General features: G+C 36.5%; 3 protein-coding genes, 1 long non-coding RNA gene and 1 pseudogene across 4 annotated transcripts; 3 read left to right on the top strand and 2 right to left on the bottom strand.

Annotated features, from left to right (window-relative positions):
- Nucleotides 1–31,243: 31,243 nt before the first annotated feature.
- On the top strand, nucleotides 31,244–31,342 carry LOC132301915 (small nucleolar RNA R71; annotated as a pseudogene).
- A 1,403-nt stretch (nucleotides 31,343–32,745) lies between these two features.
- On the bottom strand, nucleotides 32,746–33,306 carry LOC132301545 (uncharacterized). Its single transcript, XM_059798788.1, has one exon. The coding sequence runs from the start codon at nucleotides 33,304–33,306 to the stop codon at nucleotides 32,746–32,748; it is 561 nt and encodes a 186-aa protein (XP_059654771.1).
- A 5,355-nt stretch (nucleotides 33,307–38,661) lies between these two features.
- On the bottom strand, nucleotides 38,662–39,717 carry LOC132301544 (uncharacterized). The gene is made up of 2 exons (XM_059798787.1): nucleotides 39,691–39,717; nucleotides 38,662–39,573 (listed from the first exon to the last, which is right to left on the bottom strand). The coding sequence occupies exons 1-2, from the start codon at nucleotides 39,715–39,717 to the stop codon at nucleotides 38,662–38,664; spliced, it is 939 nt and encodes a 312-aa protein (XP_059654770.1).
- Nucleotides 39,718–40,992: 1,275 nt separating this feature from the next.
- LOC132301543 (uncharacterized) lies at nucleotides 40,993–42,514 on the top strand. Its single transcript, XM_059798785.1, has 2 exons — nucleotides 40,993–41,056; nucleotides 41,904–42,514. Exons 1-2 carry the CDS (start codon nucleotides 40,993–40,995, stop codon nucleotides 42,512–42,514), a joined length of 675 nt encoding a protein of 224 aa, XP_059654768.1.
- A 4,650-nt stretch (nucleotides 42,515–47,164) lies between these two features.
- LOC132300406 (uncharacterized) lies at nucleotides 47,165–58,720 on the top strand. Its single transcript, XR_009480422.1, has 3 exons — nucleotides 47,165–47,472; nucleotides 47,624–47,710; nucleotides 58,473–58,720. It is a non-coding gene; the product is annotated as an uncharacterized LOC132300406 (long non-coding RNA).
- The last annotated feature ends 13,369 nt before the right edge of the window (nucleotides 58,721–72,089 follow it).

Here is a 72,089-nt window from a genome sequence, read left to right as displayed (position 1 = left end):
GGCGATTTTGGTGGGGTTCCCAGAATGCCTCTAAGAAATTACGTTGGGCGCAGTGGGATGATCTATGTATAAGCAACGATGATGGTGGTTTGGGCTTCCGTGATTTTGAAAGTTATAATATGGCACTTGTAGCTGAACATGGGTGGAACTTTCAAGTGCAAAAACAAGGGTTAGCTTTTCGGTTGTTCAAAGCTAAATATTTTAAGCATTGCTCTTTTTTACAAGCTTCCCTCAGGAATAATCCATCTTGGGCATGGCGAAGCATTTGGTTCACACAGCGTCTTTTGAAAGAAGGAACTCGTTGGATCGTTGGAAATGGTCAGTGTATTGATATATGGTTTGACAAATGGATTCCCAATTTTGCAGGTACGCTTCACAAGCCCTCATCCCCTGTCCCCAGAAAGTTTCTCAACTTGATCCTTCTTCAAACACTTGGAATATGCATGAGGTGGTTAAATGGCTCCCTCCTTCGGCTGTTAATTATATATCCCACTGTTATTTTAGTTTCTTCAATTTAGAAGATAAACAAATTTGGGCCCCGGATCCGAAAGGTATTTTTTCGGTTCGCTCAGCCTATTATCTTGCTACTAAGTTTTTGAAAGGGAGGATTTTTGCGCATTCTCAAACAGATGCTGGCGATCATTTACCAGCTTCTTCCACTAATATGTGGCGTGGAATTTGGAAGTGCAAAGCTAAAGAGAAAATTAAGATCTTTGTCTGGAAATGTTGCAAAAATGCTCTTTCAGTTTCAGTTAACCTTGTTTCCCGTGGAATTGGTATGGATTCTACATGTCAAAGATGTGGTCTTGCAGTAGAGAATTTAGTTCATCTGCTTTTTTCATGCCCCATATCTGTTCGTGTTTGGAAACTGTCGCCGTTTCGATTTGATTTTTCTTTCACTCAGCCTTCTTCTTTTCCAGAGTGGTGGAGGAGCTTAATTTCTTTCTGGGGCATTTCAGCTGAAGGCCTTAAAAATCTTGGTGTTGTTGCTACTTTTTGTTGGCAAATTTGGAAATCTCGAAACTCTGTTATTTTTAATAATGAACGTTGGGATGATATTCGGATAGTAAATTCCGCCTGTTATCTATTTTGGGAATTTTTGGACGCTTTGGAGTCGGGCCACCCTCTATCCTTGGTTTATGTCACAAAGACTATCCCTTCTCTCCCTTCCGACTTGGGATGGACCCTCCCTTATGTTGGTGAAATCAAATGTAATATGGATGCCTCGTTCTCTTCTGATTCCCTTCAGGGTGGTGGTGGGGCTGTGTTTCGTGATGATCAAGGGTCTGTATGCAGTTGTGTTTTGCTCTTTCAACGCTCAGAATGCTTCTTTGGTTGAAGCTGTGTGTCTTCGTAAAGCTTTGTTGTGGGCTCATCATTTTTCGTTTCATCGCTGTTGGTTTGAGACTGACTCCTTGATTGTTTGTAAGGCTGTTTTGGAGGATGATGTTTGTTCATCTGATTTGGCGGCTATTTATGATATCCAGTGTGCTCTTTAGAGAGTTCCCTCGTTTTGACTTAGTCATGTGCGTCGACATGGCAACGAGATGACCCATATGATTACTAAACTCTCACGAAGTCATCTTCATGAAGATGTTCTTCTTTCTCCTATTCCATTTGATATACTCCATCACACTCAGCTTGATTTACAGTGATTCTGGAGGTGTTTGGTATTTGTGTTGTTTGCCAGGAAAAAGAAAAAAAAAAGTTTACCATTAATATTGAATTACATATACGCCCCCACACCACAAGTAATATGTTAAGAATTATGGTCTTCAAATATTTAATAGTTCCTATTTCTCTCTTTTATAGACATTCTTTTTGGGAACAAAACAGAAAAATACTCCCTCTGTCTCAAAAAAAAAATATTATTTTTGAGGAGTAAAAATTTTTAAGGGGACATGTGACCCTGTATTGTTCCCTTAGAAAGTTATTAACTTACCCTTTCAAGTTTTAAATATTCAAGTTTGAAATTTTAAATTCCAAGGACATATATGGAAAGATGTAAAATACATTGTTTGAAAAAAGAAAAAGGACAATTATTTTGGGACAACTTAAAAAGGAAAGAAGGACATTCTTTTTGGGACAGAGGGAGTAATTATTTTTCTTAAAGCTGCTAATGGTATCCTACTTGATTGTGATGTAGCCATCAAACATGAGATCTTGTCTCACTTTCAAAGCTGAATAGGTGATATACTCACTCTTATCGTGGCATTGAATCATTATCTCCATATATATACATAGTACATACCTATCTGCCCTCACATTTTCATTATTCCTTTCCATCCATTCTTAATGATGATAAAATCTATCGGATGTGGTTTGATAGCCTAGTGGTAAGTATGATACCCCTCGATTCTAGAGCCACGGGTGATCAAGTCCGAGCACAGATCTGGGGGATACTAAATAATTAATATTTAAACAAACATTGAGTACAAAAAGAATTAAGAATAAATAAGTAAGAGGAAAGAAAATTAAATAATAATTCCTTAAATAAATAATTAAATAATCCACTAAATAACAATATCCAAAATCTCTGACATCATTACAATTCGGAAATCCATCATGTGGACCCCTATCCATAAACCAACTGAAACTAAATAATAAAATAAAAATAAAACCAAAACTAAAACATAACGAAGACTCCTACGTCGAATCGGAATAGTGAACGAATAGTCTCTGCTCGGCACGAACCACCTCTATGACTGGATTTGACGAACACCTGAAAAATAATGGTGGGTTAGGCCCACGAATAAGTTCTAATCTACTACATCCCATACAGAGACCCGATACACGTATACATCTTAGTCAATTCATCAATAACTATATAGTCCGTATATGTATAAATACACACTAAAGAACCTCACTAGATTAAAGGGTTGTCTCAACTTAAATAATAGGTAACATGCAAAAACGCACATATAGTAGGCATAAATACCTAGACCTACCAGGGTATACAATTACACTATATCTAACTACACATCCCTGGCAATATACGCGCCCTAACCACTGATCTTGAGACTCAAGCTCATATCATGGCACATAAAGATATATATAGAATCCAATAATTATCCTATTCAGTAATAAGTAATCCCCTACAAGTAATCATCTATAAGTTATTCAACTTGTTCAGCTGACCTGACTTAAATATAAGGAGGACTTAACATTTTAGTTAATCCATTCCTTTATACAAAATAGGTAGGACTTAACTGATAAGTTAATTTGTCCCTAGAATGCCATCATTCCATACTGGTGCATTATATCACACAATCCACAATTGATGAAAATAAAATAATATTACATCAATTTAAATATAGAGATAAGCATAATATAAATCAGTCATGTATATAATCATAATATGCTACCAATATATGTTTAAATCATATAAACATTATGAACCTTGCTAGAATAAGGTTAAACAGTTAGATCCTCCATCAACAACATATATATCAAATTTAAAGTACATGTTGTTCTTATTATTAGTATGTTAATATTAACCATACTTTCCCAATCCTCCATGAATCTGATTAATTAATTTAAATTATTAAAATAGATTCCAATAAGCATAAATATATGAATAGTATACCAAAAATCTCAAAAACCCAGACCCAGTGCCAAATCGGTCGACCGAAGTACCAAACCGATTGGCCGATTCAGCTATTTTGATTAACCGAAATCCCCAGACTGGTCGGCCAAAATATTGACTCGTCCTACTCCTCTTAATCACTTCGGTCGACCGAAACAACCAACCGGTTGACCGAAACTCCACAGCTGTTCATCTTTTCTTCTCTGACGAACCTGTTCCTTCAAACCTCCATTATTAAAGGTTCAAAGCTTACCAACTACGTCCCAGAGTGTTCCCATATTGATTTTAAAGCATATAAACATCTTTGCATCAACTTAAATCATATTTCATGTGTCATAACATTAAATTATGTAAAACTATACAAATCCATCATATATATGAACATACTGTAAAATTAGATTTTAACATGTATTAAGGTTTGTTTTAATCCCATTAAAATCCAGGAATATAACTAAGCATGTATAGAAACACAAGTCAAAGGAGAAGAGAAGAGTTAGAACTTGCCTTAGGATTTTTAGATTAAAACCTAAGCCTCCTTCTTTGTTTTTCCTCTTCCTGCTTCCCTTTTTCTCTCTCTAAAACTGCTGCCTCCACTATGAACGTGAATAGGATTTTTCTAACCCTATGGCAGACAGTAAACTTATATATACATATATATATATATATATATATATATATATATATATATATACACACGCACACTAACTATATAAAATCCTTTTCGAATTATAATTACTTTAATAACTTAATAAAAGAAAAGGAAAAATAATTATAGTCTACAAATATATATATCTTGTACTAAGTCACGTAATAAATATATTTATATATATATATATATATATATATATATATACAAGGTATCACTTATGTATATATAGAAATCTGACTAACAAGAAAATAAAAGAAAAGGTAAAAACCAAAAAGGGTAACTAAAATTTATACGTATACATATAATCTTATATATATCCATTATTATATAAATATATATTAGATTATTCCATACTACTATTATTAATATAAATGTAAAAATAATATTAATAATAGGTTACTATCCTTGTACATATATATATATATATATACATCTATATATATATATACACATACAACTATCCATGGGTAATTATACATACCCATTAATACCTACTTCCAAGTAATCCATGGGACACCATTTGTTTGGCCCATTACTACTACCTATGTCCAACCCTTTAAATATAAAACAGAAAATAAAACATTTAAATCCTAATAATTAAATTACGCATTATCACGTAACAAATAATTCAATTAAATTATTTAAAAATCAAATAAGTTCACAAAACACATAAACACTTAATCAAATGATCAACTAAATAATTTTAAAATGCAGATAAAACAATTAGATAAATACAGAAACTATCCTTTTAAAATTAGGGGTATTGCAGTAGGGCATGTGATGCTTGCGGCCAAAGGCCTAGGTTCGAATCCCTATTCCATCAATTGTCAATTGCTTTAACTTCAAAAAAAAAAAAAAAAAAAAAAAAAAAAAAAAAAAAAAACATTGATGAAATCTATCAATGTATGCTCTCTTTGAATAATGACAACGCCCTTGGGCCTGATGGATATAATGCCATATTCTTTGAGAGGGCTTGGCCTATTATTGGCATTGATAGCATTATTGCAATTAAGGAGTTCTTAATCCACCTCAATTAATGAGGTTAGACCAATTTCTTGTTGCTCCACCCTGAAATTTGATTTGAGGAAATCATATAATTTTGTATGCTGAGACTTCTTATTTGACACACTCAACCTTTTGGAGTTCCAATAAATTTTATGAACTGGATTAAGTTATATATCTCTTCTACCTTATTCATTAGCTCAATTAATGGTGAATTTCATAGGTACTTTAGAGGGGTGAACGGCTTAGACAAGGTGATCCTTTATCACATTTTCTATTTGTCATAGTTATACAGGTCTTCTCAATAATCATGGACTAAACCATTACTGCAACTTTAAAACACCACTGAATATGCAAACAACTGTCTCTTACCCATCTTATCTTTGCAGATGACCTCGTGCTCTTTAGTTATGGTAGTATCCCATCGTTCCAAAACTTACTCTTTGTTATTAACACCTTCTCCTCCCTCTCTGGCCTTGAAATCAACAATAGCAAATGCCAAAGAAACATATGCATTTTGGAGATCGCTGTTCTTAGTCAATGCTCACAGAACTAGAGGAAATTACATCAATTTCTACTGCTATCCAACCTCTTGTCAAGGTTAAAATTGGTGATGGACAAAAATCCAATTTTTGGTTTGACAATTGGTGCTCACTTGGCCCACTACATGTCAGAACCTCATCCCAGCAAAGGTCAAACACTCATTTTGGATCCATAACACCCCTCTACTGTAATGCTTCTAATTTTTCATATTATCCAATTTATGGGATTTTTTAATTTTTTTGGATAATTTTTGTTCATCTTGTTTTGCGTGCTAGACACCGTGGGGTGTGCGGGGTGAGTTCAGAGAGTTAGTTGGAGCATTTTTTTGAGTTCAGGACTCTTAGAAATATATCATTTGCCATTTCAACATTTTTTAATTTTTCAGGCAGGGACCCACTGTCGGAGTGTTGAGCACGGGTATTATTTCTCGGGTCCATGGTATTTCATACTTTATAATTTGATGCATTTTATGTGGCTATGTACTTATACATGTGTTATGGTGGCTTTAGTGTATGTACATTATATATATAATTGTTAAATGATATTTTATATAGCCGTGGAATGTGCATTATATATATAATTGTTAAATGATATTTCACTCTCCCTCACGTCAGTTCTCTCTTCCTCTCTTTTCTTTCTTTCTTTTTCTTTTTTATTTTCTCCACAATTTAAATCCTAGATCTAGCTATAACCATAGAGAATTAGACTTTGCCACAGAAGGCAAAGTCGACGAGCTCGTCGAGGCTTACGTTTTGATCGGAGCAAAGTTCAGTTTGGCTGCCATTTGGATTTCAAATTTTTGGGCATATTTGGGGCTTTTTCATCTTTATTGAGGTAGGGGACTCTAATGCATGCAATCTTTGATTTCGATGAATTGTTTCCTTATAATTTGACTTCACCATGTTTTAATTGTATTATTTTGTTCGTGGTTATATGGACTATGTGTAATAAGCATGCTAGTTGTATCCTTATGTGAGAAATTGATTATATGAACATGTTTAACTAAAATTATATGAGAGAGCATGCTAAGTTTAAATTTTCCTATATGCCTAGAATGCCATATGTTATGAATTTGAGTTTGATTATGTTGAAGCTTTTGAGTTAATTGCTATTCAAGTATGCAAGAATGATGGATATAAAATGTATGGAAATTGATATTGACATGGCATGGAAAGGCATGATGCATTCATGCATGGCATTGGGTAAGAAAATGGGAAAGTTGATTTGAAAAAGAAAGAAAAAAGAAAATGGTTTTGAGGACCAACGGGCCAGTGGTTTAGCCGTATTAGCCTCTTACTTCCCAAAGAGAGGTCAGGGATTCAAGTCTCAGAAGAGACAAGTGTGTGTGAGTACCAACTAAGAAAAAAAAATGATTTTTAGGAAAAGTTTTGATAAAAGGTTTGCGAAAACTAGATCACCTAGAAGTTGCCTTAAGGTCTATGGTGTTAGTGTGACTTAGAGGGCTAGGGAGATTGCCCTATCGTGGTTGAGTTATCTGGGCCCCAAATGACGCCATGGAGTTGCCATGGGTCAAGGACAGTTAGCCAATCATTCTCTCGTGGCACCATGAAGTTGCCATGGGTCGGGTTGCATTAACGGTTTGAAAATGATGACGGAAAAGGTTTTGGAAATGGGGAGTGACTTAGTATGACATTGCATTCCATTGCATGACATGATTTGTTTTTTACTTTGAGATTGTCATTGTGTTTTTCCCCGGAATGGCATGATCCTGTTCTCTTTATTTTTATTCTTTGTTTGGATTCACGGGGTGATACGTGTTTGTTTTTACTTCAATAATAAATAACACTCGCAATAGCACGAATCTTTATGGGATAGCATTATAGAGAGGTGTCGAACCCACAGGGAGATGAGTGATTATGTTTTTGCTTTTAACTAATCTTTATTGGTTTATAGGTAACTGGTTGAATTGGTTGATTGGTTGGTTGTCACGAACATAAAATAAAATTAAACTAAGTTATACTAAAGTGATCAGAGAAAGAGAGGTCTTATGGCCTTGACTTCACCACAACTTTTATACCATGGTTAACTATTTCAACTATGGGGATTTAACAAATTATATTTGAAATGAATTGAACTCAATAACATTCGTTCAATTTGAGTTTTTAAAGAAAGATGTTTTATAAATTGCAGTTAACTATAACCTATCTACGGTTAGCAAAGATTATCCACCTACCTACTTTAACTACTTTAACTAATTTTTAAATAATCCATCTTTCCTAAGCATAGACTACGAAAACATTCATTTATAAAAAATATTGGAACACCATTAGATGATCTCCATTCTTATGTTCGGCAGGGCTCCGCCAGATACCGTCCGATAAGAATGAGTTGAGTCTAGTTAATGAATCAGTTATATCTAAGATAAGGTAATAACAATTCAATAACTATTAAAACTATAAAGAACTAATCGAGTTGTCTCAATTGCTCATAATTATGCAATTAAGAAATATAGTATATATTAAAATATCCCAAAGTTAAAACAATCAAACAACAGTAATTAGATGGGTTACATCAGTGCCCTAAGAGAGGAATTAGCTGCTTATGACGATACAGAATATCATCTGTGTTGTTGTTGTCTTTATCATCACGTACGACACTTCTCTTCTCAGGATCTTCACCTTCTAAGGTTGTAGAAACCCTAAAAGCCACCACCACAATATCAACCTTTTGAATAATACGAGGAAAAGGGCCTCTTTCTATCAAGGCCTGCGCCTTCTTTTATAAAAGAAAATAAAGGCTTGGTGGGCTTTTAGGTCTTCTGGCCCATCTGGAATAAGATACAGCTATAAAAAGAATAATCCCATAACTTAAATCTGTTCTAGCATAGAAGGCTCGAGCTTTGAGGTTCAGGCTCGATCTTTTAGAAGTAGAGCTCGAGCTTTGAGGTTCAAGCTCGAGCTTTTGGAGCAAGGCTCGAGCTTTATTGAATTGTTGCTCGAGCTTCAAGGAATGGTGCTCAATCTTTACTTTTACACTCAGTTAAATTTCTTCAACTATTTTCCAAAGCACTTTTCCTTCAACACTTAGAATATTTTTGGGATTCATTTCTTTTAATGTTGCTTGATCTAAGCTTCATGGGCTCGAGCACTAGGTACCAGGCTCGAGCTTTAAGTACTCAAGGCTCGAGCTTTGGATAATGGTGCTTGATCGTTGAGGTCTAGCACGCTTGGTTCTTCTTTTAAATCAACTTTTCAAATTCCAACGCCTTGTGCTCGAGCTTGAGGGCCAAGGCTTGAGCACCCTAAGGTCAGGCTCGAGCACCCTAAGTAGGGCTCGAGCTCTTGAGGTATAAGGCTCAAGCTTCAATGCCTTGTTGGTTTTCTTCTTACAAGGCTCGAGCCTTAAGACTTGGGCTAGAGCTTTGGGACTTGCATTCTTCTAAACTTCACATTTAAGCTCTTGGCTTGCTTTGAATGATCGGTAACGACTTTGTAAGTTTCGATATCATCATAAAGTCCCAGTTTTAACCGTTTCTCTGGGAAAGTACCTATAAACACACATTTAACATAAATTAGTCTAACAATGGATAGAAGTATCACTTTAGACCTTAACATACGTATATTTAGGGGCTCAAATATGTAATATTCAGCACTCATCACACCCCCAAACTTACATATTGCTAGTCCCTTAGCAATACAGAACTAAAGAACCGCTTTCGTGGGAATTACAGCTGTATTTAGCCTATGCAACAAGCCTTTAAACCTCTAGGTTATCCCTAGTGGATGAATATTAGTCTCGTGAGGGTTTCTAGTGATGGTACCCATACACATCTCAACAGTGCCTTAATTACACAATCAGCTCATTCAAACCTATTTTCAAATCATAATGTCCTAACAATACATCAGTTAGTCAACAATAACCAGTATAACAAGTTATATTAATCAGAAAAAATTTCAAACCTTCAATCTCAATTTAGTAACCATGGTCCCCACATGTCAATTTAATCATTTATTCAACAATCTCAATCCCCAAAATCCTTTTTAGAAGTGAACTCACAATTTCAAACATGTGGCTTACTATCCGGTCTTGTATTCATTCTATGTTATCCCTTAATTTACAGGCAAATTTTTTAAATTCCAATTCCCAAAGTATTTTTTCTATTTTCTACAGGTATGTATTTTTTCAAAAAGGATATTGTGTAATTCTCAGGTCTATTAAGTTTTCTAAATCACCTATGTAACGAACTTTCGGCCAATGACTCCCAAATCAGATGGTTTTAGGGCATTAAGTGATAAAGCACCCCTCCGGACCTAATTATTCAAGTAATCTAGGTAACCTAAATCCCTTATATAACAAGCTTTCAGCTAATGACTCCCAAACCACATAGTCTTAGGGAATTAGGTGTCAGAACACAACCCTAAAGACTTAATTACTCAAGCAATCTAGGTACAGACCTGAACTTGACCATTTTCTACTGCTTTTTCACTTCTTTTTTTTTTTTTTTTTTTCACATTGGTGAAGAATATATATATATTTTCATTTATTGCATGTATACCAATTCTTTCTTTCTTTCTATCTTTTTTTCTATACCTTGGTTATCAAAATCATCAAATTCACCTGCTCATCTCAGTTTAACTTAAAACAAAACAAGACGTCCAATTTATACCCCACATAATTCATGCAAGTGTGAATATATGCAAAGTGAAGTATTTCAGAGATTTCAATCATCAAACAATAATTATGCTGACAAAGTGGACCACAGGCCACCAACTGATTTCTCAAATTTTGAAAAATTCCCTTTTAACAAATTTAGCATATAAGTCATTTTTAACCAATATCAGACTACATATGGACATCACAACAATCAACAAACTCAAAATAATACTTATAATATCAGATATCAACTTTTCAGAACCTTGTGTTAATTCATCAAAAATTTTGAATTCTCTTACCGCAAAACTTAGTGTGCACATTGTCCTCAATGTATGAAAATAGAATAGAGTTAGAAAGATATTACTATACAACCAAACCAGCAAAGATATACCAAATTTGAAGCTCAGAAGGGCAAAATAAAGATATCACCCCCAAACTTAGTCTGTAGTACCTGGCAAAATTAACAAACTCCAACACACATCAGAGTATCAAGTATATAGAGTACTAATACAGAATTATCATATGGAGCTCACAGATCAACACAAGTATAAGACAGGAAAAAAATAAATATAGAAATGATAAAAATCAGTACAATACTTTTAAAATAACAGACTTAGGGTATAAATACAGTGTAGAGAATAGAATACATCAAAAATACTGCCCTAGTCAACAAAAGTGCCTGTCTATCAAAAGAAATACAGAAAAACCCTATATAGCTAATCCATATGAGGTAGAGGAGTATCAGTAGAAGTAGAAGAAGTAGACGAATTACGGCGTAGTAGCTCCTTAAGAATGCTCTGCAGCGAAGTCAGTATCTGTCTCAGCACTGTTTGTCCGTCCTATAGCTTTGCCACCTGGGCCTGTAAAACTCTAATGTCAGCCTACGAAGAACTCTCAGGCTGTGCTGCAGGAATTGGCCTTCTCCTAAGTGGGGCCCGGCCATCAGAGTGATCTATTTCATCCTCTGTGGCCTCATCAACATCAATCTCTGTCAATCTATCAATAACAGTTATATAACCCTCATAACCATACTATATTGTATTGTGGTGATGTGTCGGTATATGTGTCCACACCTTATTCTATTCCTTAATTCCAAATATAGGAGATTCATCACAAGACTCCTCTTTCTTATCTACCACAAAACCCTGTAGCTCTAATAACCTGGTAATCATGTATAAAAAAGGTAGCTTATGGGTAGGAACATTCTTATATGGTCTAATCTCTAACCAAAACTCCAATAGTTGGCAGAAAATCATCATAGTAAACGAATACCAATGCTCAAACTGAATAACATAGAGTGCCTGAAGAAAATCAGTATTGCGAATATTCTTATACCCAAGAGGATGGACATTAGCAGAGATAATAGAATCCAGAATCCATAACCTTTTTGGAATCTTAGCCATTATAGTACTACTCATCTTCCTCCTGGCAAATCTACCATCACACAACTTTTGAATTAAATTCTTTAAAATTGGTACCCTAGGGAAAGGTGTGAAAGTAGGACACTTGCTCCTCCCATCTACCACCTCAGGAAGTGTATGATAACATTCTAAAGCTGCAGCTATAGCACAAGGATTAATGATCAACTCATACCCATCAATCATAATTCTAAGCTCCCAAGGGTTATCCTCACTATAAACAAGACTAAGATAAAACAAATGAAAAAGACGAGGATAAGCAATCTTAGTAACAAAGACTATGAGATACAGAAGATATCTATAATCGAAAGACTTCATAGCCCATCTAATGCGAGGATCAGTGATGAATGTCTGATAATCAAAGGTCGTCTCATAAGAAATTGGAATTATCTTCCAAGTATTTGGTAAAACATCTTTAGTCACCCTAGCACGCTCAGAAGGAGCAGAACGAACCATCTCTACTTTCAATTAATAGTATCCTCCAAGAAAAATCCCTAAAATCACCAAAAGTCTCTAAAATCTGCAAGCTGTAAACTGATGCTTGAGCTTAACCTTCTAAGGCTCGAGCTTCAACCAATGCTCGAGCTTTAAAGTTACAGAGCTCGAGCTCTAACTGAAACTACACTAAAACAAATCTCAGAAATCACAGAGATCAACCAAAGAGTCCTTTAGACAATCAGTATATGTAGGCAACTCATGAAACCCAAATAATCATTCAGTCAAAAGAAATCTCATGCTCTCCTAATCTAGATCTAGAAATTTAATGAAATAAGAAGAAAGCAATGGAAATAATATGAGGATAAAGATTTTTACCTGATTGGTATCTATAAATCTGGAAAGAAAATGTCAAACATCGTGGTAGAGAAGAAACTTGGAGAGAAACAAGAGAAGCAAGAGAGATGTATGAGAGAATAGAAGAAGAAAAGAAAGAAAAAATAGGCTTTTTAAAACTTTTAAAACCGAGGGCTCGAGCTTTAAAATCTGAGAGCTCGAGCCGCCACCAAAAACCCTTAAGTTAGCGATGATGGAAGGCTCGAGCTTAATGTGGGCAAGCTCGAGTTTTTGATAGCTGATGCTCGAGCTTCAGAATGAAAGCTTGAGCTTTGAGACAAATTTTTGAATTTTTCTAGTTTTTGAATTTTTATTTCTTTTTCTTATTTAACTTAAGCCTAAACTAAACTAGAATTAAAATACCAATAAAAATTACTAAAACCTAAAAATTAAAGCAAAAATTAAAACAAAAAGAAACTACAGTACAACATACAAATGCTAAGTTTAACGTCAATAGTTCGACAGCATGGTAAGTTTAACGTCGATAGCTCGACAAAAACTGACCTCTCTAGTCCAAGTAAATAGGATCATAAAGTTCTACTGCCTCCACTGTACCTCTCTGCACATTACCCTCTATATAAGGTGTAAGCCTTTGTCCATTGACTTTGGACACTTGGACACGTAAAATGTAATGTATAGACCTTCCCAACGTGACTTTAGCTTGTCAAGAAAAAGTTACAGTCGTGTATTAAACAACCAAACCTTCTTCCCGGGCTTAAAAGTCATATGCAAGATATGCTTGTCATGAAATGCCTTAGTCTTTGATTTGTAAACCTTAGCACTTTCATAAGTATCATTACGTAATTTTTCGAGCTCAGTGAGTTGAAGCTTCCTATTAGACCCAGCAGAGTTCATATCAAAATTGAGCTTTTTTATGCCCAAAAAGCTCTATGTTCTAATTCTACAGAAAAATGGCACCATTCACCATAGACGAAATGGTAAGGTGACATACCAATTGGAGTCTTAAAAGCTATACGGTAAGCCCACAAAGCATCATTTAGTCTTAATGACCAATCCTTACGATTTGGATTAACCATTTTTTCAATAATTCTCTTAATCTCATGATTGGATATTTCAACTTGGTCACTTGTTTGGGGATGATAGGAAGTAACAACTTTATGAGTGATGGAGTATTTTTGTACCAAAGTAAGGAAATACTTATTACAGAAGTGAGCACCCCCATCACTAATAATATCTCATGGCATACCAAACCGACTAAAAATGTTCGTTTGAATGAACTCAACCACGACTGCGTGATTGGCGGTTTTAGTAGCCACTACTTCAACCCATTTAGACACATAATCTACAGCCACAAGAATATATTCATTTTTATTTGATTGAACAAAAGAACCCATGAAATCAATACCCCATACATCAAAAACCTCAATGACTAAGATCGGAGGCATCATATTTCTTCTAAAAATTGATCCTAACTACTGACATCGAAGGCATGACCTACAGAATAAATATGTATCATGAAAGAGCGAAGGCCAAAAGAAACCACACTGAATAATTTTAATTGTAGTTTTCTTTGTACCGAAATGACCTCTACATGCCAAGGTATGACAAAAGGTCAGAATACTATGAAACTCACTCTCAGGAACATATCTTTGAATTATTTGATTAGCACAATACTTGAAGAGCTGAGGATCTTCCCAATAGTACATATTAATCTGAGAGAGGAATCGATCTTTTTCCTGCTTTGACCAAGACAAAGGAATTTTACCTATTGCAAAGTAATTCACAATATCAGCAAATCATGGCAAATCCATCTGAGAAATCCCAAATAGTTGTTCATCCGGAAAGTAATCACAAACTGAAAGTGAACTTGAGGCATTTGCAATCAGGATTCTAGAAAGATGGTCAGCTACCACATTCTATGACCCTTTCTTATCCCGGATTTCATAATCAAACTCTTGAAGTAAGAGGATCCATTGAATCAAACAGGGTTTGGTTTCCTTTTTGGAAAGAAGATGTTTCAAAGCAAAATGAATAAAATAGACCAATACTTTGGAACCCAACAGATAAGATCTGAATTTGTCCAAAGCAAAGACAACTACAAGCAACTCTTTTTCAGTAATGGTATAATTTAATTGTGTATCTGAAAGAGTTTTGCTCACATTTTAGATAACATGAGGAATTTTATCTACTCTTTGTCCCAAGACAGCACCAATAGCATAATCAGATGCGTCACATATGATCTCAAATGGAAGAGCCCAATTTGGAGGATTCGTGATAGGAGTTGAAGAAAGAAGAGAGCGAAACTTATGGAAAGCTACTAGGCATGATTCATCAAAGACAAAAAGAGCGTCCTTTGCAAGTAGATTACATAAAGGACGAGAAATTTTGTTGAAATCTTTGGTGAAGCGTCGATAGAACCCAGCGTGCCTAAGAAATGATCGTACTGCCCTTACGGAGGTAAGAGAAGGCAATTTAGAGATCAAATCTACTTTGGCTCTATCAATTTTAATACATCTCTCTCAAATGATATGTCCTAAAATAATTCCCTCTTGAACTATAAAATGGTTCTCCTCCCAACTAAGAATAAGATTAGTTTCCCTACAATGCTGAAGCACTAGGGACAGAAGCTGGAGACAGTTTTCAAATGTGGACCCGAAAACAGAGAAGTTATCCATAAAGACCTCGAACTTTTCAACCATATCCAAAAAGATAGACAGCATACACCTTTGGAATGTTGCTAGCGCATTACACAATCTGAAAGGCATCCATTTATATGCAAATGTACCAAATGGACAAGTGAAAGTAGTTTTCTCTTGATCCTTAGGATTAATGGCTTCCTGATTATAGCCGGAATATTCGTCTAAAAAGCAATAATAGCTCTGGCCAGCCAATCGCTCTAGAATCTGATCAATGAATGGTAATGTAAAATGATCTTTTCTAGTAGTGGAGTTGAGTTTCCGGTAATCAATACACACATGCCATCCAGTGGTGGTGCGTTGTAAAACTAATTCTCCCTCGAAATTCTCAACTACTGTAATATCTGACTTTTTAGGTACTACCTGAGTAGGACTCACCCACTTGCTATCTGAGATGGGGTAGATTATTCCCACATCTAGCAACTTCACAACTTCCTTCATAATCACCTCCTTCATATTAGGATTCAATCTTCTTTGGAGTTTTCGAGATGTTTTGGAACCCTCCTCCAAATAAATCTGATGCATGCAAATTGTGGGACTAATTCATTTCAAATCAGCCACACTCCACCCAATAGTCTCTTTATTTTGCTTAAGAACTTTTAAGAGACTACTTTCTTGAGAACTTGTAAGATTAGAAGCAATGATCATCGGGAGGGTTTCATTTAAACCCAAGAAAGCATACTTGAGCTTATCCGGTAGTGGCTTAAGCTCAAGCTTAGGTGGAAACTCTAACAAAAGAATAGTCGGAGTACTAGAAAGTGGTGAAAGAAGCTCAAGTCTAGATTTACATGGAGAAAAATATGTGATAGGAGTGGAGTTGAGCAAAGAATTCACTTCAACTATTGAAGATTCGATATCGAAGTCTTTATAATTGAATTGATTCAGATAAGCTTCTAAAGGATCTTTGGATAAAATAGTTAGGAGTGATTCCTTAACCAACTCATCAATAACATCAAGGAAGAAGCATTCACTATCAGCATGGGGATGATGAATAATATTAAAGATGTTCAACTTGACTTTCATATTTTCAAAAGATAAATCTATAGCTCCAGTCCTATAGTTAATGCAAGCATTTGCTGTGGCTAGAAAAGAATGCACAAGAATGATTGGAAAATACTTTTTGGAATTGTGGACCAGTTCTGTATCAAAAACTAAGAAATCGACTGGAAAAAAGAACTTGTCCACTTTTATGAGTACATCTTCAACAATACCTCGTGGTTGTCTAACAGAACGGTCAGCAAGTTGTAGAACAACCGACATAGGTTTTAATTCTCCCAAACCTAACTTTTCATACACTGAGTAAGGAATAAGATTTACACTTGCTCCAAGATCAAGAAGTGCTCACTTTATCACATTGTTTACAATGATGCAAGAAATTGTAGGAGCACCAGGATCTTTAACCTTTAAAGGAGTGTTGTACTTAAAAATAGCACTGACTTGCTCGGTGAGACAAAATTTCTTAGGAACTTCACTTTTAGATTTTCTTTTAAGAGTGCACAAGTCCTTTAGAAATTTAGAGTAGGCTAGAATTTGCTTTATAGCATCAAGTAGAGGAAGATTGATTTTGACCTGTTTAAAGACCTCTATCATATCTTAAATTTTCACCCCTTGCTTACTAAAGTGTGAGGATTCCTTGAGACGTTCAGGATAAAGCGCACTTGGCTCATAAGCTGTCTCAAGGTTAGGAGCAGATGAAAAAGTGACTCCACCTTCAACTCCTGTGGTGGATTGTGGAATAGAATTTGAGGAAACATCCTTGGGATGTGAATTATGAATGATAGGAACAATGGAAACCCTAAGCCTCTCTTTTTCTTCCTGTCCTTTTTTAACTTGATTATTAACCACTTTACCACTCCTCAAGGTAGTAATAGCCTTAACTTGCTCATAATGAATACTTGAAGAATTGGTTTCATCAATCATGTAAGTTTGCCCTTTCGGGTTGGCTATTGGCTGACTAGGTAGCTTTTCATCCTCTCTTCAAGATAAAGTACTCGCTATTTACCCAAATTGTGCTTCTAGCATTGCTATAGCTTGTGAATGAGAATTAAGAAGTTGGGTATTGGCTTTAAGATTAACAAGAGCATTGAGTACTTGATCCTCAAAAGCATAATTTATAGGAGGAGGTGGAAGATTAGGAGTTTGAGTGGGTTGATTCCTGAACTAAGGTGGACGATTAATACCAGATTGATTGAAAGAATTATTTTGTGGCATAGGATTGGATGAATTTTAGTACTGTCCCTGTGATTAAGGAACAGTAGTTCCTTGACTTTGATTACGCCATGATAGATTTGGATGATCTTTCCAGCCAGAATTATATATATGTAGAAGCATATGGATTATACGCTGGTCTAGAGAATGCAGCATTCACTTGCTCCTGTGGGATCTCAGATGATTGTTCCATCATAGGGCAAGTGTCAGCAAAATGAGAAGGATTGGCAAAGATTAAACAAACTTCCTTTTGCAAAACAGTTTGTGGATTTGAAATATGAACATAGCCAGATGATAAGACTTGATCAAACTTACGATTCAATACTTCTATTTGAGCAGCTAACTTACTAGATTTATCTACCTCATAGATTTTTTCAACTTATGCATTCCAGGTGAAGACTTAGACCTAGAGGAAGAAGGATGTTGCATTAAATTTTCACTTAAAGCCTCAAACAGTTCGTCAGCTGGACTCTTACGCAGAAAAGCTCCATTACTGGATGCATCTACCATGTTTCTATAAGAATCAGAAAGACTATCATAGAAAATCTATATTAAGTGCCATTTACTAATATCATGGTATGGACACTTTCTTAGAAGATCATTATATCTTTCCCATGAATCATGGAGCTGTTCTCTTGGGATTTGGGAAAATGTCATGATATCTCTTCTCATTTGAAAGGTTTTACCCACTATGTAGTACTTTTTCAAGAACTCTTGTTACAACATGTCCCATGTAGATATAGAATTTGTTAGAAGGGAATGCAACCAAGTTCTTGCTTTGTCCTTGAGAGAAAATTGGAAAAGTCGCATCCTGAATGAATCACTGGTAAGAGTGGTCAAATTGGTAGTCGAACACAATTCTAAAAATACATCCAAGTGCGTATAAGGATCCTCCATTGCAAACCTATGAAAGGTAGGAAGCATTTGGATCATAGTAGGCTTGATCTCAAAATGGGTTGCATCAGCATCCGAAAATACAAAGCACGAAGGGGAAGTATATGTGGTTGGAATAAAATAATCCTTTAATTGTGGTTGTGGAGGAACAGGTGGCACCTGTTCTCCATTACCATTACCAGTGCTATTACCCGGTGCATCACGATTATCAGCCATGTTATTAAAGGAACTTCCTATTGAATTCAAATATTTTTTAAGTTTTCTTAATAGACTAAGAGTTCTCTTTATTTCAGGATCATACACTAGAGGTTTTGACTAAGTATGGCGAGTTAACATGCACTAATTCCACTAATCTTAATAGTAACAAAAAATAAAAATTTTCCAAGTAAAATAAAACAGCAAAAACTCATAGAAGGTTTTTAAAAACCGAAGCTTTTTATCCCTTAAGCATCTTTGTCCTTACTACTAATTTCCTGTACCTAAAAAGAAAAAGAATTAAGGTAAGATATCAGAAAGATCAAAGATTGGTAAACTAAAAATAAACTAATTAAAAACTAAACTAATAATAAATCTCCTCGGCAACGGTGCCAAAAATCGATACATGTTTGTTTTTACTTCAATAATAAATAACGCTCGTAATAGCATGAATCTTTGTAGGATAACACTATAGAGAGGTGTTAAACCCATAGGTAGATGAGTTATTATGTTTTGCTTTTAACTAATCTTTATTGGTTTTCAGGTAACTGGTTGAATTGGTTGATTGGTTGGTTGTTATAAACATAAAATAAAATTTAACTAAGTTATACTACAGTAATCAGAGAAAGAGAGGTCTTAGGGGGCCTTGACTTAAACACAACTTTCATACTATGGTTAACTATTCCAACTCTGGGGATTTAACAAATTATATTTCAAATGAATTGAACTCAATAACATTCGTTCAATTCGAGTTTTTAAAAAAAGATATTTTATAAATTGCAGTTAACTATAACCTATCTGCGATTAGCAAAGATTATCTACCTACCTACTTTAACTAATTTGTAAATAATCCACCTTTCCTAAGCGTAGACTATAAAATCATTCATTTATAAAAAACATTAGAACACCATTATATGATCCCCATTCTTTTGTCCGGTACCGTTCGATAAGAATTGGTTGAGTCTAGTTAATGAACCAATTATATCTAAGACAATGTAATAACAATTCAAAAACTATTAAAACTGTAAAGAACTAATCGAGTTGTCTTAATTGCTCATAATTATGTAATCAAGAAATATAGTATATATTAAAATATCCCAGAGTTAAAACAATCAAACCATAGTAATCAAATGGGTTACATCAGTGCCCTAAGAGAGGAATTAACTACTCATGACGATGCAGAATATCATCTGTGTTGTTGTTGTCTTCATCATCATGGACAACACTTTTCTTCTTAGGATCTTCACCTTCCAAGGTTGTAAAAACCCTAAAAGCCACCACCACAATATCTACTTTTTGAATAATAAGAGAAAAAAGGGCCTCTTTCTATCAAGGCCTGCGCCTGATTTTATAAAAGAAAATAAAGGTTTGGTGGGCTTTTAGGTTTTCTGGCCCATCCGGAATGAGATACGGTTGTAAAAAGAATAATCCCATAACTTAAATCTGATCTGGCATGTAAGGCTCGAGTTTTAGGAAGTAGAGCTCAAGCTTTGAGGTTCAGGCTTGAGCTTTTGGAAGTAGAGCTCGAGCTTTAAGGTTCAGGCTTGAGCTTTTAGAGCAAGGCTCGAGCTATATTGAATTGTTACTCAAGCTTCAAGGAATAGTGCTCAATCTTCACTTTTACACTTAGCCAAATTTCTTCAACTATTTTTTGAAGTGTCTTTTCCTTCAACACTTAGAATATTTTTGGGATTCATTTCTTTTAACATTGCTCGATCCAAGATTCATGGGCTCGAGTACTAGGTACCAGGCTTGAGCTTTAAGTACTTAAGGCTCGAGCTTTCGATAATGGTGCTCGATCCTTGAGGTTTGGCACGAGGCCTTTGGAGATTGGTTCTTCTTTTAAATCAACTCTTCAAATTCCAACACCTTGTGCTCGAGCTTGAGGGCCAAGGCTCGAGCACCCTACGTAGGGCTCGAGCTCTTGAGGTACAAGGCTCGAGTTCTAATGCCTTGTTGATTTTCTTCTTTTTCTTCTTGCAGCGCTCGAGCCTCAAGACTTGGGCTCGAGCTTTGGGACTTGCATTTTTCCAAACTTCACCATTTAAGCTCTCGGCTTACTTTGAATGACCCACAACGATTTTATAAGTTTCGATATCATCATAAAGTCCTGGTTTTAACCATTTTTCTGGGAAAGTACCTATAAATACACATTTAACATAAATCAGTCTAACAATGGATAGAAGTATCACTTTAGGCCTTAACATACGTATATTTAGGGAGCTCAAATATACAATATTCAGCGCTCATCACGGGGTCATTAAGAGGTGTGTTTTAGGTACCTCCCACTTAATGGTTGGCTTACCCCATTATATTATTATCATTTTTAGGTCACGGAAAAGAAGTGGAAGACGAAAATCCACCACAAGCGTAGACTGGATTGAAGGGTTATTTTTGTCACCTTTTGTAGTTGTACCCCGTTATTTTGTAAAGCACTTGTCAAGACTTCTTAACTTATGGCTCTGTAAATGTAACTTGTGTTATTTTGTAAATGACCATTGAGCTATATTAATTTATACATGAGATGAATGAGCTAGTGATTTATTATATTGAGAAGTCCATCCACGTTTATAACTGGGGAATGTCGTGATGTATTTGCCGTGAATTCGAGACAGGTTGTATGACAGGTTTGGCTTACGATGAACCTAGTTTCTAAGGTTTTTAGTCTATATATAACAGTATTTTTGGGCCTGTCGGCCGGTTGACAAGCCTTGTCAGCCGACCGACAAAGCTTTTCATGGCTTGTACAAAGAGTTGTGTTTTGAGAAGCATTGTTTCTCCCGGCTGAACCTTACCATCAGCTAACCAAAACACCATCTTTAGCCGGCCAAAATCCATTTTCCTGCCAGTCAATAAACCATTTTGGAAAGTACCGAGAGCATGCACTTTGAGTCATTGTTTCAGCCGGCTGACTATTTAAGTCAGCTGACCTAACATACAGTTTCAGTCGGCCTTTTGACCTGCACTTTTTACCCCATTTGTGAAGTTGTGGTTTAGAGTACCTTAAACCTTGGAATGATTCGTGTACTACGTATTAACTTTGGATATGACAGTGTTACCCTTAGATGGCCTCAGGTTCGGGTAAGGACCCGGTTAGTGATTCGGACCCCCGGGTTCAGGTCGTTACATCTGCTATTTCATTATTAACTCTTAATGGGCATTTCTATCCTCAATCACTGAGCTTATCACCCCTAACCTCCTACCCACCCTATGTGATCACCAGCTAAACAAATTGAAATAGATTCCATCTCCCAATGGAATGTTATCTATCTCTAACACTAAGAAATTTATCCACTTGCACCTCCCATCTCTTCATTAGCCTAAGTTTATTTGGCCCCAACCTTTCACTCCCAAATATAATTTCATTTTGTGGATATCATGCCACACTCGATTATCTACTTTGGATCGCAAACCTATGGATCATAAATGGCGATGCTCGTCGCGGTGCAGCCAAATTTGCAAAATAGTGTGGCCAAGTTTTACATTTATAAATGCCACTACTACCAGTAACTAAAAATAGAGCAAAGGTGAGTAGGGATCATCCCAAGGGATTAAGGTGCAGTAGTAGTGGAAACAAGGCTTAGGGTTAGTAGGTCAAGTGATCAAAGGCAGGTTGGTTGGTTGATTAGACTACAATTAAGACTAAACAAGATTAATATCAAGCAAGTAATTAAAGGATAGATAAAACAAGAGAGAGAGAGAGAGAGAGAGAGAGAGAGAGAGAGATCTTGGAACTTAGAGGTCACCACTAAACATCACTTTTCTCTACACTCAATTCACAATTAATGAGGGGAAGGTATATGTTGCAACAATAGTGAGTGTGTGTGGTTGTTTCAACAAGCATGGATGACCAATTAAGTATATATTGTCTAGACAACACAATGAATAACACAATATATCAAACTAAGCCATTAATCCTTCTTTAAGCTCACAATCCAAACACATCACAAAATTAGAGAAATATACTACTTACATTCATAAGTGTGGAACATCAAACAACAAGCATGGATTATCCTCCCATTTAACAACTAAGGTAACTACACTACATCTAAACTAATGACATGAAAATTAATCTAATTAAACTAAGGGAGAGGCACAATCCATCAAGAAATATGCACGGACCATCAAATAAACCACAAGAGCATTCTATTAAGTACTATGTCTTGACAATCTCTAGATCTATAGCATTAATACACATAGACATGCATCAACAACACAAGAAATAGAGATAAACATATGAACATCTATTCTAGCATACATAGACATATGAATAGAATGAAGTGGTCACTTAGAAGAATTAAACCATACAAATCATTGAATAAACAAGATCTATGTAAATAAAGATGTCAAAACATGTATTAGAACACAAATCCCCTCAAAAATACATAAATCAAGGTAAAGAAAGCATGCTTAGGGCTAACTCTAGCCCCAAGAGAATGTTAAGCCACTCATGGATGGTGTCCTTCAACCCTTAAGGGCTATCTCCATGGTAGAAATGCTCCTCTTCTTCAAGTAGATGGAAAACTCCCAAGAGTGTGTCTCTAGTTTCTCCTCTCTTTTCTTCTTCTCTAAGAATTCTAAATTGTGTATCAAAAACTATCAACTCTCCTCTTTGTAAAAGTGGCTCATGTTCCTTATATATGCAGCTCAAATGTCACACCCAATGGTCTAGGCTCGTACATATGGGCTCCTCTAATGATTGTACAATGAGACAACTTTTAATGAGCTGAAAATATATTTTTTTCGCATTTGAGAGGGTTTGATCGATCAAACTTGTGCTGTGATTGATCGAACTGAGCTGAGATCTATCAAACTTTAGCTGGATTGATCCTCCATGGCGGTGTCTTTTTTGGATAAGGATAGATCTAAGATATTTTGGGGAAAGAGACAAAAGTGGTAGGTAGGGTGGTACAACAGGATAAGATGAAATCTTTTCGATCGATCTGAGAACTTTTGGATCGATCGAACTTTGTTGGAACTTTATATATGGACAAAATAGCTTGGATCCATCTTGGATGGTCTAGATCGATGAACTTTCGATCGATCAAACCTTTCTTGAGATCGATCGAACATGCTGAATTCCACCTTTTGTTTTAATCTGCTTCCACTTTGCTCCTTTCTTCCATCCAGCTTGAGTTAGCTTTTTTTGAGCACTTATTTGGCTGAATTAGCCTATTTTGGGGATAAGCACGTAAAAAGGACAATAACATGAAATTAGTCTAAAACGGGAAAGTGAAATAAATAAAGGTCCTAGAATGTTCAAGCTTAAGGGGTTTAAAAGCGCACTTTTCAGCGCTCATCACACACCCAAACTTAAATATTATTAGTCACTAGCAATGAACTACAAAGTAAAGGAATGAAATGAACGACTATACGACTATGAACTAGAAAGAAATAAATGGATAACGCCACTTTCGTAAGGAACATGATTGCATTTAGCATATGCAACAAGCCTTTTTAATCCCTAGGTTACCCCTAGTGGACGAGTGAAGTCTCGTGAGGGTTTCTAGAAATGATACCCACAAACATTAAGCTAATTCTCACAAAAGAGACACCAATATTGCAAACAAGCATTGGGAGAAAACTACCTCAAGTATGCAATTTTTCAAACATTTTCAAGCAATTTCCCAAAATTTCAACATCAAGCAAGCAAGTATGGTCCTCCACACATCAAGAAAATGATCATGCAAATCAAAACAACACTAGAATCCTTTTTGAGTGGAACGGCATAAAGTGTGTTGCTATTTAAGCCAACTAAAGAAATGACCACATCCTTACCCTCAAACTAGCACACAAATCTAGTACCGATTATCAAAACAAATAGTGGACCTTTTATTAAAGCTTAATTCATCTAGGTGCACTTATTCTTTTCATTCAATAATTTTATTTTATTTTATTTTATTTTATTTTATTATTATTTTTTTTTTTACCTTAAGGATCAAAGATGGAAGCATGGTGCAATGTAGTGAACTATTAAGCTTTCTAGCGATTCATAAGGTCGAGCGTTAGGTCAATGACTCCCAAACCAAACGGCTTTAGGGCATTAGGTGTTTAAACATCCCTACGGACTTACAAGTTCAAATCAACTAGGATACAAATCAAAACAACCACCAACTAATCATTTCCCACTTCTTACCTTTTGGGAGAAGTCTTCACTTTTTTTTTTTTTTTTTTTTTTGAATTCAATTATTAACCTAAAGTTTGGGCCCTCCACCTTTCGGCGCGAGAAATTCAGTGCTTAATGAGGTTAAAATCCCGGCTATTCAATGAAAAGGAATTGTTATCCACCTTTATCAAAATTGAAGGCTTTCAATGCATTACTAGCTCAATTGGGATATAACCAATTCAATAATCAACAAAGCATGTACCCCATAAATGAATGTTAGTGTGCGTCTGTGCTAGTGTAGAATTCTAGAGTGAATCTCAAAACAATCACAAAATCAAGATGATGTGGACCACAAGTACAAGCATGATATCAATCTTTCAAAAAATTTACTCCTAAATGGCATCCATAAGGTATACAAGGAGTATTGGACTCTCAAGTCAAGCAATTTTTAAATATTAAGCAATATAGTCCTCAAAAGATTAAAATCATCGCTAGTTATGGACCAATCATAGACAATCCTTCAAATACACAAGTTATGCTTAAAATTTTGAATTAAAATCAAATACTGCAATTAACACCATTACCCCCAAACTTAAATGGCACAATGTCCTTAATGTGCAAAGACAACAAAAGAAAGAGTATACCAGTGTAGCTATAGCAAAGAATGGTCGGGACACACGTATCCAAAGTGGGTGGTATAACCCCCCCAAACTTGGGACTAACTGTGGTCCTGAAAAGATGGCACTGGATAAAAGTTCATTAGACAACAAAAGGGATAATAATAGTGCACAGTGGACATGCAAGTGTAAATGGGACGAGAATTGAAGTAAAGAGAGAGGAAAAAGGGTGGTCCTGAAAATTTGGGCAGCACTCTCTCTCACTGAAGTCATTGGGATGCACCTGATGGAATTAATCAAATACAGATTTATCATTACAAGGTATGACATCCAAAATATAGCATGTATAAACAAAAATAATATACATCATATCACAGTATCAGGGCCAACAGACTGGGCGCAAAAATAGAGTAACAGTAATAATGTATCACAATATATAAAATGAAAGAACTAAAGATATAGAGAGATCAGGAAAAGGAGGTAGGATGAGTAGGGCACGCTCCGCGGATATCTTGAGATAAGTCTCGCAGCGCAGCCATGACATCGGTACGGAGAGATGAAATGTCAGCTCGGATAGATACTACAGCATGCTCCAAAAGCCTAGAGACGCTTTCCAAATCCTGGTGTCTATGCTTGAGCCTCAGGTACTACTGGATTAGGAGAATGGTGTGCATCCTGAGCTTGCTCTAGGAAATATAAGGGTGACCCCGCTGGAGAGTAATGCTGCAGATCCTCTGTTAGAGGCAGCTCTAAGTCTATGTCAATAAGTATGGTAGCCAGATCGACTACTAGATCATCCACTACTGCTGTTGTTGGTGCGTTTGTTGCTGCTGCTGCCATCTCCTCTTCCTCAGCCTCCTCGGCTGCTATCATAGAGTCGTCCTGAAGACTCTTGATAAGAGCATTATAGCTCTTATTCCAGTCCTTCTTGCTGAAATGGCAAGATCCTGTCTCGGGACGCTTATCAAGACGGAAGGGATAGTGCTAATCGTGGAGGATCTGAGTGATCAGATGGCCAAATGGAAGATACTTAGCCCATTTGGGCTTGGCCTTGCTAATATAGTCTGCATTGAGCTTCATCATCACGGTCCAGTAGAGGGCCGGAATAAAAACTCAACACCCTATGTAGAAGGCATACAGGGTTGTCATATAATCGCCGCGCCTCTGAATCTTGTGGCAGACCATGAAGATGTTTCGGTACAGGACCGAATCGAAGAACCACAAGTCATCGGGCAGATAGGTGCGAGTAGCAAAAGTGTCGCCCTCACTGTAATGGCCTGTAAGTGCCTCGGCCATAAATGCATAGGAATGCCACCTCTCCAAAATAAGATAATCGAGCTCAAGCTCGGGAGGGCAGGCATACGGGCATCGGTAGGATTGGGCCAAAGTCTCCACCGTAATGCGGATAGGATGGCCATCAACTGTAGTGCGTAACTCCGCCAGATTACTCGGGGCAGGTCGGAGGTTCTGGAAGAACATCCGAACAAGCCGCGGGTAAACTGGGTAAATGACCGGGGCTAGAATGGCTGAAATGCCCTGGCGATCAATATCCTCATAAGTAGCCCGGGTCAAGATATACCGTGAGAAGAATGAAATATCGAAGATCGACTCATGCGCCACTGAAAGGCGTGAGTATCTCAGTAGCAGTCTATTTAGAGCCTGGCCCGGCTGTGGATGGGGCGGAGATGGAGTACGTTCAGCCTCATCATGGGATGATGAAGATACAGAGTCTGAAGACTGGAGTCTAGAGTCCGATGAGGACTGAGCTGGATCTGTGTCAATAGGAATCTGCAGCTGCTCAGGCTGCTCATGAACATGAGAGGGCTCACCTGGCCTCTCTAATCTAGGCCTAACTCTTCGGCCGTACTGTTGCATGGCAACAGTCTTTACTCGGGCCATAACCTGTAAAATATCACAACACTTGCAAAATTAGTAATAAATAATAAAGATTTGAGGCACAATATATAAAAACATGTATGTCAAATAAGATAGACAACACAGAACATGAATCTATGCAAGTGATGATGGAGCTAAATAAACAGTGACATAAAGTGAAGCATGCTAAACAATATAAGTATGGAATGCATCCAATGTGGAAAACACAGGCATTGGGCATGTATGAGATAGCATAAAATCACAAAAGAGAGTGTGAAAAGTGTGGGATGTAAGTCTGTGAAGTTTGATCGATCACAAAATTGTGAGATCGATCTTAGTGAGATCGATCTGAGATAAGTTCGATCGATCTTGTGTGATCGATCGAAGAAAACTTCGATTGATCGAACTGCTAAGAGCAATTCGAACAGTCACAGATCTATGGCTTTTGTGGCAAAAGGGCACCCAAGCAAGCTTGTGGGGCCCTCTCATACATCAACAACACAAAATAGGGCACTTGTTTGTATACATCAACGTCAAAATCAATTTAAAAATGAAAAATATATACAAAGCTATATACACATATATACACCATCATGGAAACTTCAAATATGGCAAGATTCAAACCTAACAACCCTAGATCTAACATGGCAAGCATCGTAAACATAGGATGGAAGATTAAAATCAAGAGAAAGAGTGTGAAACTTACGAAATCCGAGAGAGAGAAGTGGTGCAAAGGAGAGAGATGAGATCTGAGATGAAGGAGAGATATTCGAGCCTCGAGAAGGTCGCCGGAGGGTTCGCCGGAGATGGGAGAGAGATGGGTTGTAGCGGCGAGGGGTGAGAGGGTCTTTAGATCGATCTTTGAATTGATCTAATGACTCTAGGGTTTTGTTTTTAAAAACATTTCCCGACAGGTTCGATCGATCAGGGAAAATCTTCGATCGATCAAACAAGATTGATCTTGAAAATGTTAAGATCGATCTTAGTTCACTAAACGACAAAGTTTTTTATTTTTATTTTTTTATATATGTATATAATATTTATAATAAAAGTCTAGTATATTTTTAGATTTTTGGAAAATTAAACAAAATTAAATTAAATTAAATTAACATAAAATTAAAGAAAATAAAATCTTTTTGAAATTTTTGAAAATATTTGGAAATAAAGAAAATCTAAATATTTTTTATTTTTTATTTTTGGGTTTTGAAAATTTTAAAATAAAAGTAGAAATTAAAGTAAAAATCTTTTTGAGTTTTGAGGATAAAATAAAGTAAAAATAAAAGTAAAAATGAAAATGAAAATGAAAACAAAGTCAAAATCAAGGTCAACGAGAGTCACAGATTGATGAATATGAGATCGATCGAAAGGGTACTTCGATTGATCGAACAGGTGAAAACCTGCAGAGAAGTTCCAACAATGCAAAGAAAGGCCTATTTTCATGTATCTCAAAAATTTTCTAAGTGTGGAGTGAAGATCGATCCAAGAAAAAGTTGGATCGATCTAGGAACTTTTAGATCAATCCAAGAAATTTTTCGATCGATACACAAAGGGCTGATTTATGCAGGAAATTTTAGATCGATGGAACAGAGCAAAGATTGGATGCAGGGATGGCTGTTCGATCGATCAAACCTCTTTTAAGATCGATCAAACTTGGACAAAATGCCTATTTTCAAAATGAAAGTGCATGCATACTTAATCAAAATCCTAGCCATATGTATGAATTCCAGAACATATCTAGACGACGCAAGAATTGAAAGGGAAAAATAGAAATGAGGGAGGAATAGGGTTGTAAATCCTACGAAATATTTACTAGTCTTTAACGTCTCTAGCAAGACGTTGGGCTCTTTTAGCCCGGATCAAACATCTTATAATGCATCCCTTCCTTGTCGAGGTGATGAATACTTTGAATTCCATCCAACAAACGGTTCCCTAGAGAACTTGTTGGATTAGGTTCAAAGGAGATTGTTGGTCCTTTGTCAATATGATCTTTGGGCTTCCATGCCCTTTCAAAGCAAGATTTTGAAACATCATTTTTGGAATTCAAGGTTGAAAATGAACTTTTTGAAGTTTTGGTTTCAAGAAAAGACTCTATTCTTTCATATTCATTGTCTAGACATTTTTCTACAACATTTACTTCTTCATGCTTGTCAAATGAATTTGGGATCGGATTGAAGATATTCAATTTCACCTTCATATGTCCAAATGAGATTTTCATTACCCCCGTCCTATAATTGATGTTGGCATCTGAGGTTGCCAAGAAAGGACGGCCAAGGATAATGGGAATTTGGCCCTTGGGATTTGGAACCAGTTCCGTGTCAATGACAACGAAATAGATCGGGAAGAAGAATTTATCAATTTAAATCAAGACGTCCTCAATGATACCCCTAGGCTTTTTGATGGATCAGTCGGTAAGTTATAAAACCACCGACGTCGGTTTCAAGTCTCCTAAGCCTAATTTGACATATACCGAGTATGGAAGAAGATTAATATTTGCTCCTAAGTCTAAAAGAGCCCGATTTTTGACATGGTCACCAATGATGCAAGAAGTAGTAGGTGAACCGGGGTCTTTAAACTTTGGGAGGGTGTTATGTTGCAAGATTGAGCTCACTTGCTCGATCAAGACCACTTTCCTAGGTGCTTGGCTCTTGTTTTTCCTCTTTTGGGTGCAAAGATCTTTTAAGAACTTGACATTAGTCGGAATTTGCTTAATTGCATCCAAAAGTGGAAGATTAATCTTCACTTGCCTAAATATTTCGATGATTTCATTTGTTTTGGTCTTTTGCTTATCAAGGTAAATGGATCCTTTCAAGGTATCTAGAAATGAGCTCTAGGCTCAAAAGCTTTTTCAAAACTTTTCTTTGAAGAGTCTTCAACACAAGAATTTTTAAGATCCTTTTTCAAAGCTTTGTTCACTTTATCTTTCAAATCAATTTTGAACTCACTTTTCAAATCACTTTTTAACACTTTCTCATTTGAATGATCATGCATATGCAATGAAGGAGGAATATGGTGAGAAACGGGACGGGTGTCAACTTTTGGTTGTACCAGTTCACTCTCTTCATTGGAAATACCTACTTGGTTGTCAATAATCTTCCCACTTCTCAAAGTTGTCACCACATTGACATGTTCAATTGTGTGCCTTTCCGATGAGGAATGAGTCTCCATAACACATTGTTGCTTTGGTGGGGCATTCAAAGGCATCTTCCCATTTTCTCTAGCATTTAAGGTACTAGCTATTTGCCCGACTTGGGTTTCTAGCTTAGCAATGGATTGAGAATGGGAATGAAGCAATTGAGTGTTTGCCTCTAGAGTGCCTAAAGCGGTCAAAACTTTTTCTTCAAAGGCGGGACTCCTAGAGTTTCCTTGAGAATATGATGATTGGTTAGGAAAATGAGAATTAGAAAATTGATTGCCATGTGATTGAAATGATAATGACTTAAAACCTTGGGAACCTTGGCCTTGCATTGGTGGGGGAACATACTTCCCTTGAAAATCACCTTGGGGAGGGTTTGAGCCTTGCCCTTGGCTTTTCCAAGAAAAGTTTAGATGGTTCCTCCAACTTGAATTGTAATGAGTGCCATAGGGATTATTCCCTTGATTAACAAATGTTGCATTGACTTGCTCATGGGGCTCACTTTGCACATGTCCATGGGAACAATTGGAAGTAGAATGCAAGACACTTGAACAAGTCATGCAAGATTCATTAGATGCACGATGATGGATATGAGTAGGGAAGGAAGATACTTGATTTGCCGAATTTTGATTGATCATGAATTGATCGAACCTTTGAGATAAGGATTTCATCTCGGCGGCTATGTCATTGGAGTTGTCAACTTGATACAACCCGATATTCTTATTTCCACCTAGGTTTCTAGCATTTTTAGAAGATAAAGACTTATGCATTGAATTCTCACTCATGCTTTCATACAATTGACACACATCATTTTCATGCTTGTCAAGATAAGAACCACCCATGGATACATCAACCATACCCTTGTGATTATCCGGTAAACTTTCAAAGAAATATTGAACTATTTGTTACTTAGGTATGTCATGATGAGGGCACTTTTTAAGCAAGTCATTAAACTTTTTCCATGCCTCATGAAATATTTCCCCATCCCCTTGAGAAAATTCTTTAATTGAAGTTCTCATGTCATTGATCTTAGAAACCGAATAGTACTTTTTCAAGAACTCTTGTTGCATTTCCGCCCAAGAAGTTATCGATAAAGGCCTAAGATTGTTGAACCAATATTTTGCCTTGTCTTTAAGGGTAAAAGGAAAAATTTTAAGTCTTAACACTTCTTCTGGCATGTCCGTGTATTTCACGGTTGAACACACTTCAAGAAACTCATCCAAATGCTTATAATGTTCTTCACTAGGAAGTCCATGATAGTTTGGAAGCATTTGAATAGTTTGTGATTTAATTTCATAGTGATGTGCTCTAAATGGGGGCAATTGAATACAAGTGGGTGCATTGTATTCATTTGGCATATAATGGTCTCTCAATGCAATGGGAGGATTCACAATTGGTGGTGCTAAACGAACACCTTGATCAGCTTGAACTATGGGAGGTTGTGGAGCAAATATTGGCCTAGGCATTCCCAATGGAACTTGGCCTTATTGTTGTGGATGAATGAATGGTCGAGGCATGCCTAATGGTACTTGAACATTTTCATGATGCATATTAGGGTGGAGGTTGCCTTGTTGGTCTATGTGACCAAGGTCCTCCACATGGTCGTCATTCAAATCCTCCATTGGTGAAATGGAGTGATGAGAACCACCTCTTCCCATAGGATTACGAATAACCGATTCAAGATGCAAATTAGGAGGGACAAGAGTAGGATTTAATGACATATGACCATGCATACACAAGCAAAGCAAATGCCAGATATTGAGGGGGCAAAAAAGATTACTAGTCGCCGTCGTGTTCCGAGACCTCTCTGAGATGCCAAGTTTGGCTGCTGATGTGACTGATGCCATGTCCGTCTTGATAGATCATTATAACTTAAGTCAAGAACAGATAAACCATCTTCAATCTGTCCAGAGTCGATTCCCAACTCTCGTCTCTGATTTTCAGCTCTTCTCTCAGAAGGCTGGTGAGTTGTCGTCTACGATCCATGAAAAGCTGCAGGAGCAAGAATCTTTGATTCAACAAGAGAAAGACAATGTTTCCCATTTTCGGGCCTTAAAATTAACTCATGTTAAGGAAAACCAGAGAGCAGCAGAGATCGAACGGGAGACAGAACGTCTCAAGATGGAATTGACTGGAACTGCCCGGTCAAGAGAATGACTCGCTATTCAGATGAAGGAGATTTATCAAAAGAATGTGGAAATTGATCAGCAGAGAGAATCGGTCTCAAAAGAAATTCCTCGACTGAGGGCTGAGAAGGCCAAAGAGGATGAAAAAATGGCCATGTCTAAGAAAGAGTGGGATGAGCTCAGGAGTCATTTTGTTTATCTGCAAAGAAAATGATAGGTAATGACTCTTATAAACTTTTGTACTCAATGAAAACAATGAATGAAATGCATGTCTCTATGGCTTCTGGTTATTTAACCATATTTGGTTTTATTCTCCATTGTCTCCCACATTGTAGGATAATAAGTTTTTAAGTATCGGCCATTAATCGGTCGAGGGTGTATTTCCCCGTCAAGATCTTGCAAATGATATGCGCCTCCTTTTAAGACTTTGTAAACCATAAATGGACCTTCCCAATTTGGTGACCATTTTCCATATTTTTGATCATTCACACCCATTGGGAGGACAGTCTTCCAAACCAAGTCACCTTCACCGAAGATTTTGGCCCTAACACGCTTGTTATATGCCCTTGCTACTCGCCTTTTCTGAACTTGTATGTGGTCAAAAGCCCTTAACCTTACTTCGTCTAGGTCCTCCAATTCGATCAACATAGACTCATTATATTCAGCAGGGGTCAAATTGTTTTGCAATGCGAATCTCATTGACCGCACAGTCACTTCTATAGGCAAAACTGCATCATGACCATAGGTGAGCGTGAATGGAGTCACACCTGTGCTTGACCGTTGAGAAGTCCTATATGCCCAAAGTGCTTCTGATAACAGTTCATGCCACACCCTAGGGTTATCTTCCACCATATTTTCAATGATGCCTTTTAGCGTCTTATTAGACGACTCGACTTGACCATTTCCTTGTGCAAAGTGAGGGGTTGAGTTTAGGAGCTTGATCCCGTACTCTGCTGCAAATGCCTGCACTTCTTAGGCGACAAAGGCTGAACCTCGATCAGTTGTGATTGATTCTGGGATCCCAAATCTATGAATAACATGTTGTTTGATAAACCGAATCACATCTTCTTAGTGCACTGACTTCATGGGCACCGCTTCGACCCACTTGGTAAAGTAGTCAGTTGCCACAATGATAAAACAATGTTGTTTAGAAGAAGGTGGATAAACTTTCCCTATCAAATCCATAGCCCAGCCTCTAAAAGGCCATGGTTTTATGATTGGTTGTAATTCAATCACCGGGGCTCTATGGATTGGCCCATGCCTTTGACACGCTTGACATCCTTTGGCGTATGTGATACAATCTTTAAGCATCCCGGGCCAGTAATAAGCGTACCTTCTAATCAACCACTTTTTTTTTTATTCCAGCTTGGTGAGCACCACATATCCCTTCATGGGTCTCTCCCATTACTTTCATGGCTTCTTTCTTACTGACACACCTTAAGAGTAGGTCATCTTTGATGCTTTTCCTGAATAGGTCTCCATCAATCATCACAAACTTAAGAGCTTTGATCTTTAGCTTCTTGTCAGCCTTAGGGTCTGGATTTTTGAGAAAATCGACGATCGGTGTTCTCCAATCATTTTCTTCCATATCGTCTTCCACCTCGATTGCAAAGACCTCTGCCAACAATTCTTCCCTCGCCTTAACTGAGGGTAATGATCTTCTCTTTATTCTGATCAAATTCTCCATTATTCTTTCTGGCACCTTAACGCCAGATGTTATTTGAGCCAAATCATTGGCCTCTTTATTATGCAATCTATAAACATGCTTGACCTTTACCTCTGCAAATTCTTGTAGTAATTGCATAGCTATAGAGTGGAATGGTTTGAGGTGCCAACTTTGGCACTTGAAATTGCTGGACAACTGACTGATCACCAGACTTGAATCACCTATGATTTCAACGGTCTGTGCCCCCATCTTTAAGAGTATTTCAAGACCAATAATCAGAGCTTCATATTCTGCTTGATTGTTAGAACATTTGAAATCTAGAAAGAAAGAATATGTTGTTTTCCTGTCATTTGGTGCAATTATTACAACTCCAGCTCCCCTGACATCATTTGCGCTGGATCCGTCAAAAATTAGAGTCCAAGGAGTTAGTTGAATAGCACATAACTCTATTGCATCATAGACTCCCAGATCAACATCCAAGCATGGACGGTCAGCTAGGAAATCAGCAAGTGTTTGGCCCTTCACGGCCCTTTGAGGCAAATATTGGAAACTGAATTCCATAAGGGCCAAGGACCACTTGCCTATTCGTCCAGAAATTATTGGACGAGAAAGCATATACTTAATTAAGTCAGTGGCACAAATCACATAAACTAAAATAGGTAGCATATATATTCTCAATTTGTGAGCAGCAAAATACAAAGCAAGACACATTTTTTCGATTGGCGTATATCGACGCTCAACCGGTGTCAAAATACGACTAAGGTAATACACCGCCTGTTCTTTCCCTACTTCATTATCCTGGGCTAACAAACTTTCGATTGACTCATCCGCGGCTGAAATATATAACTTCAGCGGCTGTTTCTTCCTAGGTGGCATAAGGACAGGAGGGTTAGCAAGATATTCCTTGATTGATTCAAACACATGTTAGTGATGCTTTTCCCATCGAAAGTCTTCCTCTGATTTGAGGTTTAAGAGCTGAGAAAAGGTATGGATCTTTCCAGCACGGTTTGAAATAAACCTTCCCAAGTATGTGATTTGACCAATCAGTCTTTGTAACTCCTTCTTGTTATGAGGTGGTTGAGCGTCGATGATTGCCCTAGCTTTATTCTTGTCGATCTCGATACCCCTCCGATGCACCAAGAACCCTAGAAAGTTCCCTGCTGTCACTCCAAAGGCGCATTTAAGTGGGTTCATCTTCAAACCATGGGTTCTCATTTTCTCAAATGATCTCCTCAAGTCGGCCAGATGTTTCGCCTTTGTCGCTGATTTCACCACGACGTCGTCAATGTATACTTCCATAAATTTCCCAATCATGTCATGGAAGATTGCATTCATAGTTCGTTGATAAGTGGCTCCGGCATTCTTCAAACCAAAGGGCATCACCACCCATTCGAAAGTGCCTATGGCTCCCGGACATCTAAATGTCGTTTTGTTAACATCATCCTTTGCTATGAATATCTGGTTGTATCCTGAGTGACCGTCCATGAATGACAGAATCTCATTCTTGGCGGCCGCATCAATCAATTGATCGGCCATGGGCATAGGATACTCATCTTTTGGAGTAGCTAAATTTAAATTCCTGAAATCTACTAATCTTTCCATTCTTCTTAACCACGGGAACGATATTGGATAGCCAGTCACAATACCTTGTGGTCCGGATGAATCCTGCTTTGAGCAAACTCTCAATTTCCTCCTTCACTTTCATAGTCACTTCTGTTGACATACGTCTAGGCGCTTGCTTGAACGGTTTAAAACCTTCTTTTATAAGTAGTCGATGCTCGACTAGCTGCTTTGGTAATCCCGGCATCTCAGTGTAATTCCAAGCAAAACAATCCTTATATTCTCTAAGCAACAAGATTAATTCAGCTTTAAAGTCAGGTTCTAGAAGATCACTTATGTAGGTTGGCCGAGGCTATTCTTCTGCTCCCAAATTGATCTCCAACAAGGGATCCTGAACATCGGCTTTCAGATCCTCTAGCTTAGCTGGAGCTGCATCTAGCTCTTCTAGCTGAATAACATCTCGACAATCCCCTGACTCACCTTCTTCTATGATTTCGGCCATATTGGCCGACATATCACTCCACAACATTGCCCGTCTTTCGGCGAGATATGCTCTTAGCCGTGCCATGCTAGCTTTAAATGCTAGCATTTTCTCCTTCTCCTTTTGGGCTTGGTCCATTAACAACCTGTTGTTCTTCAACTTCAACTATCAGCCTTGGCTCGCAGATAACACTTGGCCTTAATAGTTCCTTGAATAAATCGGATAAGTCCCCGTCTGTCAGATTTTTCCTCATCGTCGCCTTCTCAGGCTTGCCATACTTGTCACAACCAATGAGCCTCACAGGACCTATTTCTTCCTCATACAAAAGTGCATCAGCCACATGGACCCGAGCTTCGAAAGGCTTATTGTCTCCCCATATGACTTGGATTTCATCCCCATCCCAGAAAATCATAAACTGGTGGAGGGTAGAAGGGATGCAGAAATATGGGTGTAACCAATCACGCCCAATCAAAGCGTTGTAAGCCGCCCCTGCGTCGACTACGAAGAATGCAGTCATGGTCTTACATTTTCCAACTGTCATTTCCAAGGTGACCACCCCTCTGGTCCTGGCTTTGCCCCCCGTGAAATTACTGACTGTCAAGTCAGTGGGAATCAAGTCATCTTCCATTTTTTGTAGCAACCTCATGGTGTTCATCGGAAGGATATTAACCGCAGATCCATTATCTATCAGTGCCCGAGACACTGGCATCCCTTCTAGGAACACTCTGATATAGAGTGGTTTCAAGTGTTGAGACATTGCCGTAGAAGGCTTCTCAAAAATCACCCTAGCCGCCTGATCTCTCCCAATGGTCACTAACTCATTATCTCGTGGTTTAGCTCTTATCACAACGACTTTCTGTTTCTTATCTTCAGAGATCAACTCAGATGGGTTCTCAATAATCTCTGGAACTTCCTGCCCTTCATCATCGATCACCTCGACGTCTCCTTCCATAGTGGAGGGTTGATCAGGTTTAGCCTCAAAAATATGAGGCAAGGTAAGAACCATATTGCAATTCAGAATTCCTTTAAATGAACCAAATTTGATACTCTTTAAACCATCATCTTGCTCATCCAGGTCGAGTTCATCATCACCAAATCCTGCTTCATCCTCAGCTTCTTTCATTGAAGAAGATGCACATTTCTCTTCAGTGCATCCATTTCCGTCTGCACTATCTTCCTTGGATTTTCCTTTCGGATCACTTTTTGAATCTTGCTTGATAGGTTCTCTCCTAAGCAAAGTCACCTTATCTGGCTGTGGAGCTGAATATTTTTCTTCCATTCTCTTTAACTCAGTTTTCATCCGCTGCCACCGTCTTACTTGAGTGCGAGTCATGAATGCTGGCGGGATATCCCTGACCCTAGAGAACTTTGGATGACTCACCCTTGACCATTGACCATCGTCAGTGACTGGTGGCTTGACCATCCTTTGCCTGTGGTTTGGGTGGTCAACTGATGTCTCAGCTTGGCGAGCCACATTTGAGTTATACTCTCTAGGCTTCCAGACAGCATGAGTAAGTTTCCTTGACCGATTGTTGGGGTTCACTTCTCGCATTCGCTTGTGATGCTCATTGGTATTAGACCTTCTATCAGGCCATGTTAATCGACTTGTCACAGGCACCCTAGACGAGGGTGACCTAGGTCTGTTTTCATGACGTGAACTTCCAAGACGTCCCCGAGTGTCGCTGTGGAACCTCTCTCGGTCCCTTCCAATGTCTGTCTTACATTTAGGGCATAATCCTTGCTTGATCAGCTCCAGTTGAGCCTCCCGCAACTCATTTTCTAAGTCATCCTTAGACCTTGGAGTTTCCTTAACCATTGGCTTCTTTCCTTCAGCCTTGCTTTCTCTGTTAGCTGAAGTATCCTCAAAATCAATTCTTCTCCGTGGCCTGTTGGCCATTGAGATTTCGACCATGTTACTGCTGACCAAGGCTGGGAATGGATCACTGTCAACGCTCATCACCTCTTTCTTCATCTCCGGGAACTTCCATGCCCCCTTCTCGATCTGTGCCTGAATCACATTACGAAAGACAACACAATTATTAGTTGCATGATTCCAGGAGTTATGATATTTGCAATACTCTCGACCCTTGATTTCATCAGCTGAAGGTATTTTATGTACCCCAATGACTTTGATAATTTTATCAGACAACAGGTGGTCAAAGATTTGCTCTGCTTTACTTATATCGAAAGCATATTGTTTGCCAGCCTCAAAGATATTCCTTTTGGCTGAAGATGATGAGGGTTGAACACCGCTAACAGTCTCTAAGGGCTTAGTTAAAGCTTTACATACATATGGTTTTTTTGAAATAATTTCAACAGCATCGACCTCTAGGTCATCATATACTGTATCAACCATGTGTATTTCATAATTAGGGCCCTTATAATAGGTCCCCCGAGAGGAGTTTTTCCTCTCGTTTTCCTCTCGTAAGATTTTTTCATACTTGGTAACCCTATCGGCTAATTGGAACAAATCTCCAAAATGAGTACCCTCGAACTTCTTTCATAATTCAAAGTCTAAACCGCTAAGGGCCAAGTTGACAAACTCTTCTTCAGGCAAAGTAAGTTGGCACCTATTTCGTGCCTTCTTAAACCTAGCCAAAAATGTCTCAACATCATCATTTGGCAACTGATGGATCCTAGATAGGTCGGACATAGAGACATCTGGTTCTGTCCTATAGAACTGATCATGGAACACATCCTGCATCTGTTGCCAAGTGTGGATGGAATTTGGTGGCAAGTTTAGATACCACTTGAAGGCAGTCTCAGTGAGGGTGTTAGAGAATAGCTTCATTTTATACCAATCGTTGTTGCTGAGTGGCCCATATTTTAATGTGAAACGGCCAATGTGCTCAAGAGTCAATTGGTTGCCTTCTCCTGAGAAAGTTGCAAAGTTTGGCACCCGAAAATTTTGGGGAAGATCCATCTGATCTATCCAGTCAGGAAATGGGTGCCTAAAAGTAAGTCGAGTAGCCTTTTTTAAAGCTGGTCCATACTGTTCTTGTATGACCTCAGCCAATTGCTCCCTAGTCATGACCATAGGTGGGACTTGGTTCTGAAAAGGGACATTGGGCCAAGGGTTATGTCCCTCTTGCCCCCCTGGGTTCGCAACCTGAGGTGGCAAGACTTGAGGTTGAAAATGAGGAGGTCGACCATTAGGTTGGTCATGATTCCTCCATCTTGGTTGTTGGTGACCATTCACTCCTTGCTCTACTGGATGGACTTGTGGTGGAATTGGAGCTACTGGTCGAGGACCATTAACCATGGGATGTGGCTGGGCACCTCTTTCTGGTTGACCAACTTGTTGAGGAAGAAACTGGTCCACGGGTCTATCATTCTGGTTTTCTAACCTAGGCGGCTGAGCAATAACCTGCCTATTAATACGAGTCACTAGGGCATTAATCACCTCATTCAGCTGTTAGAGCTGAGTATTAGTCATGTGGGATGAAGCCACCAATGGCTCCATATTTTTGTTGATTTCCCAAGCGACTTGGCATTGGGAAGCCTCCACTCTACTTTCAAATCGTGTCACCATATTGCTGACACTTTCGGCCGCCATTTGGTGGCTGGCCTGATGTCCCTCTTCATGCTCAGACCTGGAATCTTATATGATGGGAGCAGGCTGATTTTCTTCCTGATCTTCCCTTTGAGGGTTAGCTTGTCCAGCTAAAGTCTAAGTCTGTGACCTAGTCTCGACGACCATTCATAAATAAAACACAAGTCCCACCGGGCGTGCCAAAGTTGTTTGGCTCACAAAGTGGTCTGAGGTCGCTAGCCAATAAACGGCTGACCTAGAACGCGGGTGTGCCAGAGTCCTGATGGACTCGAATATTTCTTGCCAAACTATTCCTATCGGGTCGGGTCACCGACCTAAGGTGATTCAGGCGAAAGTTGGAGAGTAGGAATGACCCTCTCCTTAAGGTTGCTATTGCCTTTAAGAAAGGACTTTAAACACTCAAGATAAACATGAATTAGAAGCAACTTAACTGGACAATAAATATACCTGAATCTGCAAACCTTTCTTCATTGAACTTGACTGATTACAATGATGAATGAATTACAAACTCTTGATTGAAATGGAAACTAAAGTATTAAATGCTGGAAGATGAACTAAGTACTAAACTGATAGTGTTAAGCTAAACTTGCTGAAATAAAAGCTAAGTGCTAAACTGAGCTTGATAAAATAAAAGCTAAGTGCTAAATGATAGGAATGTTAAAGGTTGAACTTTAGAAATGGTCTTGGACCTCTTCCTTGTGATGCTTGAGTGGGTATTTATAGAGGCTTCCACCTGGTGTTGTCCTTTTCAACCGTTTCTCTAGAAATTGATTGGTTGTAAGCTAAAAGTGACTTTTCCTAACCACCAGCTGGAAAGGTTGACTAACTTGCACATCCCTCTATAGGCAGATACAAGTTGTCTGACATAGTATTTTTGACTAAATGGTGCCTATTCTTTCATGCTTGATGATTTTGGTCTTTAAGCCATTTTCAGCTCTCTGCACCTGTCATGTCTGGCTTGATTTGTACATTAGCCTGGAGTCATCTGATTACTGACAATCCTGACTTTCCTCATCAGATGTTGGTGAGAACCTTCCATCTGTAGTTCTGAACTTCTGACATTATCAAGTTGTCCTTTTCTATTTCAAGCTTTCCTCAAACTTCTAGACCTGACTTGTTGGGTTCTTGAAACATTGGGATTCACAATCGGTCTTTATTTGAATTACCCCAAAGATTCCTCAAGTGATTATGACCCGAGACCCCTGATCATGACCATATTTGGTCATAAGTCTTGATCATGGCCATAGTGACTAGAAATCTTGGTTAAGATTCATAATCATGACCATTATGACTGAGGGTCTCTTGACCATGACTGTTGTGATTGAGAAAGTTGTGACTGAGAGTATTTTGGCCTAAAACTTATAATCATGACCATTGAGACTTGGAGTCATAACCATAGTGATCGAGAAGGGTTTTGGCCTAAAACTCATGATCATGACCATAGTGACTGAGAAGGTTTTGGCCTAAGACTCATGATCATGATGACTGAGACTCTCATGACCAGGATGACTGAGAAGGTTTTGGACTAAGACTCATGATCATGACCATTGAGACTGGGAGTCATAACCATAGTGACTGAGAAGATTTTGGCCTAAAACTTACGACCATGAGACTGAGACTCTCATGACCAGGATGACTGAGAAGGTTTTGGCCTAAGACTCATGATCATGATGACTGAGACTCTCATGACCAGGATGACTGAGAAGGTTTTGGCCTAAGACTCATGATCATGACCATTGAGACTGGGAGTCATAGTCATAGTGACTGAGAAGATTTTGGCCTAAAACTCATGATCATAACCATTGAGACTGGGAGTCATAACCATAGTGACTGAGAAGATTTTGGCCTAAAACTTACGACCATGAGACTGAGACTCTCATGACCAAGATGACTGAGAAGGTTTTGGCCTAAGACTCATGATCATGACCATTGAGACTGGGAGTCATAACCATAGTGACTGAGACTCTCAATCATGGCCAGTTATGAGCTCAAAACCTCATATCAGTCTTAATGGCCTAAAAATTCCACTCTTCTTCATTCTCAGCCTTAAATCGGATCGCCATGATTAGAAATTAATCTCTCGCCCTGATGACCATGGGTCGGCCCAAAGTTCAGACTTCATGATTTCTGACCACGTGGCATGATTGCTTCGAATTATATTTTAGGTGTTAACAACTTGTATTATCCAGGATGTATTAAAGCTTTTGACCTGACCGATCCTTCTTGTCCCAAACGTGAAATCATCGAGCCTTCTTCCTGCCCTATGGACCTGGACACAACAAAAGAATTTATGAGATCTAATATATTTTGGAGATGCTTAACTTTTCTTGTGGAATCCTCAGGGGATCTTTTGTTCGTTGTCAGGTTTAGTGATATTGAAATTGGTGATGAAGTGGATGAAGATGATGACCTTGAAGAAAAGGATTGGGTTAATGAAGATTACATCCCACCATTTTATCCGTCAGTGAATTTTGATGTTTATAAGCTGAATTTTGATCAAAATAAGTGGGAGCGTGTGGACTGCATCAGTGATAGGGCATTGTTTGTTGGTCGTAATCACTCATTTTCTCTCTCAACTAGTGACTATCCAGAGCTGAGGGAGAATTCCATATACTTCACTGTCAATTATCAAGATTGCGACCATGTCAGTCACGATAGTGGCATTTTTCACTTGAAAGATAAAAGCATCACACCTTACTGTCCACTCACTTTTAAAAGCAGTAAACTACGGTCGATTACAGTACCGGAGGAACACCAGCCGGCTTGGGTTCCCGTTTGGGTTGCCCCCGACAAGTTGTAGGGCCACCGGATAAGCAAACCCGTTTTGTGTTTTTGTTACTTTTTTGAGGTAAGTTTAATCTCATCGTCACAAGGCATTATGGTTATATATATATGCATTTTCGTTGAGATTTTATCTTTTTTTCTGGGCTTCTTCTTGGTTCCATTTATTTTTAATTGTAGCTAGTTTGGCAATATTGACTACTGTTGATATGGATTTACTTTTTTTGAAATATTTAGTCTTTAGTTTAATTGATTTATGGTCTTAATAGAACAGGACATCATAGAAATGTTTTTGGTTAGCCTTGGTATATATTGGGACTTCAATTTATTTTATTATGTTTCTTAGTGTACCTGGTTTGAACCTCTCCAATGATTGTTTTATGGCTATTTAGGACCTTCATAACTCCATTCCTTTCAGATTGTCTTGGCTTGCTGTATATGTTTAATTTATTATTTAAAATTAAGGTAAGTAGGGCTTTAATAGTTAAAAAGAATGTTACAATTAATCAAAGTTTGCTAGAAGGCTAACAGAAGGAACAATAATATTATAATCCAGCAAAGAAAAGAAAACTAATAGAACATACAATGCTTTAGATCGAGCATCTCTAGCCCACCTGTTATATGGGATGCCAATTCAAAATATAGCAGGAGTGAAAAAATTGAGCTTTCCAATGGGCTGCTATATCTCCTGTCAAAATTTGCCTTTGCTATTTTTTGTGCCAAATCTAACAAAACAAATAGCAATAGCTATTTGCCTTTTTTGTTGCTCTCTCTCTCTCTCTTTGCCAAAATCTCTCTCTTCAATGGCAGAAACCGGTGTCCTCTGCTTCTCCACTCTTTCTTCTTCTCTCACTTCTACTTCTTTGCCCTCAATCACTCTCTTCCTTCGTCCATTTCAGAGCAAAAGCTTCCAATTCCGGAACTTCTTTCTTCCGACGAAGATAATATTATTCTTGCTATATCTCGTTCTATCCTGAGATTCTTCCGACGAAGATAGTGAATTTCTTTCTTGATGTTTCTTGGTGGACTAAGTTGAGAGACAACGGCTGAAGCTTGCGAACGTTGAACCAGAATTGGAACAGCGGGTGATGGAAACTGAAAGATATGGGTTTTGATATTTTGAACAATCTAAAATGATACGCCAATATGGGTTTTGATATAGGTAATAGGTTTTCAACTTTGGATTCTTGCAGATAGATAGATAAATTGAAATATATGGGTTTTGAACTTCTGATTCTTGTAGATTTTGTAGTTTGCAGTTGCACAGAGCTAGAGAGAGAGAGAGAGAGAGCAAGTTCTTAGAGTTAAGAACGAGAATAGAGATGGAGGCGATTGGGGAGGTAGAAATGATTTGCCCTAAAAATATATATATTTTTAATAATAATATAATCAAATATATATAATATACATATAAATTTCCGAAAAAGAAAAATAAAATTATGTAAAAAAATTAATTCACAAATAGTGGTAAAAAGTATTATAAAAAATTTGTTTTTGTGGTTTTTTTTTGGTTCCTTTTTTGACCAAATATTTTAGACTTTTGCTTCTTTTTAATTAGGTTTAATTTTAGTTTCCCTCTAATATCTACAACTTTACTTGGAATGTACCTAATATTAATATTACTGATGCAAATATGAATGGTGGGAATGGTAGTTGAAAAAGAATGGTAGTTGTGTCAAAAAATAACATTTTGCATTAAATGCACCATTGGAGCAGAATTGCTAAAATGTAGCATTTTGACATGGTAGCACTTGTCAAAATATAGATTTGGCATGCGAAAATGACTTTTACCATTATAGATGCTCTTAGAAGGCTAATCAAACCTAGACTTGGCATGCGGCATGTTGGAAAATAAATTTGGTTTAGGCTCGTTTGTTTAGAAGTAAACTATTTTTTAAAATATATATATATATTTTTATTTTTAGATGTTTGATTGTAATAAAATATTTGCGTAAAAAAATATATTTTACAATCTAACAAAAAAAATTGGTCTTAACTGTTTCATAATGTACTTTTGGTATACATGGTTTCAAGTATCTAAAAACCTTTTTGATCTAACCAATTTTTTTTTTATCAATTGGGATAAATTACTTAATTTTCGATATTTCGTCCTCTCCAATTACCTTCCAAATATTTTAGTTTTTGTTTCTACATGAATTTGTCTCTCTGAATATCTTAACTTTTTTCCAAGTGAATGGGGTCATAGAGTTTTATTTATTTATTGTTATTATTTCCAAAAAAAAAAATCATTTTATTTATTGTTTTCATTTATAAGTATTGGGAGAATGAAAAATTTTAGACTATTTTCAGATTATTTTTCAGATAAATTTTTTTTTTTTTTGATAGGTAGAATATATTAGAAAAGCGTTCAAAAGGGAAACACGTCCCTAATACACGACAACAAAAAACCTACGGACCAACATAGTCCAATAGATCATATAAATCATCGACCGAGGAGCAAACGCTGCCTCTTACACAACAGAAAAGAGAATGAAGAATATTAGATTTTAAATTTGCTAGAGATGATTCCTTCCCTTCAAAGTTTCTGTTATTTCTCTCTCTCTCTAAATACACCACCAAACACAATGTGGGACAATCTTCTAAAAATCACGTGCTTGACCTTTAACAGGGCATCCTCTCCATGCGCTAATTAATTGAATAGAATGCTTAGGCATTACCCACTAAACTCAAAAAATACTAAAAATGAGATTCCAACAATCATACGTCATAGGACAATGCATAAAAATGAGGTCCACGGACTCCCCGTTTGACTTACATAGGCAACACCAGTTAATAATGGTATTGCCTCTTTTTTTGTAAATTATCCAATGTCAAAATCTTTCCCCAAGTAGCAGTCCAAACGAAGAATGCGACTCTAAGAAGAGCTTTAGAGTGCCAAATGGACTTCCATGGGAAATCATGGCCTGCAAAATTAGACAAACACAAGAACATGGATCTAACTCCATACCTACCATGCGTGGAAGGGATCCACAAAATATCATCATAGCCTCTGCCAATATCCTTCTGTCTATACAACAAGTCCAAAAAAACGCATGCTTCTGCCATATCCCAATCCTAAAAAGAACGCCTAAAATGCATATCCCACGTAATCCCACTGCTATCAAGTTGATAATAGTCAACTACGTAAGCATGCTTATTCTCAGCAATACTAAATAGCCGTGGACAAGAAAGAGACAACAACAGATTACCGTACCATAAGTCTTCCCAAAAACGAACATGCCACACACAGATATTACGTGATTCAGCCACTAGGGCCTACATCCATAGCACAAAGAGCCCAAAGGGCTACATCACTTTTATAATACTCTCTCAAATCATATACAATATAATAGAGTATGTCAGAAATGGGTCTCATCTGTAACTCTAGCCAGAATGGTTCTTCAATAAAGAACATTGTTGGTTAATCTTTGAGGCTCACTAGTTTGGTCACCGGTGATAGTGCATGTAGGTGGTGACGCTTGCATGGACGATTTCATTCTCTTTGTTGTTAATGTAGATGAAGCTGATCATAACTGTTTGGATCAATATTTGGACCTTTCCTGCATAAGGTAGGGCTACTACTTCTATGGTTGATCCTACTGATTATTTTATCCACTAGGATTTTGCAGTAAGTGGTTGTGTGCCTGGATGGTAAAGGTACTACAAGAAAAGTGGGTTTTTACGACATCTTATTTACGGGGTTTCTTTATTTTGCCTCGTGGAAACTATTTTTGACGGGGATTATTAGAAGATCCCAGTGGTTGATATATAAAGGGACATGTTTTTATGGGGATTTAGCAAGATTCTCGTTGAAAATGTTTTTTACAGCGTTTTAAAGTCCTCGTGGATATTTAAATATATTAAGGGCATTCTTGTTCAACTTTAACGGGAGAAATAACCCTTGTTAATAAAGTGTTAAAAATTTAACATTTAAGGGACATTTTTTGTCCCGTGAATAAGTAAAAAGAGTTTCCCCAACTTTTTTTTAACCTCCCGCTGAACGGGGCACAATAAAAATTACATTTACGGCGTTTTAGAGTCCTCGTGGATATTTAATAACATTTAAGGGATATTTTTTGTCCCGTGAATAAGTAAATTTTTACCCCGCCCAATTAAAATTGCACTCTATTTTATTTAATTTTTTTATTTTTTTTATTATTTTTTTAACGGCCTTTTAAAATCCTTGTGGATATTTAATAACATTTAAGGGATATTTTTTGTCCCGTGAATAAATAAAAAGACTTCCCACCAAATTTTTTACCCTCTCTCCAAATTGGACACAATTAAAATTGCACTTTATTTTATTTTTTATTTTTAACGGCATTTTAAAATCCTTGTGGATATTTAATAATATTTAAGACATATTTTTTGTCCCGTAAATAAGTAAAAAGACTTTCCACCACTTTTTTTTTTACCCTCCCGCCAAATTGGGTACAATTAAAATTTCACTTTATTTGGCGGGCACAATTAAAATTTCACTTTATTTTATTATTATTATTTTTTAACGGCCTTTTAAAATTCTCGTGGATATTTAATAACATTTAAGGGATATTTTTTGTCCCGTGAATAAGTAAGACTTCCCACCAAATTTTTTTACCCTCCCTCCAAATTGTACACCATTAAAATTACACTTAAAAATATATATATAAATAAATAGAAAAACTTAATTCACATTTCGCATTAACCTCAAACACAGAAGAAGAGGGGAGAGACAAATCAGAGGGGAGCAGCGACGAAGAAGAGGGGAGAGACAAATCAAAGGGGAGCAGCGACGAAGAAGAGGGAAGCGGCCACCAGCGATATTTCTTTTCCCTCTTTCAATCAAACCTAACGTTTCTCTCCATGAGCCTTTTTCAGTTGGCCATCGATCGAAGCAAGCGGCAAGCCCTAAGCCCTAAATGATAACACATGGCTCAGAGACGAAATCTGAAGATTGTGTTTGAATTTCTCTAACCTCTCTCGCCCTTTGTCTGATCGGTAAGCAACCCTAATTTATCTATGTCCAATTTATTTTTCACACATAAGTTGTACACACTGACACACAGTCACGCGCACACACATGTATTTGTATTTGTGTGTATATATTGAACTGAAAGTCTAAAATACACAATCGTCTCTCTGTCTCTAGGAAGGGAAAGTCTTGTTGGTGTTTGCTGGTTCAATAAGTGAGAATCTGAAGGAGGAGGAAACCCAGCTCTCTCTCTCTCCTCTCCTGGTATGTTTCACCCACAATCTCTCTCGTTTATAAGAAATGTTTATAAATATATACTTACATGTGTATATGATGTTTTTCAATTTGGTTTTGAATCTCTATTGATTATAGCCCTTGTCTTTTACAATTTATGATATATGGAATACACTCCTTGAAATTGAAATTATAGATCAGTGTTAATTCAATTTTTTATTTTTAATTTTTTTAATTTTTATTATTATTGTTTTTTTGCGATTACAATTCCGAGACGGACAGCATTTCATAATTCACAATGTCGATTTCAGATTTAGCACTTTCTATTATGTGAGTTGTGATATTCAGGTCCAACATTCTGGTAGAAGACTAGCTAAGTCACACGTGAATCCTTCTCTAATGCGCGCAGCTCGCTACATATGATAATTGCCTAACATTTCGGCTAGAATGATGAACAAAAGTTTTTATATATATAGAAATAACTCTTAATTTGAATATAATAGTGAGGTAATTGATCTAAGTGGAATATTTTATTTATAATTAATTCATACAATTAATATTAGGATAGTCAACATTAGCAATTAGTGGTGCAAACACCTCTAGCTCTTTGAGATGAAGTCCAGATGGAAGATGCCCACTGTACAAGAGAGATCGGGTCTAGCTAGAAGGGCTGGAGAATATGGAAACAACAAATGGAACTGAAAGTGATTAGGAAAAGGTGGGTGGATATAGCTTCTTCAGGAAAAAAAAAAATGTCAATAATCCTGATTTTGATTATTGGAATCATCTGTCTATAACCAAGTGAATGAATCATGGCCTACCTAAAAAACACTTTTACTTTTTTATTGCAAATTTTTACACATGTTGTTTTTAATTTAATTGATCATTTATTCCCGCCACTCAAATGATAACGGGTGACTATCAAAAGATTGTGTTTGATTGTTAAAAAAAGTTGTAAATTATTATATGCCCAAATCAGAGCACTTTTTCTATTACATCCGAGCTTCCCTTGAATGATCCAAGTATAGCTCATTTGTTTGAACCAAAAGCTCTTGTAGTCTAATGTTCTCATTTCGAGTGGAGCGTTCTTAATTTCGACTTAAATCTTTCATCATCTTTAATGATATGGTGTTTCGTTTGGTGTCCAAAAAAAAAAAAAAAACCAAGTATATGTCACCTTTTGTCTAGGGTGTATTATTATACATTGTACTTAATTTGAGTCAAACCATAGAAGATCTTGTTTCAAGGTCTATGTCACACCCCAAAACCATAGGGCGTGATAATAAGGTTAAAACAAAAATAATGGAACAACAGTTTTCAACTTAAGAAATTCTGCGCAGCGGTTACTCAAAAAAACATAGAAAATTCAATTATTATCGAAATGAAGGAAACTAAATTTTTTTAGAAACTAGACTCAGATGACAATGTGACCGAGTCACTCCTGGATGCTAGAAAAACACCAAGGAAAATGGTTTTTGGAAGGAAGAAAGCTCTCATAGCTTGTGCTGAATTGGAACCAAGTGCAAAACTTTGGCCTGCTTAGTCTATTAGAGAGCCAATAAAATTTGGGGCCTTAACCTTTAGAAACTAGACACTTGAAATAATAAAACTGGAAATTTTCATAATTTATTGATTTCGGGAAGGCCATCAAGTTCTTTTCTCAAATTCAGTTTCCAAACTTTGACCAGAAACCAAACAGTAGATGATATAAGATTTTTTAAAAAAATATCCACCAATCGAAAAATTATAAAAATTTTATGAGAGACTTTATACACAAAGTGGACCATATGGTAAAAAGTTCACAGCGTTTGAAGCACTACAACCTCTGATTAAAATTCGTTTCCAAGAAAGTACTAGAGGAAATTTAAAACAGATTTTTTTTTTTTTTTTTTTTTTTCTTTAAATAAAACCCTCTAACAAAAAATTCAGAGCTTACCCCCATGAACAACTTATATAATACATAGGCATAACAAAGATCTAAAGAGGCTAAGAATATATACATTGCATAAAGTCATCCGTAGAAAGATAATTTCAGCCCAAATTTGTACACCCAAAATAAAGAGTCACAGCTATGCCCAGTCACTAAGTACATATGCTACCATTAGCAGGCTATACACAAAACATCTAGATACAGTACCCAGTCCTAAAGAACACATAGCAGAGAGCATGTTGTCATCTTCACTCTAGCACAGCAACCACGACCTTAACATGGTTTCATAAGGCATCAAACATGAACAAAATAGTACTTCAGGCTAATATTTTACACAAAAACACCAAGCACAAGATGCTCCACAAAAGGATCCCATCTATGGGAACTCAAGCTCGGGTCTAGCATTGCCGTCCTGAGTACCAAGACCTAAAAATAAAAAGGGTGAGACAATGCCCAGTAGGAAAGCCTTTAACAAATGCCTCCATGAGGTTTTAGGTACATTATTTGATTTACATAAGAATTCGTTGGCCAAGTTTCTACCAAGACCAATTATAAAATGATGGAATTTGAAAAAAAAAAAACAGTAGCTAAAAGAAAATCCCAGTTCCAAAACCATTTGAGAGTTAAAGTGAGTTAGTAAAGAGCTAGTCTTCATTTGGGCCTTTTGTCAAACAACTTTACTTCAATTAGAGTGATGCCAACTATCTCTCTATCTCTTCCCCTTCGACTAGTAGGGATTTAACTCCGAATACCCATCTAGGGTCTACCGCTGTGGGTTTATGGTCTTTCACCAACGGGTAGCTCATACCCAATTGCTCACTCCTTTCGCCCGGGACATCACCCTCCTAGTCCCAAAGTTAAGTAATAGAATAATTCAACCCAAACAATTTAAGACAACTCAATTACAAAATTCCAGAATCTAAGCAGAATTATTTTGGCGTAAAATTGATAATATACATTAGTCTGATTGAAAAATATTTACTCGTGTAGAGTTCTGAAATAAAATTATAAGCAATACTTGTATGTAACCAAAACTCGGATCATGACCAAGCATATGTATAATATCTTAGCTAAAATCAAGCATTTGACTACAAGAAAATCATGTACTTGTAACAAGAAAAACTATAATTTCATGGAACATTAAATTGGGAAACAGAACTTTTTTAAAAAATAACTCTCAAGGCTGCAAGACTTAAAAAGAATCCCTACCCAATTGAAGGTAACAACTGGAGGTGGTGAGATTAGATGGTGTGTGGGTAAAATGCCTACATTTTCAGCCTTAGTCCGAACCCTTCTTCTTCTTCTTCACTTTCTGTTCTTCTTTCTCTTTGTCGAACAACCCACGGCTGGAAGGTTTTTTTTTTTTTTTTTTGGCATGCAACAACTATGAGGGAACTAGTTACAAGTGTAGTGCTAAATAATTAAACGTGTCTCCAAGTTTTGCATATGAATGACACCTAGTTTTGGATCCCCTACATTCTATTAATATCTCAATACTCCCTCATTTCCAAAAGTAATCACTCAATGGCCCTACCCATTTTATTTATTTATTTATTTTTTATTATTATTTGTTAACAACTAAATTCTTCCCATGAGTAAAATAGAAAAATTAAATGAAACTCATGACTATAAATTAAATACTAGATCAAAAAATTATATACTAGACAATTAAGGAATTATAAATTGCCAACGAACCGTGTACAACCGTTGCATTTAAATAAATTCCAAGCAATTTGGGATGTACTAATATTGAAATGCAACACATGAAATAGGTAGAAAGAAATTTAATCAAAAATCATGTAATTCTGGTCCTAAACATAGGGAAGACTTAATTAAATTTAAGGTTGTCACAGTCTAACATAAGCCAATGTAGATCATGAGAACCCTGATTCTATTAATTTGATTATGTTTCCTCTATCATTATAACCCTTATCTTTTAATTATGTTTGCAGTTGGCCAATGACCATGAAAAGGATTTAAAATTTTCTTTCATAGAATTATATGGACTAGAGTATTTCCTTGCTTGAATGCAAGCTTGATGTATTATTGGTCGTCAGTAAGACATGGCCTATTAATGTGTTAAAAGACAAGATAGGCTGAAATAATAAATGAAAGGGGAAACCACATAGAAATGCTGAAGAAAAACACAACCACCCCTCCCATTTAAACCAAGTAGATGATCTTTAGCAAGCCAATGTTCAAAGACTAGGCATTACATTTTTGAAATATTTTTTTCTGATAGGATTGATTATCACTAGTTCATTAGGAGTAGAAGAATCAGAATTTCTATGATTCCAGTCTACAACAAAGGTCAAATACTATGCCTCTTTTATATTGCACAATTTTAATGCTTTTTATACTCATACTTAGGGGGGTCACGTGCCTTTAAGTGACCAATTTTGCGGTGTATCTTGAACTTTATTACCTTATTGGTACATCGGCCCGTGTGGAGGCCATTTTTATTTCTTGTTTTAAAATGTTGAAAGCATGATCATCGTATGTGGAGGTTTTGATTGATTGTTATGGAGAAGTTGTTGATATGTTATTTATACCTTTACTTAAATTGGAGAACAATATTTGTAGGTAAATTGGAGAATGACTTCTCCATATTCTAAAATTTTATGACCCTATACTAATGAGCAGACATACCACATATCATCAGAGATAATGAGAACCAATCCCAGAATTATAATTTATTTCAATCAGGCCTTATCATGAAAAATCATTCCTGAGCACACAAGTATGTTGCATCCCACATCTAAAAGGATTTAGACTAAAAAAATATCATACTAAAACCTTTAAATTAACACTTCCCATGCCCTCTCTGGAGGGTAATTGATTAGTTATATATGGCCGGTTCTATTGATCCATGGATAATTAACGTGTAAAAGACTTGTTAACATAGCACAGATGTTGAAAAAATATTCAGGTTAGTTGGACTTGGAAAACTTGCTACCATAACTTAGGTTACTTTGCTTATGAAAAATGTCTGAAACACTGGATGAAAAAACTTGATACCAATGGAAGGGAAGTTTAGAAAAATGTCTGAAACACTGGATGAAAACAAGCTTCATGGGCATGCTGGAAATGTTAGGGGCACTTTAGAACTACACAAATAACAATAATAATAATCTTATATCATGGATGGTGACTAAAATATATATATATATTTTTCATCACATGTCTTTCTTCCATCATCACCAAATAGCACCATTAACATTACACATATATAATTATGAAATAAAAAAAAAATCAATTCAACTCATTAAAGAATTCTCCAATTAAATAATCAATAACTCAAATCTCATTACGTAAGTCTCCAATTTAAAATTAAAATACCCAATCTTAATAATTAAAAATCATGAAATAAACATAAATTTCGAATTCATAAAAATTCGGGTTGTTACAGGGCCAGGTAACTCAACCATACTAGGGCGATCTCCCTAATCCCCTCTAGGCCTCACTAACGCCACGGTCCCTAGGCAACTCCTAGGCGGCCAGGTTTTTCACAAAATCCTTTTCAAAATTCTTTCCCAAAATCCATTTCATTACAGAAACAGGAGAAGGAACACACACACACACACATAAAAGTATTATCTACCATTTATCACACTAATTGTTACATCATTTGAGGATACAATGTCTCGACTTTCCTTTCAAGATTCATCCATGTCTATAGAGCTTCTTCTCATTGAAGTAAAACTTGGTCGTCTCGGCATCTGCATACTTGTACTTTGACCCTCCAACATCAGCAACACAGATGACATTGTTGGTCTGTCCTGCACACACAACATCCCCACTTGTGTGCATCTCAACACTTCATTTTGGCAACATGAATCTGCAATTTTAGGATCAATCATCTCCATTGCCTTATCACCATCCCATAAGTCCCATGCCTGAAACATTTCCAACATTTTGTCAAATTATACACATCAAAGAAAAAAAAAGAAAAAAGAAAAAAAAGAAAAGAAAAGAAAAGAAGATTTATGTATAGACTTACATATCCAATAATATTTGAGTGTTCGGGTGAATGAAAACTAGTGTTTCTTCGGCCGGTTATTATCTCTAGTATTAATACTCCAAAACTATACACATCAGACTTGACAGAAAATAGACCTTCCATATCATACTCAGGAGCCATATAGCCGCTACATTTTACAAGTGATCATGGAATTCAAGTTAGCAAATCTTTGAGGATAAAAGATAAAGACTGATTTTCTGTGTTGTAATTTGGCAATTAGTGTAATCTCATTCTTGAACTCCTCCAAGCCTTGTCCAGACTTTCTTGAAAGCCTCTTTACAGCTATTTCTTGTCCCCATGGCAACTTTCCCTGTTAAGCATTATAAAAGTTAGCAGCGCTTTAGTGCATTCCAATACACAATTAACCTTCATTTTTTACCATTTTTTTCGTAGAAAATTAAAGAACATACCTTGTAGATAAGGTCAAATCCACCTTGTCCGAGCTTGTTTTCATTTGAAAAATTGTTTGTAGCTAATGCCACAATATTAAAATCGAGGAATGATAATTCTGCTCCGCTTACATGCTGCCCTTCAATTCTAAGGTCATCCGGTCCAGAAAGATCTGTCGAAAGTTCCTCACTTCTGCGTGCATAAAGCATCAGTAACTCATTGTTCTTTTGCGACAGATTCAAGAATGCTGTAATGAAGAATCAACAATTAGCATAAACAGTCAAGATAATTAACAAAATAACAGTACAATTTTCATTTCACTTTCTAAAATTTACCTTTCAATTTTGCTCTGAACCTCCATAGTAGCCAAATGGAAACACTTAGAAAGAATGTGCCCACCACCACTATTGCTATTATTACAAATTTGGATATTTTTCTCCCACCACCTATGTTAGAAGAGAAACAAATACAAAAGTCATTTTATTGTTTATAATTGAACAATTAAAAGAATCAAAGAACTCTAGCTTGCTCCACAAGAAAGCAAAAACTATTTGAAAAGGTCAATTCATGAGAAATTTTTGATATTTAGATATCCTATTCTGCTAGAGTTCTAATCAAGTATATTCATGAGAAATTTCTGATATTTATCCTATTCTCCCTATAGGAGGTAAAAATATCTCTTAAATGTTAGAAATTCTAACAGCAGCAAAAAGTATATTCATGAGAAATTTCTGATATTTATCCTATTCTTCCTATAGGAGGTAGAATATGTCTTAAATGTCAGAAAGTCTAACGGCAACAAAAATTATTATATGATATAATGAAAATTCAAAATGCTAACAACAGCAGTGACATATACAATTGAAAGTTTCATCTTACCTAATTCAGAATTCGCGAGACGAATGTAGAGAGCGTGTTCCCACCATCTGCAAATTGCTGAAGATCAACAAAATCCCCACTCCACATCATGCAGCTGATCCCATTTACATATGCATATGCTTTACATGAACAATTGTTCAGACACATATCTCTGCAAGCATTAATATCATCTGATCCCACGTAGTCCACGAAGTCCGGTAACTTCATCCCCTCAACCTTGACAAATCCATCTTCTTCCCTATTCCCTCCCTCAACTAGGCTGTTATTACTCTCACACTGCAATTGTGTCCTCCTAACACACCCTCCTGACCAATTCCCTCTATTCCACTGATCCAAGTCTTTTGCTACAAACCCTTCAATATGTACAACTTAAACTTCATTAAGATTTCAAATGGTAGATTAGTCACACAACTCACACATTAATCATCACACTGACAATGATTATACTTGAACAAATTTATCATCCATTTTGTTCATTTCCATTGACTTAGACCCAAACAATTAATCAAACTTATAAGTCAGCATAACTTTACTATAATTTAGATAATCTAAGTGAGCACTCATGTCATGTGCATTACATAACTTGCCGCCCTTATTAGGGATCATATAAGAAAATTTAACTTAGTACAAAACAATATATAAAAGCTTAATTAAATGCTTTTTTTTTTTTGGGTAGAAAATTGAAGAGAATAAGTCTATGCAATTAATTAAACACCATATTTATAAATACATGAAAGACATTGGCCACAAAAGATGTTTGTTCATAAAGGTTTGCCCTTTTTGGACCAGACTAAGGGTTCCACAGACCGCCCATCCCATCTTTGCTTAATTAGAAAAACTTTTTGATCACATGAAACCAAAAATTCAATGGTTTCCACGTTTTATTCAATTCAGTAATAGTTACTTAACCAATTAGGTCAAAAAATATATTGTGTTTGCTTTACAATCCAAAACAACAAAAAAAAATTTTAAGCAAGCTGGATTGAGTTTGTGTTGATTTGTGTTACCCAAAACATCATGAAAAAAACATGTCAAAAATATTTTGATATAAATATTTCCTTGGAATGTGAGATTAGAAGTCTGAGCTCCACAATAGATATTTATAAATGTGTATGAATACTTATTTGAAATTTGTTACACAATCGCTTCTCATATTAGACTTATTAGACGACTCAAATATTGTTGGTTTTTTATATCTCCAAACAACACATGATAGAATTGATTTAAAAAAGAACTCATAATGTTGCTCAATAAGATTTCAATTTCCAACAGGTCTGATGCTTGCAAATTTCTTTTTATTTAACTTAAAATATATATATTCACACACATTCATATATATATATATATATATATATATATATGTGTGTGTGTATGTATATATCTCAAGTCATGTGAACGATCTGTGAATATATAAGTGAAGGCACAAACATTCATCACTCACCAATCAACATGCATGTGGGTTGCTTTGACGACATTAGTTTCTAGGAAAAAACGAAAAGCAACAATTAAATTTGGTGTAATCAGTTTCACACAGTGAAGTTAAATATAAGTAAGAAAATATAGTAGTGTCATAGTGTGTACATAATGTTTAAAAACGATCTACATTCAAGCATTTTCTTTGACCTGAATTGAATGTTAGTAAATGAAGACCATTCCCTTTGTAAATTTCAGAGAACGTGGACAATAAATAGTTTCTATGTTTGTTAGTATCTCATGGAATAAATCATAGTTGTTAAAAGCGCCGAAGGCACGCGCCCGAGGCGCAAGGCGCCTACAGGCTCAAGTCATGCGCCTTTGTATGCACAAGGCGTTGCCCTTTGAACAGGCGTGCGCCTTTACATAAGAGGCGAGAGGCCTCGGGCGTAAAAAAAGCGTGCCTCCTTTTATTTGTTAGTATTTTGTTATTAGTTTATTATTTGCTGTTTGTTTATTATTTATTATTTGTTTATTATACTTTTTAGATAACTTTACTAAAAGAAAAGAATCAAATAAAAGCAAAAGAAAAGTGTAAAAGTGAAGTGAATCGGCCAGAGAAACTTTGAAGCAAAGAGAAAGACAAAGGCGCGATTTGAAGGCTTGAAGCAAAGACACGATTTGAATCTGCCGACTTTCTCTCACGAATCACGATCCGAATCCAGGTAAGTCACTGTTCTCTTCTTCTTCTCTTTCTTCTTCTCTCTCTTCTTTTCTCTCTCCTCCGTCTCTCTTCTTTTCTCTCTTCGGCAGATTCTTCTCTCTTCTTCTACAGATTCTTCTCTCTTTTTTTCTCTCTTCTTCTTCTTCTTCTTCCCTTTTTTTCTTCTCTTTGTTTTTTCTCTCTTCTTCGGCAGATTCTTCTCTCTTCTTCGGCAGATTCTTCTTCTTCTTCTTTTTCTCTCTCTCTCTTCTTTATAGCAAACTTTCTCTGTGCACAGTCTTTTCTTTTCTTTTTTGAACTGAACTGGAAGTTTGGAACTGGACTGCAACTCTGTGCCTTCTTTTCTTTCTTTTTTTTTTCTTTTTTTTTTTTTTTTATGAACTGAACTGGAAGTTTGGAATTGGATTGTAGCTCTATGTCTTCTTTTCTTTCTCTTTTTTTTTTTATGAACTGAACTGGAAGTTTGGAATTGGACTGCAGCTCTGTATATTTTTTTTTTTTTAAATTGAAATGTATATTGCTTTGAAATTGAAATCTGGTTTTGGAACTGGACTGCAGACATTTTTTTTTCTATGAACTGAACTGAAAGTTTGGAATTGGACTGCAGCTCTGTATTTTTTTTAAAAAAATTGAAATGTTAATATTGCTTTGAAATTGAGATCTGGTTTTGCTAATTAAAATCTGGTTTTTTTTGCTAATTGAAATCTGGTTTATTTTGTTACAACACCAATAATTGACATGAATTTATTTTGTTATCTTGAATTTGAATGTAGTTTGTATTTTAAAAGATGCCTAGTATTTTGTTGTCTATGTTTATTTTAGTTTTATCTCATAATTCTCATTAGTTGACTTTTGCATCTTTATATTAATATGTTTAATTATTTATTGTTGAACTCAAGTACTTGATTTAGTTGGCTTTGGTATCATTATGTTGAATATTGAACTTAAGTAATTGATTTAGTTGACTTTTGCATCTTTATATATAGTTTTTTTTTTTTTTTTTCAATGTGTGCCTTGCTTCAGTCGAGCGCTCGCCTCGCCTTGCGCCTCAGGCTCCAGGAGGCCTTTGCTCTTTTGTGCGTCTTGAGTCTTTAACAACTATGGAATAAATATGAAAATTTATTGAGAAAGTCCTGATACAAGTTTGAGACGTTTCCATTGCAACATGGGGTTTTCTTCCCAAAATTCAGAGCCGCTTACCAAAAATTAGGTCTCTCCTTTGTTGCCTTTCCAACAAAGATTGAGCTTTGAAACTGACTTTTACAGTTTAAAAGATTGTGAGTTGTTAGTCACACAACTCACACATTAAAAGATTTTAGTCACCATCCATGATATAAGAAATTTTTAGCAAAATGTTTGTGTTTAATTCATAAATGATAATCTTGTTATTTTCCTTTTTTATTAACATTCTGAATTTGAGACTTGTGTGATGCAGCTACTTTCTTGGATTTTATACAGTGAGGTGGTTTTTTGACAAGTGCAGACTGAAACTCAAGTGGTAGAAGGTTTATCAATTTTTCAACTGAAGTGTTCAGAAATTAATGATTTTCTTGACAAATAGATTTACTTCTTCTTTTGGAATATTGATAAATGTTGAATTGTTTTGGCACATTGATAAATGATGAATTGTAAAAATGTTTTAACTCTTTTGATATATTTAATGGGATATGTATGTTCTTTGAATTGAATTATAGCTGAAAGGATGTTAAGTATAGGTAGTGGATGATTAACTAGCATTAATTAAGGGTGTTTTATTTATTAAAAAATATATATATATATTTTTTACGGGGAGTTTGAAATCCCGTAAATAAGTGAAAATCCTTCTAAATAACTTTTCTACGACATACATGGTAAGTCGTGAGAAAGGTTTATATTATTTACGGGTACCTAAATTTCCCGTAGAAAAGTTTTCTACGGCATGCTTCAATGCCTCATGAGATTATTTATAGGTAGTTAAAATTCGCCTTAGAAAACTTTTCTACAGCATACTTCTGTAGCTCGTGAGATTATTTACGGCTAGTTATAACTCGCCATAGAAACCTTTTCTCGGTACCTCGTGAGATTATTTACAGGTAGTTACAATTTGCCGTAGAAAAGTCGAGATTATTTACGGGTAATTATAATTCACTGTAGAAAACTTTTCTACGGCATGCTCTAGTGGCTTGTAAGTTAATTATTAACGGGAAAATATCCATGTCGTAAATAAATTTAATATATAAATGAAATTATTTTCTACGATGAATCTATTATTTTTTTACAAAATAGATTTTTTCCCGTAAAAAAAATTAAGTATTTACGAAACCCTCATACATGAGAGCCTAGAATGCGCCGTGAATAGGTTTCCACGGCTTTTTTGGCCCCTCGTAGAAGCCCTTTTTTCTTGTAGTGAGGTAAGTGGAACCCCCTAATGTGTGATAGTGAGTGATCCCTTCCAGATTCCTAAGTAAGAGATGATGCAGATCTCTTGGGAGGGGCTAATACATGATAAGTATGACTTCATTCCACTGGCAAGCCAAGTTAATCAGGAACTCTAACTCGAAGATGGCTCTCGTGACAACCATCTTCCACATTTGGCAGGAACACAATTCTTGCAATTTTAAGGCAAATCCTCAACTCAAAATGAAGTACTCTATTTGATGACTGAATCAATTAGGGGCAAATTGCAACAAAAGTGACTTTTTGTGACAAAAATTTAGGGACAAAATTTATTTCACCCCTAAAAATAGTTTTTTGGAGACAAAATATTGATATGTCTCTCCACTACTTTGCCCGCCATTTTCTCTCACTGGCTGCACATTATTTTCTCAAACCTAGGGTTGCCATCTCCATCAATAGCCGGCTGCCTTTGCCATCTCTATCAACAATCGGCTGTCCCTGCCACCGGAAGACTTCACTACAACAAATATTGGTATTAGGGGCAAAAATTTTTATTGCTAAATACATACAATTTGTTGCAAAAAACTTTTTGCAACAAAAAAAATTTTGTGGCGAGGTTTCCCTATAAGCCCATCACAAAAGGTTTTACGCAACAAAAACAAAAACTTTTGTCGTAAAAAGTTTAATTTTTTGCAACAAGAAAATTACTTGTCACGAAAGATACAATGATTAGCAACAAATAATTTGTCTCCATTTCTCCAAAAATTTGTTGCTTAACACAACTCCATTCCGAGGACTTTGGTTGCTAAAAGACTTTTGTTGCTAAAAGATTAATTTTTTTGCAACAAGAAATTTACTTGTCCCTAAAGATGAGAATTGGCGACAAACAATTTGTTTTCATTTCTTCACAAATTTGTTGCTAAATATACAATAATTTGCAACAAAACTAGGTTGTTTCTAAAAATGTATCTATTTGTAACAAAACAAGATTGTTTCTAAAAATATATCTATTTGCAACAAAACTAGATTATTTCTAAAAAGATATCTATTTGCAACAAAATTGAATTCGTCACTAAAAGATAAAACAATTGCAACAAAAATATATTTGTTACCTAATATAATGCAATTTGCAACAAAAATATATTTGTCACCTCATGTAGTGCAATTTGCAACAAAACTACCTTTGTCACAAGTGTTGATATTTAACAACAAATATTTTTAGTTGCCAATTTTTTAAAATTTGTGAATAAATGCATTAAAAATCATAATTTGGTTTTTATTTTTTTTGTTCTCAATAATGTTTTTTTTCCTCTCAATAAACTAATTTATAAGATATCTTTTTTTCTCAGTAATACCAAACATGTCAATTAAACAAATTATCAATTATAAAATATACAATCTAATATTTTACAAATGAAAAGGTCAAATACTATTTCATATATCCAATCATCTATACATATTCCAAATATGGGATCAAGACGAGATTCATATACATAGGGAATGATTAAACCTATATCCAACAATATTGGGAGATCTAAAAGTGAATTTTACCTAAGCCCATATAAAACAAAAAATATAATCAATGGGACTATAACAAAAACTAATACCATCTACATGTAACCTGCCTACAATGGGGAGATCGGAGATCCATAAATACAATCCCTTGTAAGAACCAAAAGTACAAAACTGAGTTTGTTTTGAGCCCAATGAAACAAAAAAAAATTAGTCATTGGGTCTGCAACAAAAAGATGTCAAAAAGCTAATAAGCCCAGATACATGCAATCTGCCAACAATGGGAAGATGGGAGATCCATAAATCCAATCCCATGTAAGAACCAAAAGTGCAAAAGTTAGTTTATCCTTAGCCCATATGAAACAAAAAATATAGTTAATGGGCCTGTAACAAAAAATCAAAAAGATATCCCAGCCACATGCAATCTGTCAAAAAAATAGAAAAATTATGATTAGTTCAAACCACTACAACAAATTTAAGTTTCTACAAGGTCTTCTCATATTTTCAAGGCCTTTTTTACACACTAAGAATGCAAAATACAAACAAAATAACAAACCACAAAATAACAAATAATTATTAAAGAAGCACAAAAAAATATCTTAAACAATTCATATTAATACAAAAGTCAACATGTTTGGAATGATTACAAATACTAAATTTTGCCCCAAGTCCAAGGTTCCTTAGCCCTTTGCTAAAAACTACCTTAACACAAATGATCTAGTCTGAGGGATGAACTAATGTCTATGGATCTTTTACATTACACATTCAAACATAAAAAAGAAAAATAATTGAGAAAACGTGAAAAACCTTATTGAAACATTCTATCAACATTTGCCCATATATTTGGTTCCATAAAAATGTAGGATATCACTCTAGATTGGGTTTAAAATGATTTATGCAGCTTAACCCAATCAGATGGGAGCTAAGGCTTCTTGAGTTAAGTATACGATTCTATTTTTTTTTTTCCTAATTGATACTCACACACCCCCCTCCAAAAGTACACAATTCCAAATTAAATGGTACCCCAGTAGTTGGGAGATAAGGCTTCATTGAGTTAAGTTCATGATCCCAAATTAAATGGTCTAAGCTTTTTTACGTTTTGCCCACGAATCATCAGCTGCAACCTGTAGCCAGGCCGTCTAAGGAAGGAGAGGGGTTTGCTCACAAAAATAATACCCAAAAAAAAAAAAAACTTTTCAGTGCGAACACATGAGGGGCATGACGATTGTCAATTCCTCTGTCTGAAAACAATTCATGCATCCTAGTGATATCCTAGGGCCTCCACAAACCCGCAACTTCCAGTTGTCATTTGAGTCTTGGAGCTAGTTAGTAAAATTTAGAGGTATGAATTTGCCTTTCAACTAAAAATACTAGCCTCCTTCGTATAGACATAAAGATTAACAAAGCATTCAAAAAGACACTGAAAATGAAGTGAACTAATTGCTCTAGTTATTCCCAGGCTCAATCAAGGTCGAGAGTAAGCATAACCCATTTCTATCCTACTGTATTTTTATATGCATCCTTGCATTTTGGTATAATTTTTCTCCCCTTGTATGTTCTAGAGTGCATTTGAAATAATTCTCAACCAAATTCTTATTAGAAATATAACTTGTTAAGAAGAACTGAAGAAGGAATAAAGTAAAGGACAAAAATCTTCTCAAAGATAATACCTAATAAAGCCAACAAAGAAGACCAATGAAAGCTGAAAGAAAAGATGGTAATGGGGGTAATAATAATAATTGAAGATTTACAGTATTCTGGGTTCATGCCTGGCTACTTGGCTAGAAATTAGCCTTAGCAGTTAGCACTTCCAATATGAGCATTTAACTAGGATTTGATTATAAGGAGACAAGATGTCCCTCTCCCACAATACTGCTGAAGCTTCCAACTTCTTCTCTACACTTAAGCTATGTCACCTAGACTTGGCTACACGTATTGGGTGTAGGTGTGTGTCCTCAAACAAATAGTAAAGCATAAGATTGTTAAAGTTTTTTCCTAATAAAAATTAGAATAATACTTGGGATTGGAATAAAAAGCAAGTAATTTATCAAAATAATAAATATTTTATAACATATTTTTTTCCTACTTAAATATTTTATAACATCTCAACTCAACAAACCAACTCTATTTTCAACTATTAAAGTTGGCTATATGAATCCAATTTTCAAATTCCATTTTGTCCATGTATTTCATTACTTTATAAACCAAATAACAGATATTAACTGAGTTGAAACTATTTTCCGCAAGCAAAAATAATCTTAGAAAAAAGTTATGCAGTAAACAAAACTATTAATCTACTACTAAAAGAGTCACAGGTTTAAAAGAACTCCTAGATACCCAAACATGCTCACTGTACTTGTTATATTGAGTAATACATTACCGAATTTCAGTTCGGGCAGCCACTTAGTACAATAAAAATACAATAAAAATATAGGTGTGTACCCATTCATTCCTCCCAGCAAACTTGATTACAGAGACCATAATTGGTAAAGCCATTCTTTAACATTATTAAGTTTCAGCATGAAGCTAAAACTTTACTAATTAGCCATCAAAGGCGAGCATGTAAAACAGCCCCAGCATAAGCATAAGAGTTCATGAGGCATGGATACATAAGTATATGACAAAGGCGTAACCTGAAAACCCAGTTACTTTGTGCTTTATGGTTGAAGCCGATTAAGAAGTAAATACCTCTAGTTATAAAATAAAAAAATAAAAATAAAAAAAATAAAAAAACCTAAGCAATTCCAGTTATAAGGCACATTTCTAGATTCTCAAAATCAAACCTCTTAATCCTCCCATTAAATGTTCTGCTGAAACAGCGAAAACTAATTCTCAGCTAACGACAAAAAACACAATCATCAAAGTTAGCAAGAACCAAATGAGCTCATAAAAGAAAATCTTATGGTTCTTCATAATTGTAAGAATAATAACCTTGCATTCAATCTGCCCTGGCCTTTCTGTATTTTCTTCCGTATCCTTTTACCTTCTCCTTAGCACCCTGATTTACTTTATCTTCAGCTTGTTCAAGACTCAAGTTCAACCCAAATTTACCAATTAGTCTTTCAAATCCTGCAGAGGGAGATCCTATTTCAGTTATTATCTTCACAAATATTTATAACTAAAATTCATAAAATAAAAGAAAAATTATATAAAAAAGATCATAAAAAATTTCACCAAACAGGATTTAGTTTGCAAAACAAGAATTACAAACCTTGATTAATTGATTTAGAAAAAAATTTAAAACAAAACCCATACATACAAGTTAGCAGTTGCAAAGAGAGAGGGGGCAAGCTTGAGAATTGAGAGATAGCGGGCTAGCGGCTGAAGCTTGCGAACAGCGAACCCAACTGGAACACTGGGCGATGGAAACTGAAAAATATGGGTTTTGATTTTTTGAACAATCTGAAATGATATGCCGATATGGGTTTTGATATAGGTAATAGGTTTTGAACTTTTGATTCTTGCAAACAGATAGATAAACTGAAGTATATGGGTTTTGAACTTCTGATTCTTGTAGATTTTGTAATTTGCAGTTGCACGGACATGCCGGAAGAGGTCTTAAGGCTTAAAATTTTTCCATTTACCCTTAAAGACAAGGCAAAATATTGGTTTAACAATCTTAGGTCTTTTCCAATCACTTCTTGGGCAGAAATACAGCAAGAGTTCTTGAAGAAGTACTATCCAGTTTCTAAGACCAAAGCCATGAGAACTTCCATTAGAGAATTCACACATGGGGATGGAGAAACATTTCATGAGGCATGGGAATGCTTTAATGAATTTCTTATGAAGTGTCCACATCATGACATGCCCAAATGGCAATTAGTTCAATATTTCTTTGAGAGCTTATCAGACAATTACAAAGGCATGGTTGATGCTCCTATGGGTGGCTCTTACATTGATAGGCATGAGGATGGCGTGTGGCATCTTTATGAGAGCATGAGTGAAAATTCTTTGCATAGAACATTATCATCCAAGAATGGTAGAAATTCACAAGGTAGGAAGAGTGTTGGCTTACATCAAGTTGACCATTCAAATGAAATAGCCGCCGAAATGAAGTCTTTATCTCAAAGGTTTGATCAATTTTTGATTAACCAAAACTCGGTGAACCAAGTATCTTCCTTCCCTAACCTTTCTCATCATGCATCAAATGAATCATGTATGACTTGTTCTAGTGTTCTTCATTGTACTTCTCATTGTCGTCACGGACAAGTGCAAAATGAACCTAATGAACAAATCAATGCAGCTTTTGTGAACTAAGGGAACAATCCTTATGGTACTCAGTATAATCCAAGTTGGAGAAATCATCCGAACTTCTCTTAGAAAAACCAAGGAGAGGGCTTAAACCTTTCCCAAGGCAGTTTTCAAGGGAAGTACATTCTATCTCCACTTCAAGGCTAAGGATCCCAAGGTTATAGACCTTATCAATCACAAGGGAATCAATCAAGTTGAAATGTTTAATGAAGAGAGTGAATCAATACAACCTCAAGTTGTCACCCGTCCCGTTTCATATCCCATTCCTCCTTCTTTCCATATACATGATCTTGTGAATGAGAAAGCTTCTAAATGTGATTTGAATAATGATTTTGGAAATGATTTGAAGAAAGATTTGCCAAAAAAATGAATTTGAAAAGGTTCAGTTAAAAAATGATTTGAAATAAAGTGATTTGAAAAATTCTTGTGTTGAAGAGTTTTCAAAAGAAGATACTGAAAAAGTGTTTGAGCCAAAAGCTCCATTTCCGGATGTCTTAAAAAGATCCATTTCAAAAGATAAGAAAAAGGCAAAAACCAATGAAATCATGGAAATGTTTAGGTAAGTGAAAGTCAATCTTCCACTTTTGGATGCAATCAAGCAAATTCCGGCTTATGCCAAATTCTTGAAAGACTTGTGCACCCAAAAATGGAAGAACAAGAGCCAAGCACCAAGAAAAGTGGTTTTAACCGAGCAAGTGAGCTCAATTTTGCAACATAACACTTTACCAAAGTTTAAGGACCTCGGTTCACCTACCACATCATGCATCATTGGTGATCATATCATTAATCGGGTGCTTCTTGACTTAAGAGCAAGTGTTAACCTTCTTCCATACTCGGTTTATGTAAAATTGGGCCCAGGTGAATTGAAACCGACGTCGGTAGTTTTACAACTTGCTGACTGATCCATTAAGAAGCCTAGGGGTATCATTGAGGATGTTTTGATAAAGATTGATAGATTTTTCTTCCTCGTTGATTTCGTTGTCATTGACACGGAACCGGTCCCTAATCCAAAAAGCCAAATTCCTGTTATCCTTGGCCGTCCTTTCTTGGCAACCGCTAATGCCAACATCAATTATAGGATGGGGATAATGAAGATCTCATTTGCCCACATGAAGGTGAAGTTGAATATCTTCAATCCCACACCCAGCTCATTTGACAAATATGAAGGAGAGGTTAATGTTGTAGATAAATGCTATGATCTTCAATGTCAAGGAAGTGAGCTTTTGTGTAAGACCAAAACTTCAAAGGGATCATCTTCAACCTTGCATTCTCAAAGTGTTGTTTCAAATTCTTGCTTTGAAAGGGCATGGAAACCTAAAGATTGTGATTGTATTGACAAGGGATCAAAAGTTTCTTTTGAGCTAAATTCAGTAAGTTCTTCAAAGAACCATTTGTTGGGTGGAGTTCAAAGCATCTATCACCCCAACAAGGAGGAGATGCATTACAAGATCTTTGATCCGGGCTAAAAGAGCCCAATGTCTTGCTAGAGATGTTAAAAACTAGCAAAAGTATTCGTAGGTTCTATCTTTAATTTCATTTCTTGCGAAGTCTAGATACTTGTTTTTGGTCCATATGCATTAGACGGAACTGTGGTTAGGATTGCATGAGCTTTCATGTTGGAGTTGAGCATTTTGTATAAGTTCGATCGATCTCAAATGAGAGTTCGATCGATCAAACTTCGACCTGCATCCAACACTTAGAAATTTTTTTGACATGCATCCAAATCACTTCTCTATCCCATCGTCCAAACTTGTTCTCAGATCGATCATAACTTTTTTGATTGATCCAAACCTCAAGTTCGATCGATCTTGAGTTCCAACATTTAGACAAATTTCTGAACCCAAAAACCTGCATATTTTTTCCCTTTGTCAGATCGATCGAACATTTGTTCAGATCGATCTCTATTCTTCAATTCACTATTTTGACTTTATTTTAACTTTCCAAATTTGTTTTAAAAAAAAAAAATCCAAAAATACTTTAAAGAAAGATCATCACAGTTCGATCGATCTGAGAATTCAATTCAATCGATCGAATTGGTCGGGGACAGTTTTTAAGAAATAAAAATTGAGGGTTTCAATATCAATTTCAAAGATCGATCCAACCTTCTTATTCTCAAAACCCTTGTTCTTCATCTTTGCCACTGTGCATCCATCCATCTTCTTCGTCTCCGGCGAAATCCAGTAAGCTTCCACTTTCTTTCTCCTCTCGAATCTGAGTTTGCATCACCTCTTCGCATCTCATCTTCTCTCCTCGATTTGGGTAAGAACCGAACTTCATCTTTGATTTCAAGCTTCGGATTGATGCATATATGTTTTAAATCCTTGATTCATGTTGTTTTAATGATGAAAACCTCCATTGTTGAAGCTTGAAACATTGTGTATATATTTGTATATATATTTATAGATATGTTTTGTATATATTTGATTTTTGAATTAATTTTGGGAGTATGGGCCTCATAGAGTGATTAGGATTGATAATTTGAAGTGTTGTTGGGCCCATGACCTTGTTCGTGAAGGCCCGTGTCATCAATGTTACAGATATGTGACTTTTCAATTTTCACATCGCACAGTTTGATCGAACGAACTTATTTCTCAGATCGATCTTGAGAGATCGATCGAACTCAGTTTTTCAATTTCTCAGATAGATCGAAGTTTTGAGATCGATCTCACAATTTTTGTGATCGATCGAACTTCACAGATTCCATATATACATTCCATGCATCTTATCTTGTGTCATGATATCTTATATATGCCCAATGCCTGTGATATTCCACATTGGATGTATTTCATACTTACATTGCTTAGCACGTTCACATTATGTCACTTGCAGAGATTCATGTCATATATGTTTTGTCTATCTTATTTGACATACATGTCTCTATTTTGTGCTTTCAATTCTTTATTCTAGCACTAACTCTAGTTGCAAGTTTTTCTTTTTCCTTTGACAGGCCATGCCTAGGACAAAGACTGTTGCCAGAAGGCGACACGGGCCTCAGAGACGTATCAGACCTAGGATAGAAGAGCCAGCAGAGCCCTCTCATAAACAGGATGAGGCAGTAGAGACTACTCTACCTCAATCACCTTCTTATGAGGCTGAGGCTGATCATATCCATCTACTTCACAGGCTCAGGCTGTGTTCACTCCATCTCCATCACACGATGAGGCTGAGGCTAAGCATTCACCATCACCATCTCCACCACACCAGCCACCTCAGCCAGTTCGAGAGCATGACAGGCCATTGCCTAGATATACACAGATGACAGTGGCTCATGAGTCAGTTTTTGATGTCGACTTCTTCTCCAGCTCGGTGTTGACCCGATCAGCTTATGATGATATTATCCGTAGGGGCCTTGCAACTATTCTTACCCCAGTTACTGAGCCAGTCTACCCGTGGCTAGTTCGGGTGTTCTTCCAGAACCTCCGACCGTCCCCGCGTACCACGGCAGAGCTGGTCACTACCATAGATGGCTACCAGATTACTATTACTATGGACATACTAGCCACATCATGCCATTGTCCACACCGATGCCCTCCAGAGCTACATGAGCTATATCTTAGGCTATACAGGCCTTCTTATGATGACATGGCAATATTTCTGACAGGTCACTATGCCGCTGGCGAGACTTTCGCCACCCACACATATCTTCCAGATGACCTATGGTTCTTTGATTCCGTTCTCTTTCGGAACATGTATATGGTCGGGCACAAAATTCAGAGGCGAATAGACTATCTGACAGCCCTCTACGCATTCTACACGGGCCACTGGGTATTTATTCCCGCGCTTATCTGGAGCGTGATGAGGCAGCTCTATGACACTTACATCAGCAAGGAGTGGCCCAAAAGGGCCAAGTTCTTACCATTTGGCCACCTTATCACCCAGATACTGATTGATCAGCACTATCATTTCCATCCACGGGAGCGCCCAGAGAGAGGAATATGTACTTTCCAGAAGAAGGATTGGGATAAGAGCTATAATGCCATTATCTTGAGAGTACAGGATGATGTTGCTCAGGCAGTAGAGGACTTAGATTTAGACGATTTAGAGGCTGAGGCCCCAGCGGCAGCAGCAGACCCGACAACGGACGACGTACCAGTTGATCCGGCTGTCGAGCGTATGGACATTGATTTAGAGCGACTTGCAGATGACGCAGAGTAGCACTCTTCAGCTGGATCACCCATTCATGCAGAGGAGCAGACTCAGGATCTTTCTTCTGATTCATCCGTACTTGAGGCTCCTAGTCAGATCCCCAGCTTTGGAGAGTATCTTCAAGCTCTAGATGATACAGTGCTTGCAATCAGAGCTGATACTGTTGCCATTCGAGCCGATGCTGTGGGCCACCGAGTTGATTTTGCTACATTCCGCACGGATGCCATGACTACACTCCGAGACTTATCTCACGATATCCGCGGAGCACGCCCTACTCGTCCTGCCTCGTCCACCTGAGATTCCCAGTTTCTTCTATCTTTTCATACTACATCTCTGTCATTCATACTTCATTTTTGTCACTGTCTATTACTTGCAGCCGGATATGTTAGCTTTGATCTTTTGATGTACTCTATACTTTATGTTCTTTATATATATTTTTGTTGTAGATGTCATCTATTATGTTCTTATATCTATCTATTTGACTCTATCAGGTGCATCCAATGACTACAATGGGAGAGAATGCTACATAATTTTCAGGACCACCCTTATACCTATCTCACTGCTTTATTTCATTTACACTTACATGTCCACTGTGCACTGATTATCCCTTTTGTTATCTGATGAGTTTATCTAAGTGCCAAATTTCAGGACCACAGTCAATCCCAAGTTTGGGGGGGCCATGCCACCCAATTTGAATACTTTAGTCCCAGCCATTCTTTGCCTTAATTGCACTGGTATACTCTTTCCTTTTGTTCTCTTTGCACATTAGGGACACTGTGCCGTTTAAGTTTAGGGGTAATGGTGTATGCTACAGTGTTTGCTTTTAAATTTAAAATTTTGAGCATGACTTGTGTATTTGAGAGATTTTCTATGATTGGTCCATATTAGCGATGATTTTGATCTTTTAAGGACTATATTGCTTAAAATTTAAAAATTGCTTGACTTGAGAGTCTAATACTCCTTAATGCCTTGTGGATGCCATTTATGAGTAAATTTTTCGAAAGATTGATATCTTGCTTACACTTGTGGTCCAAATCATCCTGATTTTGTGATTGTTTTGGGATTTACTCTAGTATTCTACACTAGCACAGGCGTACACTAGCATTCATTTGTGGGGTACATGCTTTGTTGATTATTGATTTGGTTATATCCCAATTGGGCTAGTAGTGCATTGAAAGGTTTCATTTTGACAAAGGTGGATAACAAACCCTTTTCACTAAGTAGCCAGGATTCTAGCCTCATCAAGCACTGAACTTTTCACGCCGAAAGGTGGAAGGCCCAAACTCTAGGTTAATAATTGAACTTAAAAAAAAAAAAAAAAAAAAAAAAATTGAATAAAAAGTGAGGACTTTCCCAAAAGGTGAGAAGTGGGAAATGATTAGATGGAGGTTGTTTTGATTTGTAGTCTAGTTGATTTGAGCTTGTAAGTCCGTAGGGGTGTTTGAATGCCTAATGCCCTAAAGTCGTCTGGTTTGGGAGTCAATGACCTAATGCTCGACCTCATGAATCACTAGAAAGCGTAATAGATCAACACATTGCACCATACTTCCATCTTTAATCCTCAATAAAAAATAAAAATAAAAAAAATAAAAAGATGAGTGAAAAGAATTAGCGCACCTAGAACAATAAACTTTACTAAAAGGTCCACTTTTTGTCTTGATTATCGGTACTATATTTGTGTGCTAGTTTGAGGGTAATGATGTGATTAATTCTTTAGTTGGCTAAGATAGCAACATATTTGATGCCGGTCCACTCAAAAAGGATTTTAGAGTTGTTTTGATTTGCATGATCATATTCTTGATGTGTGGAGGACCATATTTGTTTGCTTGATGTTAAAATTTTGGGAGATTACTCATAAATGTTTGAAAATTTGCATACTTGAGGTAGTTTTCTCCCAATGCTTGTTTGCAATATTGGTGTCTCTTTTGAAAGAATGAGCTTAATGTTTGTGGGTATTATTTCTGGAAACCCTCACGAGACTTCACTCATCCACTAGGGGTAACCTAGGGGTTTAAAAGGCTCGTTGCATATGCTAAGTGCAATCGTGTTCCCTACGAAAGTGGCGTTACCTATTTATTACTTTCTAATACATAGTTGTATAGTTGTTCATTTCATTCTTTTACTTTCTAGTTCATTGCTAGGGACTAGCAATATTTAAGTTTGGGGGTGTGATGAGCGCTTAAAAGTACGTATTTAAACCCCTCAAGTTTAAGTGTTCTAATACCTTTTTCTATCTTACTTTACCGTTTTAGATTGATTTTGTGTTATTTCCATTTTCAGGCACTTATCCCGAAAATAAGCTAACTCAGCCAAATAAGAGAAGAAATGAAGCAATTCTGGGATAAATCAAAGAAATGACTCAAGTGGAAGCAAAAGGAAGAAAAATGTGGAATTCAATATCTTCGATCGATCTCAGATCAAAGTTCGATCAATCCAACATAATCGATCTCAGCACTTCAAGATGGATCTGAGCCATGATGACATTTTCAGAGATCTCAAAAGTTTGATCGATCCAACATCATTCCTCGATTGATCGAACTACCTTGTCCTTATTCAAATGATTGATCTTATCTACCCTACCAACCACTTTGTCCTTTTCTCAAAAATATCTTCGAAATATTTTAGATTTGTTTTTATCCAAAAAGGCGCCGCGATTAAGGATCGATCTAACTTCAGTTCGATAGATCTCAGCCATGTTCGATTGATCCAAGTCCAAGGTTCGATTGATCAAACTTCCTCTAGTGCGAAAAAGTTTAATTTCCAGCTC

Source organism: Cornus florida, unplaced genomic scaffold, assembly GCF_030987335.1.
Source record: "Cornus florida cultivar Cherokee Brave unplaced genomic scaffold, ASM3098733v1 CherokeeBrave_3.0.0_Hap2_Chr03, whole genome shotgun sequence".
Classification (NCBI taxonomy): domain Eukaryota; kingdom Viridiplantae; phylum Streptophyta; class Magnoliopsida; order Cornales; family Cornaceae; genus Cornus; species Cornus florida.
This window is presented reverse-complemented; position numbering and strand designations above follow the sequence as displayed.

What these genes read in the sequence shown, in the direction of transcription:
- LOC132301545 (XM_059798788.1), bottom strand. Translation starts at nt 33,306, where the DNA reads ATGGTGGAAGATAACCCTAGGGTGTGGCATGAACTGTTATCAGAAGCA.
- LOC132301544 (XM_059798787.1), bottom strand. Translation starts at nt 39,717, where the DNA reads ATGGCGGCCGAAAGTGTCAGCAATATG. An exon ending in CCGAAAGTGTCAGCAATATG is followed by an intron (nt 39,574 to 39,690) that starts GTGACACGATTT and finishes CAGCTCTAACAG; the next exon opens with CTGAATGAGGTGATTAATGC.
- LOC132301543 (XM_059798785.1), top strand. Translation starts at nt 40,993, where the DNA reads ATGACCATTATGACTGAGGGTCTCTTGACCATGACTGTTGTGATTGAG. An exon ending in TGAGAAAGTTGTGACTGAGA is followed by an intron (nt 41,057 to 41,903) that starts GTATTTTGGCCT and finishes TGTATTATCCAG; the next exon opens with GATGTATTAAAGCTTTTGAC.